Genomic DNA, 72,089 nt, shown 5'->3' on the forward strand with positions numbered 1-72,089 from the left:
GTTCCTTTTGGTGTTGTGCAGATTTCCCAAATCTAACTTAGGGGACGAACCCCTGATTTTTTGGGATTCGGTGTCAAAACGGTGCCACGTAGGACAACACATGGACAACTCTTTAACTGCCTGATGAAGATTACCCCATGAGGGCATCCGGATATGTTTTGTTAAGTCTTGCCCTCTTTGGGCGAGTTGCCCTTCCGGGACCAAAAAGGTTCAATATTAAGTTAAATTCGGAGCCGTGGTTGGACTTCGCCATGGACTGACCCATTGGCTTAATTGGGCCTATGAATGTACCCGTCTTTGTTGATTTTGGGACCTTAAAAGTACACATGTCACCTATCAGAAAACAAAGATAATATTCACCCTCAAGCCTTTGAGGCTTAAGAGTCGCGGAGGCTTGCACCTGTCCTCCAAATCTGTCTTCTTACGTGGGACCATAAATAGTTCATGCCTTTTGAAATTCCAAGGCAATAGGTCATGGATGCTTCCGAACCTCTCAATTTTCGTGAGTGGAGTACACATGTTGCTAATCTATTAGATCCATGAACATCATGTGACTTGTGGAAGCACTAGAAATCTCAGATTGCAAAATGAGGGCTGATCATGTCAGCGAGAATTCTGAGGCGAATGTCATCATTAGTAAGCCTCGATCCTGTAAACAACATTTAATGGCAACCTTTGTGTTATACCCATTTTTTGGACTATTTAATAAACAAGTCGAATTGTGTGCCACATGGCATACATAAATCTTGTAACAAATACATTGTGGGACCACTCGAATAAACTCAAGACTCAACATGTGAGACGATCTCATCTATATAAGAATCACAAGGTTTATGAGGGGGTATTTCAGGATTGTTGGGATGTTATTTCAGTAAATAATGTAACATCTCGCCACAAGGATCTTGTAGTTGGTCGTAGTATAAGGACCTTGTAGTTGGTTGAATACAGGACCTTGTAGCTGGTCATAATCTAAGGACCTTGCAGTTGGTCATAACACAGGGATTTTGCATCTCCTCATATTACACAGTCAACAATGCATCTCCTTGTATTACACACTCAGTAATGTATCTCCTTGTAATACATGCTCAGTAATGTATCTCGTAATAAATGCTCAACAATGTATCACCTCGTAAAACACAGTCAACATTGTGTCTCCTTGTAATACATGCTCAGTAATGTATAACCTCGTAATACACAGTCAGTAATGTATCTCCTCGTAATACATGTTCAACAATGTATATTCTCGTAATACATGCCCAGCTATGCATCTCCTTGTAATACATGCTCAACTATGCACCTCCTCATATTATACACTCGTCTATGCATCTGCTCATAAACAACATGGTATGACCAAGTCAAATACCACTTCTTTGTATTTTAAATATAAATAGTTATTTATACTTCTCCAAATATTTAATATGTAAAACATGAGCATTAACCCCCCATCACTTGTAACTTTTTACTAAGATAAGATTGAATAACTGTTAGGATTTATGCTCTAAAAATAAGTATTTAATGGATAATATATTATAGATTATATGAAATACAATTATAAAATAAATGAATACATTAATTATAGAAGTATAATTAATAAATATTTAAAAAAATTCTTCTTTATATGGAGATGGTATAATGTTGTAAGGTCGTACAAGAGAATTAAGACTACACAATATGAATAAAGCAAGTCTGTAATATATTAAAGTAAGAGATTTTTAAAATAGAACTACTAAGTACAGTATACTATACACTATACTCTAGTGTGTGTGATTTTGATTCAGATAACATATGTGGATAGAGATGTAGTAAAGGTGTTGTGTATAATTTTATACATGGCTGGACCGATATGTAATAACATCTTTCATTAACATGTCGTTTACCATGAAAGAGTTATTCATATCACAATGATGATCATTAGTAGATTAGTATGAATCTTGAGTAAACATGAACTCCTACTTAAGTTCATTGCGTTCTTTGATTCACTCGTAAGAATTTCTTAGAGAAGATGATTTTTACAACTTTTTTTGTTTTGGTAGCTTAATAACATGAGTGGCTGGAAACATGTTATACAATAATAGAATCCAAGCATTTTCAAATGATCGAATATTAGTTCCATTATAGTGTTAATTCTGGGAGTGGTAACAGTTAGGTCCAAATATATAATTAGATTATAGATAATCTGTTTACATTGAATTAATTGTACATAAGGAATCAAGATATAATTATTAGAAGGTTTTAACTTAGATTTTCATTAACAATAAATGAAGCTTTGTAAATGAAAATTAACTTTTTATAATTACTAAATATATGTGTTGACTCAGAAATCTGGACTAGACTTCTAAGCCACATCCGCTCGCTAGATTAGCAAAAATATAAAAAGTTGTAAAGTAATTAATGAGAGACATAGCAATTTATAGTAGTCCACCCCCTATGTTGCAATACTAATGACACTACATCTACTTTGAGTTTTTATTCTTATGAGATGGTGATTACAACAACTGTTTCAAAATTGGAAACTTCAAATGATCGCTTAACTTTAAAATAAGAATTAGCAAATAATAAGAGTTTAATTTAGAATTATACTTTTAATTATTATTTACGTATTTATGATGATATATTTGAATTCTAGGTATGCTAATTATGTTATATGTGAAATTTTATGTATTTCATATTTTATGCCAGGTAATAGTAGAAAATGCAATGTATGCCCTATAGCGTCACTTTATTGTAGTATGGTATTTTAGAAATAAAAGAGCGATTTAGATAGACATTGAGAATGTTGAGAATTTTTGAAATTATGGTTTAAGACCACTTTACCCTTAAGTAGGTTGATTACTTCATGTTTAAGTAAGGAGTAGTTATGTCATTTTACTCTAGTTTAGTATTATTAATTTTGAGTGGGAATTTATTTAAATTAAGATTATCTTTTAGTTAATAAGCTGAGTATCATAAGAATTAATTGATTATTTATTATTCTTAGACAATAGAATTATCAAGTTAGAAATTAGGTTTTCTTTTCTCTCTCTTTCCTTGCTCGGCCACATCCAAGAACAAAGAGAACCAAATTTTTTCCCACCTTTTTAGCAACAATTTAGAGGGGTTTAGGCTAGGGATTTCATTGAATTTGGAAGATTTAAGCTCAAGGTAAGCTAATTTTTCTTTTCCTCTTTCAAATTCAAGTTTTGAGATTAATTTTTTCATACAAAATTTTGGTTTTGGTTGTTGTAGAAGTTGGTTGAGTTTTATTTTGTTTTCTGGTGTTAATTTGAGGATATTTTAAGCTGGTTTAAGCCTGGTTGGATGTTCGTGGTTGTGTTTGAACAAAATTTGAGCTTTAGAGCTCAAACTTTGCTCTTCTATGGAGATTTCAATTTCAGAGGGTATTACTTAGTTTTATTGCATGAATTAAGTTTGTTATGGTCTATCTAGGTACTTTAGAAGGTTTGAAACAATTTGGGGTTGATTTGAGTTATTTATGGTGATTTGGGGGGTTCCTGCACTAAACTGGTTAATCGGTTCAGTTTTGCATTGTAGAACTAGTTAACCAGTTCCCCCCAGATAGAACCTTTAGAATTGGCTTTTTAGTTGGGATTCAGTTTACCGGTTGTGGCAGTTTTAGGTACCCTAAATTTTTATATTTTTGCAATATTTAGGGTATTGTCATGTTTCTATCGACAGGGAAACTTTTAGTTTTGATTTTAAGTCCCTGAAAAGTGATTTAGTGTATCACTCATCAGTTTTGCGTATGTTGTGACTTAGGGGCTTATAAATGTCGTGCAACAATTTCAGTTAGGTTGACCAGCACACCTGATTTTAGAATCGAGGTAAGATTAGTATAATGATATGCATATGTGATAAAATATTTAGTATACATGTTTATGATTGCCTGTTAGATTACATTGAAATAGCGGTATCATTATACATAGAATTATATTGGATACCGATGAGTGTATGTTTGGCTCTATCACATCGGTACGACTAGAGTACCGAGTATATGCTAATATTATGGTCAATAGTACTATCATACGAACGTTCTAGGCTCAGTACGCGTGGGATTATATTTGGGTGTATAGGCGCCTAATTGTAACCCGGTTTATGTTTATGATATGATTATGCATTTTTTACTGAGTTTGTCGACTCATAATTACTGTTTACATGTGTAGGTAAAAGGAAAGCTAAGGATGAACAACAGTGAGTGCGAGCATATGAAAATTGTACATGTCAGGGCAATTAGACCTGAAACATACGATCTTCGGGACAGCAGGCTGTATTTTGAATAGTCGCTAGGCGATAATTTTTTTGAGTTCTTTTTATAAGAATAAATGACATTTTTAAAAATCATCTAAAAAATGTGTATATTTATTGAAAAATTTCTGTTAATTTGGGCCCCATGATTGGGTCCGTCTTGGTATTATATTATTATGGGTACAATTAACTATCAGATCCCATATAATTTAATTTAGAGATAATTACATAAAATACCATTTTTTGTAAAATTTTTTACATTTTTACGTTCAATTTTTTTTTTTTTTTTACAATTTTATGGTATTTTATAAAAAACACAAGAAAATAATATACAAATAACAAAAAATTAAGAATAAATAACAAGAATACAATATAAAAATACACTAAAAAACTGTATTTTATGTAAATAAAATCTAAAAACTGTAAAAAAAAAAAATATATTAAAAATTCTATACAAACCGTATTTTTGTAATTTTTTTATTATTTTTTTGTATTTTTTAAAATTATCATTTTAATTTAATAATTCTTTAAATATATTCTAAGTGTGACCTATACAATAGACTACCAGAGCATACTACCCTTAATTTGGCATTTATGTACTCTTCTAGGTTGTAAGATTATTAATATATTATTATATAGTACCACCGCGCGCCACCTTTGATTATTCAAACTTTTTTCTTTATTATTTTAGTTTGATTATCTTGACCGCCATCACACAATATTCTAACAAAATTAAGCCTTACCAGTCACCAGTCAAAATTGAGTACATACAGAATTTCTATCGCTATATATAATGGTAACAAATTAACAATACCTACCAAGCCATATATCCAACTTCAAAAGAAAAACATCAACCTACAAAATCAAAACCAAAGAAAAACAAAATGGTGAGTGGGCAAGTTTTCCATGAGTTGGAAGTGAAAGCAGCTGCAAACAAAGTTTGGGAGATCTATGGAAATGCCCAAGAGCTGGGGAAACTTGTTGTGAACAACCTCAAAGGTTCAATCCAGAAGATTGAAGTTGTCGAAGGCGATGGTGGTGTTGGCACTCTTATCGAGTTCCATTTTGCCCCGGATGGTAATTAATTAATAATATATATCATAAACTTACAACTTTCTATTATAATATCTTAATCAATTTTCACGTGCGAAATCACACGTCGGAATATTTTTTTTTTTTTCATAACGGTCTTCGTTATAGTTACAGTAGTATCCTTTAAATTTTCGAAAAATTTCAAATAATTTACAATGCCGAAAACAGAATTCCTAATATCTCAAATATTTAATTAACAAATAACACACAATTTTTTTTTCTTTTTTTTATAAAACAAATCGTTCAAATAATTATATTGCTAAAATAAAACAAAAAATTAAACTTTAAATAAAACTAACATTTTAACATTTTAAGTGGCTTAATACGTAACATTAATGTAATTATATATATACTTAAAGAATAATTAGGCTACACTAAGTTAATATGAATAATATGATTAATTATATATTGATGTATTATATATGTTGATTTGAGGTGCAGGTGAGTTTAAGTTCAAGAGTCACAAAGAAAAGTACACAAAGGTAGATAATGAGAAGAGGGTGAAGGAAGTAGAGGTTATTGAAGGAGGATACTTGGAGTTGGGGTTCACACTTTACAGAGTTAGATTTGAGATAATTGAGAAAGATGAAGGTTGCTCCATTATCAAGTCCACCATTGAATATGACCTTAAGGATGACTCTGTTCACAATCTCCCTGCAGTCACTCTTGACCCTCTTGCTGCTATAGCTCTTGCTGTTCAAAACCAAGTCACCAAAAATTAATAATATATACTTAAATATCATATCATATTAATAAATAAATTATATGAATAACCATTATATAGTTATATGGTGTTCTGATCAATTGTACTCTCATACAACTAAATTTCCTTTTTCATTTTATTGAGGGATGCAAAGTTTATCATAATTTTTTTATGGTTTTGTAATGTGTGGAAGGAGTTGTTTTCTCTCTATGTTTTTATGAATAAATAGAATTTGTTCCCCCAAATTATAACTATTATAGAGTTTTGTTCCTCTAAAAATTTTTGTTATAAAAATTTCTTTAAAAATATAATGCTAATAAATTGAATTTTAAATAATTTAAAGTTGTTAACTAAATTATTTTAATACAATTATATATACATGTTACGACTACATAATCAAATTGTTTGTTTTGAACAGTAAGTAAAATGTGACTGAAGAGAGATAATTACAATAATTTTTATAATTCTGAAAAATAATTTGCATAAGAAAAAAAGTCTAAAGGATCGTTTTGAAGGATATTTTGAAAGGATCTTTTGTCATATTTGTTATGGGTATTATTGGTACGGTTGGAGGCTTATGTTTTGAACTCCCCCAAAGTCTACTAAGCTCCAAAATATAATAAAATACAACTAATACATATCTTATCTATATTAAAATGAACGTGTAGTGTCTAGAGATGGAAATTGATTGGTTAATGTATGGGGAATGCAATCCCCGCCCCCATCTCCGCTACCTATTTATACCCCCATCCCTGCCCCATCCCCGTCTAATAACCAACGGATTCGGGGTAGGGGAATACCCATCGGTTATGGGGAACTCATCGGGTATCCATTAAGGTAAAATGAAAAAACAAATTAATTTAAAATAATTGAAAAAAATAAGTTAAACCAATATTCTCACAAATATTTATTATGCATTCATAATTCATAGAAGATAAAAAATAAACCTACTTAAAAAAAGCATAACCTAATAGAAAATAAAAACTAAATATGTGTCAAAGTTTGAAAAAAAAAAACAAAAAAATTTATATATATATCTATATCGAGGTCGGATATGGTGCGAGTAGTATTATCCCCGCCCCCGCCCCATTCCCGCTTCGGGTATTGAAATTGTCCCCCACCACCGCCCCATTAACCACTAAGATGGGGAATCCCCACCCCATTAGGGGCGGGTCCCCGCGGTTACCCATCCCCACGGTACAAATTTCCATCTCTAGTAGTGTCAACCTACCTCTTCGAAGGGTTGGCCTTGATTTATCTGACTAGTACTGATGGTTAAATAAAGTAAGAGAGTAATGGGAAAGGGTTGGGCTTGATTTAGTTAATTATTGTGGAAATTTACACAAATACTGTAAAATGAGCCAAATTTTACAAAAAATATATATATCTATTCTATATAAAGTGTGCCTATATAATTAAATTCTTGGTTTATGAGAAATTCGTGGGTGTGATTTTTTATTTATATTTAATAAAATAATAAAATATTATTTATATATAATAAAATAATAAAATAAAAATAAAACAAATCCCATTTAAACTGATATTATTTATATATATACAATATTATATATTGTTCTCATGTGATATTATTTAAACCATAAATTTACTATCCTATTTTGAATTTAATTAAAACCAACAAAATATATATACCTAATCTTGTACGTATATCTCTCATTTTTTCTAATTTTTTTTTATTAAAATTAATTATTTTAAATAAATAAAAATTCATAATAAAAATCTAATCTCTAAATTTTCTCTATTACTATACTATTTTGAATTTAATTAACAACAATAAAATATATGTACGTATATTTTTCATTTTTTTAATATAAATTTTCTATATACATATATATTTATACAAAAAAAATAGAGATAAAAAATAGTAGTGAAGAGATCCAAAAAATTTCACATAAGCTTCAAACACACTCTAAAAAAAGTATCATTTATAATTCTATGTGTAACTAATTTATTTGTTTATTTGGATGATTTTAGTCCATATATCTCAAATTATACTTTTTAATTTTTATAATTCGGTTATAGCACGTAAAAATATTTGGGTTGATGTAATCATAACAGTATATGTATAGCTTTAGTTGAGCATGAATTGTCCATTTGATTTTGTTTTAAGTTTAGATTTTACAATTGTATTTGAATACTTAGCTATATGTATATGTGGATCTTGAGTTTATCGGGTTAATTTGTTGAAAATATACTTAGCTATATATATATGTATATTTTACAAATATACATAAACACATATATTTTGTTGAATCTATCATGGAGTGCTATGAGATTGATGAGAGGCTTCAAGAGAAGAATGATATTAAGATAAATTTGGAGAGCATTGCTTTGTTATAATATTATTTGGAAGCTATCATATTTCTTGTTTTTTATATTCTTTCTTTCATATGTCGAGTTAAGTGTCCATAGTAAGTGTGTAGCATTATTATTTTTTAAATATATTTCAAGCTAATCTCCATTCTCCTCTTTTCTTTCTGCAAATTTTAAATTTGATTTTTCACTATTGATTTTCAAATAACCCCACACACTAATTAAAATTAGCTTTTAAACCATTTTAAATTATATGATTATTTATTGAATTTTTTTCAATTAAATTATAGAGCACCTAACATAAAACTAAGTATACGTGCATTGCACGTAATTTTCTTCTAGTATATATATATATATATATATATATTGGGACACGAAAATTTTAGGAATAAATGCATAAGGTACCATTTTTTTGTAAAATATTTACATTTTTACGTTCAAAGAATATTTTTTTTTTTACATTTTTACGGTTTTCCAAAAAATAACACGAAAACAACATAAAATCAACAAGAAAACAACATAAAAGTAACATCAAAATAACAACAAAAAAATAACATACATGCATATAATAAAAAATTAACAACAAATGAACAAAATTTCAGCATAAAAAGACCGTATTTTATGTAAATAAAATCAAAAAATTGTAAAAATGTTTAAAATTCCGTGAAACTGTATTTTTGTTATTTTTTTGTTATTTTTGTGCATTTGTGAAATTAACCCACTATTAACATTTATACTGATCAAGTTTGCTTTTTATCTCAAACTCAACAACCACAATCGGCAACTACCAATCAACTATAGAGCAGCTGGAAAACAATCATAATTTAGGACTCCAATTTTGAAAAAATAATGTAAAAATCAAATAAAACAAATGTAAAATAACAGTAAAACTATAAAAACAAAACTCTCTCATTGTCTAAACTTACTCAGAGTCAAACAAATCTAGTGTGTCCTCATGGACACAACCTTTTATTGGAATTAGAAAGCAATTCTTCATTGGCTTGTCAGACAAAAAAGTTCAAGTGATCAAACCAGGTAGAATTATTGAGGTTTGACCTCTTGAACACTTGGACCAAACTTTTAGTTAAAAAGAATTATGAATCACCTTAACCAACTTAGGGTGCATTTGTTTTTATTAAGATCCAGACCACTAAATCTGAATGCACATCTGAATAATCAGATATCATATCTGAATCTGAATACTAAAATATATAGACTGTTTGTTTTTTCCACATCTGAATGTATTTTTTTGGAGTTTTTAATTATATAATGTTAATAAATTTATTATATTATATCTAATTTTAAAAAAAGTATTCAAATATTCAAATACAAAACATAATTAATTTTAAGAAATTTAAAGTATCAATTGTTTCCTCTTCTTTGCATTAGCTTTAATGCAAGTTCATTTCTCAAATTGTTCATGAACTATGCATCTTCTGCTCTTCAACTGGGTTCATTTGTTTCCTCCATTATTTGTTCTTCTAGTCCTTCCTCAAAGATTACTTGAAGTTGATCAAATTGATTGAATAATTCATCATTGATACGCTCCTTCCTGATAAAATTGTTAATTGTAAAACATGCAATAACAACATCTCTTTGGACATGAAACTCATATGGAGCTATCTTATCTAGTATTGGAAATCTTGCTTTCAAAATTCCAAATGAACGTTCAATAACATTTCTAAGTTGAGCGTGAGCATGATTAAACTTCTCCTCTTTTGTTACAGCACACCTACGGCGATAATCTCCTAACCAATATCGAACATTGTGATAAGGAGGTAAAAATCTCCGAGAGCATGGATATGCTGCATCGCATAAGTAATACTTATCTGAAATGTATACACATAAAAATGTTGAATTAGTTACAATATATAATTAGGTTATCATATCAATAAATTACATTTCCCTAATCACTTACTTGGAAGAGGAAATGGAAAACAATTATTTGGATTGGCTACTATCTCTTTTAGAACTCGCGAATCATGTGCTACTCCTTTCCATCCTGCATAAACATACGTAAAGACAATGTTGAAGTCACATATTGCTAGAACATTTTGGTAGCAGTTACCCTTTCCTCTACCTCTATAAGTAGTTTGTTTATCAAGTGAGATTACAGCATGCACTAGTGTTCCATCAAGTACACCAATTGCCCCTGCAATAAATTTATAAGTTAAAATATTTTATGACACATATTTTACTTATACAATCATGATTTAAAAATACAATACCTTGAAAATTTTTCTAATATTTTTTTTAGCAGCTGGAATATTGGAATCAAGATCAACTGTGGGTACTATCATCTCTTTTGCAAAATACATCATTGCTTCAAGAACCTCATGAAAATATTTGTGAACAGTTTGTGAAGAGTGTTGAAATCTTCGCTTCATGACAACAAATCGCTCATTATGTGCTATGATAGTTAAAAACATTGCTATCTTTTCTTCAACTGATACATGCTTACTATCTTTAATCTATTCTCTCTGTCTTAAATGATTGCACAAATGAACAAATGCATCACGAGACATCCACATCAACTCTATGCATTGTCGATTTGAGCCATATAACAACTCCAAAGTGTATCTTGCACCAGATAGAGTTGATGTATTATCTTTAACTCTAGGTAAATAGTTGCGTTTACGTGTACATACCAATAGAAAGTCATTAAGAGTAAAAGTTGATCCTCAAATTTCATATTAAATCTGTTAAAAAAAAAATTATAGCCACTTTAGAAGGACAATACTAGGGTTTAAAATGAAACATTCATAGATAACTATAATAGATCAATAAAGTTCGATACACAAAAAGAAAAATATGTTGATGTAACAAATAAAAGTTATCTAGGCATATATAATTATATCTTAATTAACTAAATAAAAAATATCTCAATTTTTTTCCATGGCCTTAACCCAATTCTCCATTATGTTGACGTCTTTCATGTTCATCCATGCTTTTCTATAGCTATCACCTTCACAAAGTATGCCAATAGTTTCACTATACAAAGGCTCCTCCCATCCAAGTCCATCCAATTTTTCCATGTAATTCTCAACTTCAGGACCACTATTCTTTTCAATTAACAACTCCAATGCAACAGACATCTTATCATCAATATCATGTTGAGATGAAAGCTTTCTTTTCTTCTTTTGTCCTCCTAAAGGAATTGAATATTGAGATGGAGAAGTATTATCAGCTTCATCATTTTGGTTAATAGGTGTATTTTCTTCAGCATAAGCATCGGTCTCAATATTAAGAGATGTAGATGAGTTAATAGGTCGAGAAATTGTACAACTAAGACTCCAACCATAAAATCCAGTTGCAGTAGTACCATCAAACCGCTTAGTTTAATTTAAAAATTAATAGTTAATCATGTTTAATTATGAAAATTATTTATAGCTATTTAAATAATTATTATGCTGTTATTGTTGAATTCTGAAATGCATTTTATGTCATTTAGTGATTTTCATAAGTTTGCATTTCCGGTGCCCGGTAACATGGAACTCGGTGTTTGGCTCAGTAAAATCACAACTTAGTATGTTAGTAGATTGGGACGGTTTATTAGACATTGGGAATGTCGGGATTGGCCGGGAATTTAGAATTTCCCAAAATACCCCTTTAGTGTTATTTATGTTATTTTAGCATGGAGGGGCAAATTGGTCATTTTGCCCCATTGTTGTTTTGTCCTTTAGTGGATTTTTAAATGGTGGAATTATGTGGTTTATTAAGTATTGTTGGCTGAAATAAAACAAAAGGTTTATGTGCTTTTATTTTCTTTTTCCAAGTTAGAAAAATTAGAAAGTTAGAAAATTCAAGGCTCTCTTTCCTTCTCTCTATTTCGGTTTTGAGCAGCTGGGTTTGGGGGGGAATTCTCTTGGATTTCAAGCTGGTTTTAGCATTAATTTTGACCTCAAGTTGTTGGTAAGATCCTTGTAGCTCTCCCTCTTAGTTTCTTGAAGATTTTTGATGAAATGATGATGTTTGCATGCTTAGTTTAAGTTGATGTTGTTGCTGTGATTTTGTAGTTGTTTGCAGAGGTTTAAGCATGATAAATTGAGGTTAATTAAGCTGCTTGTGATGCTTGATAATTAGGTTGCTTAAAGTTATGATTTTTTCTATTCAAAAGCTTAAGGTTTTCAAAGAGAAAATTGGAGTTTTGGTGGCTGTAGTTGTTGCATGAGTTAGGGTTTGATTTCTGCAGATTTTATAGGCTTGAATATGTGATTTTAATCAAGGTTTAATGCATGATATGATGCTTAGTCAAGTTTTGAGTTTTAGAACTCAATCTTGAACCTTTAATGGTGAAATGAGTTTCTGTGGTTGAAGCTCGGTTTTGTTGCTTTAGAAATGCTCTTTGGGATGTTTAGAACAGGTCTGGAAGGTTTGGAATGAATTGGTTTTGATTTGATGAAGTTATGAATTTTTTATTTTAGTCTGCGAGGGACCGGAATTCCGGTTGTGCATTCGGAATTCCGGATGGGGTTTTGAAAATTTCCAGAACTGGAATTCCGGTTGGACAACCGGTCTGCCGGTTGGGCAATTTTCAGAAACCCTAAATTTCCTTGTTTTTATATTATTTGGGGTATTGCCATGCTTTTTATCGATAGGGAAACTTTTAGTTCCTAGTTTATGTCCCCGGGAAGTGATTTAGCGTATCACTTATAGTGTTGTGATTGTTATGGTTTAGGAGCCTGTAAACCGCCGCGCAGTTCGTTCCAATCAGGTTGACTGGCAGACCTGAATTTGGAATCCAGGTAAGATTAGTATAACAGTATGCATATATAGATTACATGTTTAGCGTGCATGTAGGAAGCCTGTTAGATTACATTAGATATGTATGTTGGCTTCGAACCATCCGACTGTGTCACATCGGTACAGGCTAGAGTATGACTAGCAGCTGGAGTATGATCAGTGTACCGAGTATAGGCTGACGCTGTATCACATCGGCACAGGCTAGAGTATGACTAGCAGCTGGAGTATGACCAGTGGGCCGAGTATAGGCTGATACTTGGGTTGGTGGTTCCGTACTATTTGACGTATCACATCGGTACAGGCTAGAGTATGACTAGCAGCTAGAGTATGACCAGTTCGACCGAGTATAGGCTGATACTGTAACACATCAGTACAGGCTAGAGTATGACTAGATACTGGAGTATGACCAGTTCGACCGAGTATAGGCTGTTAATTGTCAATAGTACCGTCCTTATGAACGTTTAGGACTCAGTATCGTGTTGGACACGGCAGTTAGGGTTATGGTCAGGGGTATGGGCGTCTGATCATGACTCGAGATTTATGTATGATTATTATTATGCTTTTCCTACTGAGTCTGTCGACTCACAGTGCTATGTTTATGTGTAGGTAAGGGCAAGACCAAAGCTGTGGAACCGTGAGGATGAGCCTATGAAGATTGTACATGTCAGGGCGGTTAGGCCTGGAGCGTACGATCCTCGGGACAGCAAGGCTATTTGTGTAATTAGTCGCTAGGCGACAAGTATTTTGTATAGACAGTAAACTTTTGTAAAAGGTTTTGTAATCGGGATCCCGAGTATTTTGTATAAGTATTTTACAAGTTTAATTAAAAATCAAAAATTTTAATTAATCACGATGTCCATAAACCTCTTTGATTAGCAACGAGCTGCACAGTACGTTTAAAAAATCACGTAATACGCCTATGCTAGTTAGGGTGTTACAATTTGGTATCAGAGCCGCCAGGTTGTCTTCCGAAGATCGTCACGACATGTACAATCATCATCAGCAGTTAGCTCGTTCTACGGTTCAGTAAGCTTTTATTGCTTTAATAGTTTATTTAATTTTTATGAAATAAGAAAAGCCTGATAGGAAGCATGTTAGTAGCTTGATAGTAGCATAGGCGCATGTTTTGTTTTTAATTTCTAAATTAAGTGGCATTAGTAAGCTCTCGTTGATCGTGACCTGAAATGCCAACTCGGGGTTTCGAGGCTGTTCAGACTAGATGAACACCAGATGAAATATTAGGAGTCAGGGCATCTCAGTCGGGTCAGATCAAGGTCAAGGAGCTCAGTTTCCCCCAAGTGTTATGGGTCGAGGTAGAGGTCCCAGGGACAGGGCTCGTGGTCGGGGTGATGTTAACTCGCCACAGGCTGCCCAAGTCAATCAGGAAGCCCAGAACTAGGAAGTTAGGTTTGCTGAAATGCAAGCCAGATCAGAGGAGCAAGATAATGAGATTCAGAGATTGAGACAGCAGGGGGCTCCTGCAGTGCCTGTGCCAGAAGTTCCAGTGGCACCCGCCCCTGCTGCTCAGGCCGAAATAGTAGTAGCGGCAAACTGAGTGGAACCCTTGTATGAAAGGTTCCGGAAGCAAGCCGAGCAGTGGCTAACAGTGATTACGAAGATATTTAATTTTATGAGTGTGATGGAATACCCTACGCAGTTTGATCGGTTGGCGAGGTTGGCCTCGGGATTTGTGCCAACCGATTTCAGTAAGAAAGAAAAATATCTTGATGGACTTAATGTGAAGATCAAGTATGACCTTATGATCACTACCGACGACAAGATCACCTGTGCTGCGACGGTGGAGAAAGCACTGCGAGCTGAGGGCACAGTTGGATGTAGGTTGGAGTCAGTTAGGACTCCAGTAAGTGGCGGGGCTCCTATCCCTCCTGCATCAGGTTTCAGCAGGGGAGGTAGTGGTTCGGCCATGGACTAGAGGAGGAAATCATCCACTGCATCCGGTGGCTCGGGGCAGAACAAGAGGTTCCGAGGGAACCAGAATCAAGGCGGTCGTCAGGGTAGTGTTGAGACCCGTTATTCCTACCCGGAGTGTCTCATTAGTAAGAGGCATCCTCCGGGTGAGTGCTAAGGTCAAGGATGTTTTTGTGTGGCTGCCAGAATCTTTAGTAAATTGGATAGACCGTATGATAGTTATGAATCAGGGTTTGGAACCCTATTACCTGGCGGAGAGTTAGTTATCTCCAAAAGGTGGATTAGGTCTATGCCGATCAGAATAGATGGTAGAGAGTTAAGTGCTGACTTGATAGAGATGAGCCTAGTAGAGTTCGATATTATTTTAGGAATGGATTTCCTATCTAAATATTCGGCTAGTGTTGATTGCAAAAGGAAGATGGTGATCTTCCAACCGGAAAGTGAAGAACCTTTTGTGTTTGTTGGTTCAGTTCGGGAATCTTGGATCCCAGTGATTTCGGCCATGTCAGCTAAGGAGTTGTTACATGGAGGTTGTTTAGGGTTCCTGGCCGTGGTGATGGACACCACTCGGCCAGATGTCATTTGGCCAAAGGATATCAGAGTGGTTCGGGAATTTCTAGATGTTTTTCCCGAAGAACTTCCAGGGTTACCACCTCAGCGGGAGATTGACTTCGTTATAGGTTTGGCACCAGGGGTGGAACCGGTTTCCAAATCCCCGTATAGAATGGCTCCAGCTGAACTTAAAGAGTTAAAGATTCAGCTCCAGGGGTTGCTGGACATAGGGTTTATTCGGCCTAGTGTGTCACCCTGGGGAGCTCCGGTTTTGTTCGTTAAGAAGAAAGATGGGACTATGAGGATGTGTATCGATTACAGAGAATTGAACAAGCTAACAGTGAAGAATAAATATCCATTATCTAGGATCAATGATCTATTTGATCAGCTTCAGGGGAAGACGGTCTTTTCCAAGATTGATCTCCGCTCGGGTTATCATCAGTTGAAAATCCGAGAGGAGGACATTCCGAAGACGGCTTTCCGTACTAGGTATGGACATTATGAATTTTTGGTTATGTCGTTTGGACTAACCAATGCTCCTGCAACACTCATGGATTTGATGAATAGAGTATTCAAGGATTTCCTCGATATCTGTGTGATTGTGTTTATCGACGACATCCTTGTGTGCTCTCAGTCAGAAAAGGAGCATGAGTTACATCTTCAGATGGTTTTGCAAAGGCTTCGGGAACACAAGCTTTATGCCAAATTCAAGAAATGTGAATTCTGGCTATCTCAAGTGTCCTTCTTAGGGCACATTGTTAGCAAAGATGGGATCAAGGTGGATCCCGGGAAGATAGAATTTGTCAGGGATTGGCCGAGACCGAAGATAGTGACAAAAATTAGAAGCTTCTTGGGTTTAGCTGGGTATTATCGTAGGTTCGTGGAAGGGTTTTCTAAAATTTCAACACCCTTAACCGAACTTACAAAGAAGAATCAGCGGTTTGTCTGGTCAGATAAGTGCGAAGCTAGTTTTCAGGAGCTGAAACAGAGATTGATTACCGTTCCAGTGCTAGCTTTGCCTTCAGACAACGAGAAATTTGTAGTTTATTGCGATGCATCCAGACAGGGTCTGGGGTGTGTGCTGATGCAAGCCGATCGGGTTATCGCTTATGCCTCCCGTTAGTTAAAGGATTACGAACAGCGATACCCGACTCATGATCTAGAGTTGGCCGCGGTGGTTTTTGCATTGAAGATCTGGCGGCATTACCTTTACGGAGAAAGGTCTGAAATCTATACCGATCATAAAAGTCTCAAGTATTTCTTTACTCAGAAAGATTTGAACATGAGACAGAGGCGTTGGTTGGAATTAGTGAAAGATTACGACTGTGAGATTCTCTATCACCCCGGGAAGGCCAATGTAGTGGCCGATGCCCTGTGCAGGAAGGGTCCCGGACAGGTGGCTAGCATGATTCAAATCTCACTTCAGTTAGCTGAAGACATGGTTAGATCCAGCATTGAGTTTGTGGTAGGTCAGCTTCACAACTTAACGCTGCAATCTGATCTGTTAGAAAGAATTAAAGTCGCTCAGATGACTGATCCAGAGTTAGTGAAAATCAGAGATGAGGTTATGGCTGGTCAAGCCAGGGATTTCTCAATGTCAGACAACGGGATAATTCTGTATAAAGCTAGGGTTTGTGTTCTGAGTAGTGTGGAACTCAGGAATGAGATCTTTGAGGAAGCTCATTCTACCCCTTATTCTCTGCATCCCGGCACCACTAAGATGTACCAAGATCTTAAACCATACTTCTGGTGGAGCGGTATGAAGAAGAATTTGGTAGAATTCGTATCGAGATGCCTCACTTGTCAGCAGATTAAGGCTGTGTTAGAAAAATTAATACAAACCCCAAGATCAATTTGTATATAACATAGAACACAATAATAAGATATAATAATTAGGTATGTGTACCTGATTGATCCATAGCAATTATCTCTGTTTGATCCACAGCAGTTACTCCACTTTGATAGTGCAATACTATCAACTAAGTCTTCCTCCCTAGATCTCTAAATCAGAAGCAGTTTATTTATCTGATTCTCAAAAGGTATACAATTGTGATGAGACAATATGTATTTATAGAGTTAGGGAGGGGACTTAGCTACAAAACCCTAGTTGGGTTGGGCCTGCTCATCAAAGGCTTCAGTCAACTAGAAAAGCCCACACTTCTGCTTCACCTAGACTTTACACACAGATGCTAAGCCCATTAACAATTGATCACCAGCAACATGGGCTAACACAGCAAAGAACTATCCAATCAACCCAAGTTTTAATAAAACCAATAAAACTTAATGTAAGCCCAAATAAAAAGTCTAACATTCTCCCACTTGGGCTACATTAATTTTAATACATATATATTATATATCAAAATAATTTTGTTTGAAAACGACTCATGGGTTGAACAACAGGAAAACATTTGTGGCCACTTTAAAAATGATAGTTCTCTGATAGCATCTCAACATACCGGTCCAATTTAACCTTTGCTAATGAACTATGACAGTCATATTGTTTTTAACTCAACAAAAGACATTCATAATCACAAATACCAAAGTATTAAATCGACATGGTCAATAAGTCTAGTAGTGTGGTAAGGAATTATGTTCAACATGTGATCAATTTAAAATAACATAATATCCTTATCAGTCCTCAATTTCACTGATACCGTGATGCTTAATATATAGGCAGTGAAATTAAACATACACTACTTAATAAATAAGTAAGTGTCACTAAACTTGCTTAAAACATTAAGCCAACAAAATATCATTGTCATTTAGTAAATACAATGATCACAACAAGATATGAACTACATGCTTTCAATTCAATTATTCTCGAGAATATAACAAAGCCTAACTGAAAGCATAAACATCCAATAATCAAAAAAGTATATTGGCCCACAAAGTAGTTCATAACATCAACAAGTAAATTACATATAAATGTAATCTCAAAAGATAAAACAAGAAACTCCCACTAACCCAAAGGAACAAAAGATTATAAAAATGCTCATATTAAAAACATGTTTATCAAACAATATGACACTTAATCCTTTGGTTAGAGGATCTGCAAACATCAACTTGGTCTTTCAATATTCTATCACAATGTCTCCTTTCTTAACCAAGTCTTTAATAGTGAGATACTTTATTTCCTTAATTTTGGAAGCACTACTAATCTCATTATTCTTTGAAAAGAAAACAACAATACTATTATCACAATAGATTAGTATAGGAGAGGAAATAGGATCAACTAGTCGTATCTCTAAAATCAAATTCTTTAACCATAAAGCTTGCAAAGATGCCCCATAACATGCAACAAATTTAACATACATAGTAGATGATGTGATTAAAGTCTTATTTCTAAGAAATAGCAGCACCAACAAAAGTGAAAATATAGCCAGAAGTTGACTTTAAATCATCTACACAACCACCAAAGTCTGAATTTGAATAACCAACAACTCGAAGATTGTCAACATGCTTATACACAAGCATAAAACTCTTCGTTCTTTGCAAATATCTCAAAACTTTCTTGGCTACAACCCAATGATCATGGCCAGGATCAGATAAATATCTCCTAAGAACATCGACCATGAAAGCAATATCAGGTCTAGTGCAAACCTAAGCATACATCAAACTCCCTACTGCACTTGCATATGGGATATTATTCATTGATTCTCTTTTTAAGTCGTTCTTAGGACAATGTTGCTTAGTAAATTTGTCCCTTTCAGAATAGGAACAGAACCAGCTTTACACAAATCCATGTTGAACCTTTTGAGCACACGATTAATGTAAGCTTCTTGAGATAAGCCAAGAACTTTTCGATTCCTGTCACGATGGATCTCAATCCCCAAAACATAGGATGCCTCTCCAAGATCTTTCATATCAAAATTGGAAGACAGAAAATTTTTGGTCTCATTTAGTAATGACAAATCACTGCTGGCAAGTAAAATATCGTCTACATAAAGAACAAGAAAAATATGATGACTCCCACTGATCTTCATATAAATACACTAGTCAAACTTGTTCTCGATGAAACCCAACAGTGTCACAACCTTATCAAACTTCAAGTACCACTGGTGAGATGCTTGCTTGAGACAATAAATAGATCATTTCAATTTGCAAACTAAATTGTCATTTCTATTTTCCTCGAAGCCTTCAGATTGAGACATAAAAAATTTGCTCACTCAATTCTCCATTCAGAACAATAGTTTTAACATCTATTTGATGCAACTCTAAATCAAAATGCGCAACTAAGGCCATAATAATTCTGAATGAATCTTTAGTAGAAACAGGGGAGAAAGTTTCAGTGTAATCAATACCTTCTCTTTGAGTAAAGCCTTTAGCCACTAAACGCGCTTTAAACCTTTCAATCTGTCCCTTTTTATCCCTTTTAGCCTTTAAAATCCACTTACAACCTATTGGTTTAAAACCATCAGGTAATAGAACTAACTTCCTCATATACATTATTTTTGCCCATGAACTTAATCTCATCATTCGTAGCTTCTATCCATTTTGAAGAATGTGGACAATTAGGTGCTTCACTATAAGTGAGAGGTTCCACAAAATGACCAAGATTACATTCACCTTCTCCAAGGTAAATAAAATTATCATCACACCTTATTGACATCTTTTTGTCTTTGAGATCTCCATATAGAAGGTACTTCTGGAATAACCTCTATTTATTGACCATCATTTTGAATGTCATATTCCACAATTAGCTTTCTTTGATAACATGACCCTCATCAACAACAAAACCTTCTTCAATAATAGGTTCCTCATCAATAATAGGACCCTCGTCATCTTAGATATTATGAGCAATATATTCATCAGTAATGGGAGTGTTATCAACTAGAGTAAGAATAAGACTGCTATTATTATCATCTCTTGAAAAAGAGATAGGAATAAAAATTCCTTTAGATGACTCCCTCATTTCAAGAGATGTTGAAGGAATATTTTCAGCAACATCAAATTCTAAAAATTTAGTAGTCTGCGATTCAACAATTCACGTACCACGAGTAGGACAGTAAAAGCGATAGCCTTTTAATCGCATTGGATAACCAATGAAATAACAACAAACTGTAGTCGGATCTAATGTTTCAAATTAGGAACATAAATCCTTACTTTAGCTGGACAATTCGATACACGAAGATGATTCAGATTAGTCTTTCGCCTAGTCCACAACTCAAAAAAAAAGGTTTTGGGAACAGATTTATTGGGAACACGATTTAATATATAAGTTGCAATCATGAGTGCTTCACCCCATAAAAAACTCTTGAAGATTTGATCTACTCATCAAACATCTAACATATCCATGGGAGTGCGATCTCTCCTTTCAGCAACGCCATTGTACTCAGGTGAACCCGACATAGTGTATTGAACAACTATACCATTTTCTTATAAGTACTCTGCAAAAGGCCTCATGTGTTGTCCAGATTTTGTATAACGACCATAATATTCTCCTCCACGATCAGAATGAACAACTTTGATGACTCTTTGTAATTGTTTCTCAACCTTATTTCAAAAAATTTTGAATTTATCAAGGGCGTCAGATTTTTCTTTAATTAAATAGGTGAATCTATAACAAGAAAAATCATTGATAAAAGTGATAAATACTTGTTTCTGCACAACGTGGTGGAATAAGGTCCACTAATGTCAGTGTGGATAATCTCTTATAAAGAGTGACTATAGATAACACTCTGCTTTCTTATTTTAGTCAATTTTTCACAAGTACAATCAGCACAAGTATTCCAACCAGAAACATCAACAAGAGGAAGAATTTTAGCTAGAAGGAATCGATCAATTCTTTCTTTAGAAATATGACCCGATCTATCGTGCCATAATAATAAGGATGTTATCTTAATATAAGATTTCTTATCCACAATATTCACAGCATTGAAAAAGGAAGCTAAGGAAGTCAATGATAATTTGAAAAGACTATCAGAGTAAAAACAGTTTCCAATTATTCGGAGTCAAACATAATGTTAACACTATAATTAGTAAAACGAAAAGAAAATCATTGTTTAACTAAACGCGGAAGCGAAACTGAATTACTTTAAAAGTAAGAATCAAGAAAGTACTGTTCAAAACAATCTGAACACTAAATTGTAATTCAAGAATAAATATGTGCCAACATAAATAACGTGAACTCCAATATAAGTGCCCACTGTAAGCATTGACTCCCTCTCACTTGGCTTTCTGAGATCCCTTAGCCCCTGGCTGTGGTTGCTTATTTTCATATTTTCTTTATCCTTTGTCGGGCTTGAGTTGAGAAACAAAGTGAGAAGAATCATTCGTCTCATTTTGTTAGCTTGCTTGTTTCAGCTACACACTGAGAAATTAGGTTACTAACACTCCATATTTTACTATAAGTGTTTAGGTTGTCTTGGTAAAGCTAAAAGAAGTAAGAAGTTAATGAAGAACTTGAAGAATGGTGTAAAAGTCAGGAAGAGGAATATTATGATCTTTCAACTTGGACTAAACATTAAAAAATGCAGAATAAAATCTCGCACTCCTTTTAATTTCTCATACTTAATGGTTGTCATTTTATCCATAAGATGTCCAGCTTCAGCGTTTTCACCAGTGTCATATAGTTTTTCTACAACATTGAAAAACTCATTAGCATTTGTGGTGTTTGGCAAACCACCAAAAGATGTTCAGGAATTAAACGTTTCATAGCAATGAGACTAAGATGATTTGAATTTTTCCATTGTGCATGAAGAATTTTTGGGCAACAATTCTGATATTAGTATAAGATCAGCAGATTTTTCTTCTCGAAGGCATAAGTCCAAATCTATTATGCCTAAAGCAATTTTCACATCTCGTTTCCATGTCTTAAAGTTTAAGCATTCAGAATTCAGATGAAAACGTTATTGTTGTTCGCAAAAAGGAGACCGAAAAATCCAAAAAATTAAAACTTGAATAAGCAATATGAGCAATGCATTAGAAAATATTGTAGAATCAACTGGTCATTATAAACTCCCCTTTGGGGTGAGAATATAACACACACATGATCTACCTTCATGAAGTTAACAACAAAGAAAAAATACATATCATTTAAGAATTTTATTACCTTTGGGCAAATAAATTTCTTAAAAATATGTATTAATTCAAGCAAAAAATAATAATAAATTTATATATTTAAATTATTACCTTTGGGCAAATAATTAAAATATATATATATTTAATATTAACTCACTTCATGGAATGTGAACTAATATATGTAAATACTACCTTTGGCAAGTAATTACACATATAGTCAACCAAAATATATAATATTTTCTTCAACATGTGAAATTTGGTGATAAAACAATCATTGAAAATTAATAATTTTTCAACCAAATTTCCAAAAGAGAGATATTAATTGCTTTTATTATATTGATAATAAAAAAAAATAAAGTGTCCACCATAACACATTATTTTTGTATCAAACAATCAAGTTTTATAACTTTAGAACAACAAATAATGGAAAGATGTGAAAGAAAGAATATTGGTGGAGATTACATAGTCAAGATAAATCAAATAAGAGAGACTATATCTTATGGAACGTGAAGAAACCCAAAAAATTTTCTATGATTTACGGATTTTGAAAAATCATCAAAAATTATTTTTAATAATTTTTTAACTGCATAATTATCATTAAAATAATAATTATTATTAAACGGCGTCAAAAAATTAATTAAAAATCACCAAAAAAACAGAAATTAAATTCTAATAATATTGAAAAAAAGAATCGTCAAAAATGGAGTCACAAAACTACCTCACTCTCTCTCACTCTCCGACAGCCGCGAGTGGGCTTCGTCCTTACAGGTTGTCTTCAACCTCCAGTAGCTTCCATGGCTGCAACATGGATCTTGTGCGACCCGGTTCAAACCCGGTCGGGTCGGGATGAAATTCCGGCCATAAAAGTGACGAAACGGACGGGAAAAAGAGGGATTTTGATTGGTTTACAATTTCTAATAGATCTATGGTATTAATTTTGGGTATGAAAGATTAAATCTCTAGATTTCATGGCAAAACCAATCCGAAAATAAAGAACTAAAAAAAAATTGATTGTGATATCAATTCTCGATTGAAACACGAAATAAATTGTGTAAGAACATTGATAAACAATTGATAATGAGATATCTATAATCAATTTTAGATCAAAAACAATAATATCAAAACACACAAATTATAATTTCATATTATAATTATATAAACCCTAAAACTTTAAACTTAAAATTCTCATAATATACATAATGATTTCATGCATATAATATATCAATTGAAAGAGAATTTAACGATCAATAAAACCCCTATAGTTTTAAGATTTATAAACAGAAAATTGAACATAAAATAATAACGAAATTGATATGTAATTTTAAATAATTAACATATAAAAATTAATTATACTAATAATAGGTTCTAAATCATATACAATAGGCAATCTGATACCACATGTTAGAAAAATTAATACAAACCCCAAGATCAATTTGTATATAACATAGAACACAATAATAAGATATAATAATTAGGTATGTGTACCTGATTGATCCATAGCAATTATCTCTGTTTGATCCACAGCAGTTACTCCACTTTGATAGTGCAATACTATCAACTAAGTCTTCCTCCCTAGATCTCTAAATCAGAAGCAGTTTATTTATCTGATTATCAAAAGGTATACAATTGTGATGAGACAATATGTATTTATAGAGTTAGGGAGGGGACTTAGCTACAAAACCCTAGTTGGGCTGGGCCTGCTCATCAAAGGCTTCAGTCAACTAGAAAAGCCCACACTTCTGCTTCACCTAGACTTTACACACAGATGCTAAGTCCATTAACAATTGATCACCAGCAACATGGGCTAACACAGCAAAGAACTATCCAATCAACCCAAGTTTTAATAAAACCAATAAAACTTAATGTAAGCCCAAATAAAAAGTCTAACAGGCTGAACATCAGAGACCCGGAGGATTGTTGCAGCCTTTAACCCTACCTGAATGGAAGTGGGAAGATATCACGATGGATTTCGTGGTTGGGTTACCTAGAACCACGAGCTTATTTGATTCCATCTGGGTAGTGGTTGATCGATTCACGAAATCTGCTCATTTTCTGCATGTTAGAACAACATTTACAGTGGATTTGTTGGAAGAATTGTATGTTAGAGAGATTGTAAGACTTCACGGGGTACCGAAGTCTATAGTTTCGGATAGGGATCCGAAGTTCACCTCCAAGTTTTGGCAGAGTTTGCAACGAGAAATGGGTACAAAACTGAAATTTAGTACAGCATTCCATCCTCAGACAGATGGTCAGTCCGAAAGGACAATTCAGATATTGGAGGACATGTTACGAGCCTGTGTTATGGATTTTGAAGGCTCTTGAAATAAATACCTACCGTTGATAGAATTTGCGTACAACAACAGTTATCAGAGTACAATAAGGATGGCTCCCTATGAACTGTTATACGGTAGGAAGTGTAGATCTCCCATCCACTGGGATGAGACAGGGGAGAGGAAATACTTAGGTCCGGAGTTAGTGCAGCGGACCAATGAGGCAATAGAGAAAATAAAAGCTAGAAAGCTTGCCTCACAGAGTAGACAGAAAAGTTACGCAGATCCGAAACGCAGAGATGTTGAGTTCCAAGTAGGGGACCATGTGTTTTTACGAGTGTCTCCAATGAAGGGGATCAAACGTTTCGGGAAAAGAGGCAAGTTATGCCCTAGATTTACAGGACCTTTCGAGATTCTCGAGAAGATAGGTCAAGTGGCATACCGGTTAGCATTGCCTCAAGCTTATCAGCAGTTCACAACGTATTCCATGTCTCTATGTTGAGAAAATACGTTTCAGATCTCTCTCATATACTCAGTTATGAGAGCCTTGAACTGCAGCCAGATATGTCTTACGAAGAACAGCCAGTGCAGATCCTGGATAGAAACGATAAAGTCCTTCGGAATAAGACCATAGCATTGGTCAAAGTTCTCTGGAGAAACAGCGAGGTGGAGGAAGCCACCTGGGAGCTAGAGTCAGATATGAGAGCTCAATATCCAAAGTTATTCAGGTTAGATTTCGGGGACGAAATCCTTTTAAGGGGGGAATAGTGTCGGAATTTATTTTACCAGGATCTTAGATCTACTCACAAGTATGTTGTTTAAACACCCTAAATATGAACTTTCTAAAACGATAAAATAAACACATATAAAGTTAAAAAAAAAACCTTACATTGATGCAGCGGAATTAATGTCTCCTTCCACTCAGATCTCTAACCCTTAATTCCTTTCTGTAGCAGAGTATAATCAAGATCTGAGCCCGAATGTCCTTCTTCTTCAAGTTTGATCCTTCACAGTCTTCCAATCTATGATTGAGTTACTGCTTGCTGTGTGTGGGCACTTACTCTTTCACTAGGGTCACGAAAAGGATGAAGGGAAAAGAGAGAGGTATTTCGGCCAGGTATAGAAAGTGGGGAAGGCTCAGTTTTTCTGAAGAGAGAAAAATCTGTCAGAAAGGCTATTCAAAGATGTGTATTTGACTGAGCCATCACTTTCTATTCATAGGCAACTACTAGGTTTAGGTTAGGAATTATTTGGCATTAAAATAATAAAAATATTAATTTGAAAAACAACATCTAAGTGGCCGGCCATGGTGTTTAAATGGGTCTCACTTGATTTTGCAATTTTATCAAATTTTATCTCTATTTTCTCAAAAACGCCAATTTTCCAATTCTAACCTTTTAAATGCCAAAACTAATTATTTAATAACTAAAATAGATTATTAAATAATATTGTCATTTAATTTAATTATTAATTAGACATATAAAGTCCATTAATAAATAAATAAACCTAGAATCTCTTTTCTTTACAATTTCACCCCTGCTTAGTGAAAATTCATAAAATTAGACATAGTCTAACTTTAGAATTATAATTGATCAATCACGAATCAATTAATGAGTCTTACAAGCAGAATGTTCTCAACTAGAATGGGGACCATGGATCTATATGCTGAGCTTCCAACAAGTGAACCAAATTTACCAAGTAAATTTCTACTTATTAATTCTTCGTTGAATCCACTCTTAGAACTTAGAATTGCACTCTCAGACTTATATAGAGCATATTGTATGTTTCACGATATCAATATACTATCTCATTTAACCATTGTTATAATCTTATTGTGATTTAAAGATCCTCTATATAGATGATCTACATCGAGATGAGATTTCTTTACCGTTCTCACCCTTCAATGTATTTTGCCCCTTAAAACACTTAGCTACCTGTAAATGGTGTTTAATGATCTAATGATTAGTCAGTTAAACAAGAGCTCATCCATTTACTTCTATTTGCTAAGCTCGAAAGGAATCATCACTTGACTTCTATACACCAGTAGAAGCTATAGATTCGATATTTATGTTCAGCACTCCCACTCAATCATACTATCAATTTCCCAAAATATACGTTTCACCCTGACCCGAAAGTAGGCTTAACTAATAAGTCAAAGAACATGAATAGCACTCCTGAGTTGAGCCCAAGCATATCAGGATTTAGATTCTTTTAATCTTAAGATCAACTAGTGATATTGACTTGGAAAGATATGTATAACGGTAAGTTTGTAATATCTTAACTTAGTTGCAATATCGGTCCAGTCCAATGTATACTCCATACATTCGAAACTAGTATACTTTACTAATGTCCTGGAAAGAACATAACACTTACTCCAAGTGTAAGTATACATCATCGCTGATTATCACATTAGTGTAAATCCAATAACACTGATGAAACAGGGACCAAAACTTTTGATTCATATGATCACAATCACATTCCACTGTGTTGACGATACTGTAATTGTGAATAAACATATGATCTGGATTTAACTGATTTTGTGTGTATGAATGTAATAAACATATTTAACATATTAAACCATTAGCATGTAAAATTCATGCAAACATCAATCACTTCAAATTTCTTATATTGATAACTAATCGGATTGTAAAGAGTTTTATTTAGGGCATAAAACCCAACAAACTCCCACTTGCACTAATATAAAACAAACTGTGCAAATAGGTCAATCTGATGTCTTGATCTTCAGATCACGTGTAGTATATTTGAATCCACCCAAACTTCTGGAAACTAGTTCATAAATACACTTATGAAACATCCTTTACTATATGCTTTACTTATCAAGGGATACTGAAATCTTTACTGTTTTAAAAGTACATCTGAATTAACAGAAGACATATCTCTCATATTTTAAAATATGTAATTGAGATAATACAGTGTAGACTTTTCTTCAGTGATATAACTTTCTGGGATTTCGAATACACCAAGTTATAATTCTTCTCTAGTAGAGCTTGAATTATTATTTAATAATTCCTCCACGCCCAAAGTAAGTACCATCTTATAGAAATCGAAATTAGATGGTGAGATACAAGGACAACTGATACACAGTTCCTTAATATCTAACATATAGATCACTTTCATAAATCCTTCTTGAATATCTTCTAATGTTCCCTATTTGATTACATCTCAGATAGCTCCCACTCAATAGCAGATGTCTGGTTAAATAATACTTTTAACCTCTGATTGTTTGGAGAGTTACCTAGTTGTGACTTTTGTATTAGTCTGAAACTTTAAGTCAAGACTAAGTCATCAACATAGCAGACTAGTATTTGAAGTGAAAAATACATGCCAGAGATTAAAGTAATCAAAATTAAGATACCATCAAATTTTATGAGGATTAAGAATTCTTGGTTCAAGTCATTCGAATGGACTGAACTAGAGTTCTTTATCTTATTCTCATAATTCTGATAAGCTATACCTATCCATGTGAATGGTTAGATTTGCTTTTCAGTAGTGTTCTTAAGTACCTATCACAATTATCAACCTAATAAGATGGGTATAGAACTTTAAAATTCTCCCACTCAATTAAGGTAGTGTGAAATTTTAACAAAGAACTTTCAAATGTATCAAACTTTTACTTACAACAGTAAAATTGAAATGGAACATACAATCAAGATCAAGAATTTATATTGACAATAGCTGACTCATTATATTACTTCCATGTTTAAACAAGATATGTGTTTCATAGGGAATTGTGGAATGGACTCCACCCCTAAGAATATACATATAGGGTACTATGGATAACCTCCACCCCTAAGTATATAGAGATTATGATCCACCCCTAAAGGTAGTAAAGATCATGATTCTCTTAGTGTGATAGAGTTAATGTGGAGTTGAATACTATCCAGAGTTCATTAGATATAAAAGATCGTTGAACTGCATAGTTTTCTTAACTTTTCTCCACCCTTATCAAATCATAAGATCCTTTTATTAAACAAATTCTTAATAATTGTATTAGAATGAACAATTATTCATAAACATAGAAATCATTTCTAGTGTTTATTTAATATAACTCTATGAAGAGTTGTAAATATTATAGAATTTGCATCAATAATAAAAATACTTACACATACAAACATACAAATATAATGTGGTAATAATTGATGAAGATAAATTAAATGAAGCTCTATCTCATAAATTGCAATATTGATTTCGAAAAAAAAAGAAACTTTATTAATAAAAAAAAATGTATTGCAACAATATGAGAAAAACAGGGATAAATATCCCTAACTAAAATTTGAAATCCAAATTGTCTTTAAACTAAAACAATTAATTCAAAAATTGAAGAGCTTCATCTTCATCTGGACGATTTCACCCTTGATCCAGCTTTCTGATCCAACTCAATTGAGTTCAAGTAGCTTGCCCTATAAGAAGAAGAAAACAAATAAACAAAGTTAGTCCAGAATCATAAATCCAATTGGATAATAATTCACTAAAACTTTTAAAGTTTATAAATGGAAATACCTTGTTTCTTTGCAAGAAGTTTAGGACACTGGGGTTTCCAATGACCTTTCTCATTGCAGTAGAAACACTTTCCTTTAAGTGTAGCATCACCAGAAGGAACAGCCTTTTTCATGGCTTTTGTTCGCTTCTTGGTGTTCTTCCACTTCTTCTTCGATTTGGGTTTTGAAGCAGAGGCAATATTTGCTTCAGGTTTCATCGTCCCATTACCATTCCCAGGATTGTAAGGTTTACTCCCTTTCTTCTTGGGTCCTCCAATCAAATTTTCATAAGTTTGAAGGTCATTGACTAATTCATGAAAGTCAATTTCCTTCTTATTCATGACATAATTTGATGTATATGGTAGAAATGTTGGAGTCAGGCTATTCAAGATAAGACTAACTTGAGTAGCACTGTCCATTTCAACACCATGATCCTGGGCTTCTTGGAAATAACTGGACATGAGGAGAACATGGTCACGCACGTTTTGATGAGGTTACATCCGTGCGTTAATGTACTTCTTAGTCGCGTCAAAGCGTGACTGAAGTGATGTCTTACCGAATAGCTCATTTAACTTCGTCATTACTTCAGCAGCCTTCTCAGTTTTAGAAAACCGAGTTTTGAGGGTGTCAACCATGCTAGAAAGCATAAAGTATAGAGCTTTGTTATTTGCTTTCTGCCAACGCTCATACTTTTCTTTCACAGCTTTGGATGCATTGTCCCCAGGCACTTCAGGTGACGGTTCAGTTAAAACAAACAAGGCACTTTCTCCTATGAGAGCAATATTAATGTTCTCATTCCATTTATTAAAGTTAGATCCATTCAGCTTATTTTTAGTCAATAGTGATAACATGGGATTCATTTTGATAATACAGAATACTACAAAATAATAGAAATCAACAAATAGAAATTAATAATGGTTTAACACACAAAATCTATTCAGAAATTATAAGCACATAGCAAGTAGGAATGATATGAGAAAATACTTAAAAAATTCAATCCTAAATAATTTCCAAGGTTTTCAACAAACTGATATCAGTGTCCCGTTTAGGCGAGAGTCAAAGCTACCATCCATTGAATAGAGTTGTCAGCTCATCTAAAATGTTAAACATTCTAGCAACCTTTTATTCGATCAAGATCTAATCCGAACAAGTGTCCCGTTTAAAGCGAGAGTCAAGGCTATTCTATCTTATGAGCTTCTACCATTGTTTCGCAATTTGCAAGTCAAATATGGTCGCCACCATTAGGGTGATCTATACCATATAAAACACTTACAAACCACTTATCATGCGAGATTAAACGGTGCGAAATTGCTAATGAACGTTCCTCCATTAGGGAGGATTACTCACTAAAACAAACGCGGTGTAAAACCCACAATGGAGATCGAATATCTTAATAATAATAAAGCTCATTATTTAAAATGTATTTTCTTTATTATTCTAATAAATAAATCTCATTAAATTCTAAATTAAGAATTAAAATTCAAAAATAAGAATTTAATATAATATTTATAAAATTATACTTAGATGGTGATTGAAATAAAATTAATTATTTCCATCTTAGTAGTAATCTTAAATATAAATATTAAGGAAATTAATTTAAGTTGAATTAAATAAATAATTAGCAACTTAAAAATTTCCTTTGAGAATATATTTATTGGGTTCGAAAATTTAAAGTATATAAAAATACAATTTTCAAAAATAATAAAAATAGAAAAGAAATACTTCAAGCAAAAATATCACCTATCTAGATATTCTTTTGACTAGTTAATTCAATTTTTAATAATATATATATATATTTTAAATTAATCAATTAAATGAAAAAATCATTGATTGTAGTTGGTCCAAGAATTAATTAAAATAAATAATTAATTTACAACTCAATCTATTTTTCAAAAAAAAAATTCGTAAATATTGCATAAATAAAATGCAATTTTCGAAATTGATTAAGAAAATAAAGAAAAAATATAAATTGAAAATTATTTAAACTTAAGTTGAAAAATTAAATTTCAACTTAAAATAATTTTCTATTTAATTAAGTGTCATGAAAAATCAATAAATATTTAAGTATCATGATGAAAATCAACTTAGATATTTAGATTTTTCAAGTTAATTAAATGTATTAAATACAAGAAATAATAATTAAGTGTAGAGAAGGCTTAATTATTAATTTCTATTTAATACTAGGAAAAATATACTTAATAAAATTGTACCAAAATTAATTATTTAAATAATTAATTTCACAAAGTATAATTTTCCTATTTAAATATTAGAAATAATAAGTAGTCTAGAAATTACTATCTAGAAAATATCTTATTTGACTAAGTATCTTTTCAAAAAAATTTGAAAAATATCTAATTTAAGTTATATAGAAAAAATCTAAAACTTAAATAATTTCAAATTTAGATTTAATTAAATATCAAAAATTAAGTTGTAACCACTTAATTTGAAGATATCTTTTTAAAGTTAATATTTGAAAAGATATTAACCAAAAAATATCTAAAATATTCCATTTTAAGTTAATATTTGAAAAGATATTAACTTAAAAAATATCTTAAGAATCTTTAATAACTAATGCCTAGGATTCCTCAACTTGATTTAAAATTTAAATCAAATATTCAAATTTAAGTTAGATAAGAAAAATCAGTTGATACAACTAATTTATAACTTAAATAGGAATATTTAATTAAATAAGCTCCAGAAAGAATCTTAGTTAGTTAAAATTCTATATTTAATTAAATACAAGAAAAAATACAAATAGTTTGTCTAGAAATAATATCTAAACTAAAAGTGTTTTTCTTAAAATTAACTTTAAAATATTAAAATGAAAATAAATTTCATATATTTTAAAAGTTAATTATGTTGCTAATTCAATTTTATTAGGTCAAACTAATATAATTAACCTAGTACAGTTATTCAAATCAGGCAAATGGGCCTTCACAATTGGGGTAGTTCATGTGAGGGGGTGCTGGGTTCAGTATGTCGTACCCACTTCTATGGCTCCCAACTCTCACACAAGGCCCAAAAGAGAGGAATTTAACCTTAAAATAAATAACTGTTATTAATTGAATAGGTCCAATAACTAAATGGACCTAAATAAAATCTATCATGGTGTGACATTTTATTTAGCAACAACCTATATGCATCTATATAATAAAATAAACATATAGGCTCACACAGGCACACTTTGGATGGATCCTATCATGTTGCTAGGTCATACACATATGAAAGAAGATTGTAAAATTTACATGTTACAAATTATTAACTTGACCAAGGGAGCCATCAGATCATTAGATCTGGCAAAAAGTAACCATGGCTATTTGCAATCAAGTAATAATAGGTTTTGAAAAACTTACACACAAGTTTAAACCATATACTCCTGCAACAAGGTTAGCTGGATAGTTGGAAGTAGGATTTATTTAATTTTAAATAAATAATTTCGAAAAATAAATAATTAAATAATTAAAAAAAATAATTTAATTTTCGAAAAATAAATAAAAAATAAATATTTATTTCGAAAATAAAAAATTTAAATTTCGAGATTATTTAAAAAAATATTTAAAATTAAACCTATTATTTTGAAAAATTAGGTTTCAACCAACCTAAATATCATTTCAAAATTTGCTAACTACTTTTAAAAATAAAAATTAAATAAAAATTAGAAAAGATAAATGAAATATCTTATCAGATTTTAAATTTAATTTAAATAAATAAAATAACAAAATTTAAAAGTTAGCAAAATATCTTACATCTATTTAAAATTACATGATTATAAATATCTTATTTTAAATTTAAATAAGGTCAAAATATCTAAAAAGATTTAATTTAAAAAATATATAAAAAATCTGACCTTAAATTAAAAAATAAGATAAGATATAATCAAATTTAAAAATAAGATAGATTTTTAAGCAAGAAGATATATACTAATTCTATTCAAATTCAAATTGCACTAATATCTTGAATTAAATTTAAAAAATATTAAATTAATTCAAAATGATAATTAGAATTGAATTAGGAATAGAAATAGTATATATACAAAACTATACAAAAAAAATAGGAAGTTAATTTCATGAAAAAGCATGAAAAATCGAAGAAAAACGAAAAAAATTGTGAACTGTACGGACAGTTTTGCGATCGCTGGAAAATTTCAGCACAGCCCGGATTTTTTCAAATCTTCAAAAATTCATAACTAATTCAAATAAAATCAAAATTGAGTTATGTAAAAGGCTAACTTGCTTAATTTTTTCCATACTATCCAATAAAAATAATTCCAGAAACAAAATCACAATTATTTTTCACGAAAATTTACAAACATCAATCAATCATCAAATAACACTCAATACAACATGATACCATCCAAAAACAAACAAACAATCGTTTTAAAGTCCAAATTTCATGCAAGTAAATCAATTACCATGGCTCTGAGGCCAGTTGTTGGAATTTATTTTACCAGGATCTTAGATCTACTCACAAGTATGTTGTTTAAACACCCTAAATATGAACTTTCTAAAACGATAAAATAAACACATATAAAGTTAAAAAAAACCTTACATTGATGCAGCGGAATTAATGTCTCCTTCCACTCAGATCTCTAACCCTTGATTCCTTTCTATAGTAGAGTATAATCAAGATCTGAGCCCGAATGTCCTTCTTCTTCAAGTTTGATCCTTCACAGTCTTCCAATCTATGATTGAGTTACTGCTTGCTGTGTGTGGGCACTTACTCTTTCACTAGGGTCACGAAAAGGATGAAGGGAAAAGAGAGAGGTATTTCGGCCAGGTATAGAAAGTGGGGAAGGCTCAGTTTTTCTGAAGAGAGAAAAATCTGTCAGAAAGGCTATTCAAAGATGTGTATTTGACTGAGCCATCACTTTCTATTTATAGGCAACTACTAGGTTTAGGTTAGGAATTATTTGGCATTAAAATAATAAAAATATTAATTTGAAAAACAACATCTAAGTGGCCGGCCATGGTGTTTAAATGGGCCTCACTTGATTTTGCAATTTTATCAGATTTTATCTCTATTTTCTCAAAAATGTCAATTTTCCAATTCTAACCTTTTAAATGCCAAAACTAATTATTTAATAACTAAAATAGATTATTAAATAATATTGTCATTTAATTTAATTATTAATTAGACATATAAAGTCCATTAATAAATAAATAAACCTAGAATCTCTTTTCTTTACAATTTCACCCCTGCTTAGTGAAAATTCATAAAATTAGACATAGTCTAACTTTAGAATTATAATTGATCAATCACGAATCAATTAATGAGTCTTACAAGCAGAATATTCTCAACTAGAATGGGGACCATGGATCTATATGCTGAGCTTCCAATAAGTGAACCAAATTTACCAAGTAAATTTCTACTTATTAATTCTTCGTTGAATCCACTCTTAGATCTTAGAATTGCACTCTCAGACTTATATAGAGCATATTGTATGTTTCACGATATCAATATACTATCTCATTTAACCATTGTTATAATCTTATTGTGATTTAAAGATCCTCTATATAGATGATCTACATCGAGATGAGATTTCTTTACCGTTCTCACCCCTCAATGTATTTTGCCCCTTAAAACACTTAGCTACCTGTAAATGGTGTTTAGTGATCTAATGATTAGTCAGTTAAACAAGAGCTCATCCATTTACTTCTATTTGCTAAGCTCGAAAGGAATCATCACTTGACTTCTATACACCAGTAGAAGCTATAGATTCGATATTTATGTTCAACACTCCCACTCAATCATACTATCATGTTCCCAAAATATACGTTTCACCCTGACCCGAAAGTAGGCTTAACTAATAAGTCAAAGAACATGAATAGCACTCCTGAGTTGAGCCCAAGCATATCAGGATTTAGATTCTTTTAATCTTAAGATCAACTACTGATATTGACTTGGAAAGATATGTATAACGGTAAGTTTGTAATATCTTAACTTAGTTGCAATATCGGTCCAGTCCAATGTATACTCCATACATTCGAAACTAGTATACTTTACTAATGTCCTGGAAAGAACATAACAATTACTCCAAGTGTAAGTATACATCATCGCTGATTATCACATTAGTGTAAATCCAATAACACTGATGAAACAGGGACCAAAACTTTTGATTCATATGATCACAATCACATTCCACTGTGTTGACGATACTGTAATTGTGAATAAACATATGATCTGGATTTAACTGATTTTGTGTGTATGAATGTAATAAACATATTTAACATATTAAACCATTAGCATGTAAAATTAATGCAAACATCAATCACTTCAAATTTCTTATATTGATAACTAATCAGATTGTAAAGAGTTTTATTTAGGGCATAAAACCCAACAAATAGTTGTAAAGACCGCTTAGTTTAATTTGGAAATTAGCAGTGAATCATGTTTAATTATGAAAATTATTTATAGCTATTTAAATAATTATTATGCTGTTATTGTTGAATTTTGAAATGCATTTTATGTCATTTAGTGATTTTCATAAGTTTGTATTTTCGGTGCCCGGTAACATGGAACTCAGTGTTTGGCTCAGTAAAATCACAACTTAGTATAATAGTAGATTGGGACGGTTTATTAGACATTGGGAATGTCGGGATTGGCCGGGAATTTAGAATTTCCCAAAATACCCCTTTAGTGTTATTTATGTTATTTTAGCATGGAGGGGCAAATTGGTCATTTTGACCCATTGTTGTTTTGTCCTTTAGTGGATTTTTAAATGGTGGAATTATGTGGTTTATTAACTATTGTTGGCTGAAATAAAACAAAAGGTTTATGTGCTTTTATTTTCTTTTTCCAAGTTAGAAAAATTAGAAAGTTAGAAAATTCAAGGCTCTCTTTCCTTCTCTCTATTTCGGTTTTGAGCAGCTGGGTTTGGGGGGGAATTCTCTTGGATTTCAAGCTGGTTTTAGCATTGATTTTGACTTCAAGTTGTTGGTAAGATCCTTGTAGCTCTCCCTCTTAGTTTCTTGAAGATTTTTGATGAAATGATGATGTTTGCATGCTTAGTTTAAGTTGATGTTGTTGCTGTGATTTTGTAGTTGTTTGCAGAGGTTTAAGCATGATAAATTGAGGTTAATTAAGCTGCTTGTGATGCTTGATAATTAGGTTGCTTAAAGTTATGGTTTTTTCTATTCAAAAGCTTAAGGTTTTCAAAGAGAAAATTGGAATTTTGGTGGCTGTAGTTGTTGCATGAGTTAGGGTTTGATTTCTGCAGTTTTTATAGGCTTGAATATGTGATTTTAATCAAGGTTTAATGCATGATATGATGCTTAGTCAAGTTTTGAGTTTTAGAACTCAATCTTGAACCTTTAATGGTGAAATGAGTTTCTGTGGTTGAAGCTCGGTTTTGTTGCTTTAGAAATGCTCTTTGGGATGTTTAGAACAGGTCTGGAAGGTTTGGAGTGAATTGGTTTTGATTTGATGAAGTTATGAATTTTTGATTTTAGTCTGCGAGGAACCGGAATTCCGGTTGTGCATCCGGAATTCCGGATGGGGTTTTGAAAATTTCCAGAACCGGAATTCCGGTTGGACAACCGGTCTGCCGGTTGGGCAATTTTCAGAAACCCTAGATTTCCTCGTTTTTATATTATTTGGGGTATTGCCATGCTTTTTATCGATAGGGAAACTTTTAGTTCCTAGTTTATGTCCCCGGGAAGTGATTTAGCGTATCACTTATAGTGTTGTGATTGTTATGGTTTAGGAGCCTGTAAACCGCCGCGCAGTTCGTTCCAATCAGGTTGACCGACACACCTGAATTCGGAATCCAGGTAAGATTAGTATAACAGTATGCATATATAGATTACATGTTTAGCGTGCATGTAGGAAGCCTGTTAGATTACATTAGATATGTATGTTGGCTTCGAACCATCCGACTGTGTCACATCGGTACAGGCTAGAGTATGACTAGCAGCTGGAGTATGACCAGTGTACCGAGTATAGGCTGACACTGTATCACATCGGCACAGGCTAGAGTATGACTAGCAGCTGGAGTATGACCAGTGTGCCGAGTATAGGCTGATACTTGGGTTGGTGGTTCCGTACTATTTGACGTATCACATCGGTACAGGCTAGAGTATGACTAGCAGCTGGAGTATGACCAGTTCGACCGAGTATAGGCTGATACTGTCAATAGTACCGTTCCTATGAACGTTCAGGACTCAGTATCGTGTTGGACACGACAGTTAGGGTTATGATCAAGGGTATGGGCGTCTGATCATGACTCGGGATTTATGTATGTTTATTATTATGCTTTTCTTACTGAGTCTGTCGACTCACAGTGCTATGTTTATGTGTAGGTAAGGGCAAGACCAAAGCTGTGGAACCGTGAGGACGAGCCTGTGAAGATTGTACATGTCTGGGCGGTTAGGCCTGGAGCGTACGATCCTCGGGGCAGCAAGGCTATTTTTGTAATTAGTCGCTAGGCGACAAGTATTTTGTATAGACAGTAAACTTTTGTAAAAGGTTTTGTAATCGAGATCCCGAGTATTTTGTATAAGTATTTTACAAGTTTAATTAAAAAGCAAAAATTTTAATTAATCACGATTTCCATAAACCTCGTTGATTAGCAACGAGTTGCACAGTACGTTTAAAAAATCACGTAATACGCCTATGCTAGTTAGGGTGTTACAGCTTTATAGAGATCTGGAAAGGGTAAAGGAGCACTTTTCAATGATTTTGCCTTTGGGTGAGCCTATATCCAGTACCAAAACACAATGCATTTTAATATGTGCTACTTAAATATCTAAATTATAAAATAGTGATATAGAGAAATGACCTTAATGTACTCATCCCACTCGGCATTAGACATAAGAATGGTATTAGTTGTAGGATCATAAACATTTCCTATTTTCATAGTTATTGGAAACCATGTTTGATATTTATACTTTAGATAATCAAAATGGTTCTTCAATTGCTTTTGTGTTGCAAAGAAAGAATGAGTAGTCTCCAAAACTAGTCTAACTTTATTCCATGAATCTGGCTTTAAACTACTTCCAAGTCTTCCATGTAGATATACTTCTTGAATACAAGTCTCCAAAAATGTTTTTACCACATCCATATTCCTCCAACTTACTCTTTGCTTTACACTAGATTGTTCCATCTTATAGCATACAAATGATATATATTGGAAAGTATTTATATACGAAAAAAAAAAATTGCAAAAAATATATAGAATATGTGAATGGCATATAGTTACATCAATATTTTTTTTTCTGTACATTTAACTAAAAAGAAACCACAATACTCTAAAATAAAATGAAATTAAACAATAGATATATATGTAGTATAATGTAGACAATACTACACACTATGATTTGTCATCTTCCATCTATGTATATATTTCTTTTTTACAAAAAAAAAAGAAGAAATAAAATATTAATCATATACAATATATATACTCTAAACAAAATTTGATTTGACTTTCTTTCAACTTTTTATTTATCCGTTCATTTAAAAAATAAATAAATAAATAAATAAAACAATATATTAAATATGATGTGATAGTGATAGTGATCATGATTATGATCAAATATATATATAAACAATGGTATAAACGTTACATATATATAATATAAAAGAGAAAAGATGATTGTGATGTTGATGGTGATGTTGCTGGCAGAGAAAAAAATGAAAAAAATGAGAAAGATAAAAAAAAAACTGACCTGGATAGTAATATTGCGGCAGAGATGGCAGAGGAAAAAGAGAGTGTAATACCTAATGTATAAAGTAAAAAAGAAAAAGAAGGAGAGAGATATATATTAAAAATTTTAAGAGCTCATTACACATCTATTTCGAAAAGAGGTATTAAGTGGCAAAAAGTGATTTAAAAAATAAAAAAAAAATATACCCACTTATTAGTACCAGATCTGACCGAATCAGATCAAGGGGTCTATTAAGACCAAACAAATGGGCCCTTAACTAACTTGTCAGTTAGTTAACTAAGTTTCCTCTCTCTTGCTTGCCCGAGTGGCTTTATATAGTTTATACTTGTGTGTGTTGAGATGAGATTGAATGAGAGACTTTTGAGAGAAAATCAGAGTGATTATGAGGGCTGTAAAATGATCTCTCATGTTTTTAATTGAGAGTATCACAAGTGAGGTTCTTTGCAAGGAGCAAGTCTCCATTGAGTTAAGGGTTTAACCTTAGTTTTTTGTAACTTTGTTCTGGCCATAATAAAGACGATCTCTACATCTATTAAAGGTTGCTTTCTCCCGTGGATTAAGCTCATGATCATATTGATTGTGTAGCCCAACCACGTAAGTTCTTTATGTTCATTTTATGCTTTTAATTGTTGATTCCATTTTTGGTTTTAAGTTCAGTTCATTCTGTTAAGGTATCAACCCAAGTCCCACATTGGTTAGGAATGGGAAGAATTATGGGTATATAAGGATGGACACTACTCCATTAGTATGAGGCCTTTTGGGAAGGTGCCCAAAAACAAAACCGTGAGGGCTTAGGCCCAAAGCGGACAATATCATACTAATATGGGAGTGAGGTGAGGTAGCGGCCGGAAAAGTTGAAAGAACGGGACCCAACAAGTGGTATCAGAGCCAAAAGTTCAAGCGCTGGGATAGTGGGCTGCATTTGCAATGTGTGGAAGAAACTCTCAATGTGATGACCTCGCGATTAAAGATCGATATGGTGCCTTGTATCAAAAGTCTATGTGATATTGAGGTAGTCAGGTGGCGTGTCCCGTTGATGATTACGGAGGTACAAGATGGAGATCAGTGTTAGGACCTGTGTCAAAAGTCTTCCTGACAAAAGTGATGGTCAGGCGGCGAGTTCCCTTAGTGATAGCGGCGACATAAGGTAGTTTCACTGGAGGGGAGGCGACAAGTATGTGGTCCTTGGTTTGAGGGGAGAATTGTTGAAGTATCAACCCAAGTCCCACATTGGCTAGGAATGGAAAGAATTATGGGTATATAAGGATGGACACTACTCCATTAGTATGAGGCCTTTTGGGAAGGTGCCCAAAAACAAAACCGTGAGGGCTTAGGCCCAAAGCGAATAATATCATACTAATGTAGGAGTCAAGGTAAGGTAGCGGCCCGACAAGTTGAAAGAACGAGGCACAACCCATTCCTTGATCATTTGTTCTGTTTTGGTGTTGTGTTGGTTCTTGTTTGGAGTTTGAGACTCCACATGCCCCTTAGGAGTATACCATTATGTTAGTCATAAAGACATCTTTATTCAAATCTTCATGGAGAAATGCATTGTTAACGGCTATAGTTGGTGTAGAAACCAACCTTGAATGGCTACTAGAGCAAGTATAAGCTTGAGAGAAACAAGCTTAGTAACAGAGGCAAAAGTGTCATTATAATCAACACCTTGTTGGTTGTCTCCTCTAGCAACAAGCTTTGCTTTGAACCTTTCAACAGAACCATCAATATTGTACTTAATTTTGTATATCCAGTTGCAACCAATAGCATGTTGGTTATGAGGTAAAGTAACAACAATACATGTGTCATTATCTTCAAGAGCTTGGATCTCAGTATTAATGACATTGTTCCAAATAGATATGCCTTTGGCTTGATTATAAAATTCTGGCTCAAAGTAACTGAAAATAGCTAACACAAATGCACGAAATTTGGGAGACAACCTGCTGTAATCAATGATTTTAGAAAGAGAATGAGAAGTAGAGCAATTAGATACCTGAGATGTAACACTGTTAGTAGATACACGTTAGCATTTGGTCTCTACTTTTAATTTGAAGTTTGAGACCCTTGATTTCAAATCCCCAAACCTCCATGGTTGCTACCATTCATAAATTGGGTGTTTATGGGTTTAATGGGGAGATTTAGATCATACAATCTGGTTGGCAACATCCAAAAGAAACTCTCAGTCAAAGGCCAGGCTATATATTGCCCCTAGCTTTCTGGTGGGAAAATACAGGCTTTTGGTTTTAAGTTACCAGATTACTCTAAATTCATCTCACAAATTTCAGTAACAAAATATATATGCACACCCAAAATGTTGTTTCATTTAATCAACATTATATACATATATATATATATATTATATGAAATAACATAACATTCTTCTAATTGATGAATTGTTTTCACAAGTAAGAAGCTTACCCCAAACTATATTTCTTTAATGAAAGACAATGCAGGACCACGTATATTAATAGTAGAGTTTTTTTTTTTTTTTTACCAATATGGGCATTATTTTGTTTTGTCCTTTTTTATTTTTAAATGCTAATAATAACCATTTCCTTCACTACCACACAATAGTCTATCCAACAGAAAATGAAGAAATAAATACTCAACTTACCACCATACATTTCCAACAAAAACAAAAGGAAGGAAGATATGGTGAGTGGACAAGTTTCCCATGAGTTGGAAGTGGCAGCACCGGCCGCCAAAGTTTGGGAAATCTACGGCACTCTTCAGCTGCCGAAACTGGTCGAGGAAAACCTCACAACTATTCTGGAAAAGATTGAAGTAGTTGAAGGCGAAGGCGGTGTTGGCACTGTTTTAAACCTACATTTTGTCCCTGGTAAATAATCATAATAATTACTATTAGGAAAGTTAAGAGGATTACCATCACTTTATTAAGTTTATTAGGTACTGTTGATGAGAATTATTGGATTCAATCTTAAATTTAATTAGTAATAAGTAGAGTAGTCTATATTTTTATATATAACTCGATATTTTACTATTTGTTCTATATCTACAATATTTTCCTTCAATGTTTTACTAAATAATAATTTTAAGATAGAACTAATTCATTATTTTCAACAGGCGGATCAAGTATATATAATTAGTAGCCAATATAGAACTTTAATAGTGTACCTTCTATAAATGGGTGTTTCAGTAGATTTTTTATTTGTCTTGACATATTCGAGAACTTTTTAGTCTATTTCTTTTTATAAACGCTTATGTTGTAGCTTTTTAGGACCACCTGTAAATTTTTAAAAAATTTCGAATAATTTACAATGTCTAAAATAAAATTTACATATTTTATTTGAACACGCGACTATACACATGATAAGCAAGTATTGTATAAACTTTATTTTCAACACTGTAAATTACTCAGAATTTTTAAAAATTTACAAGTGGTCTTGAAATTAATAGCTACAACATATGCAAACATAAAAAAGAAAATATATTATAAAGTTATCCTGAATGCCGAAACAGATAGGAAGAGTTCTACCAGCAGAACGATCTTGGGTCTAATACAGAAATTTCCATAACTATTTATTCATTGAAATTCATTATTGTAGCTATTAAGGCCAATTAATTAACCAAGTGAAAACTGAAAATGATGGATTCTTATTGTATATATGATGATCAGGTGTGTTCAAGTTCAAGAGTTACAAGGAGAAGTATACTAATGTAGATGATGAGAAGCTAGTGAAGGAAGCCGAGGTTGTTGAAGGAGGATACTTGGACTTTGGTTTCACACTTTACAGAACTCGATTTGAGATCATTGAGAAAAAAGATGATGAAAGTGCAGCTGCAGCTTCCTCCATTATCAAATCCACTATTGAATATGAGGTGAAGGATGATGAGTATTCTGCTCAAAATCTCTCTCTCGTCTCTATTGATCCCTTAGCTGCCATAGCCCTTCTTGCTCAAAACCAACTCACTAATAATAGCACCAATTAATAGTAATGCTTAAATTAAAATATTAAATGCTGTATATTTATATATCATTCCTCTCTTTTATATGATATCTCTTGTTATTTTAAAAAATTAATCAGTGTGGTCTTTTTTTTCCTTCTGAAATGGCATAATTCTTATTCCAATACTACTGCACTTTTATTTATTAAATGATATAATATTTTGTAGTGGTGTCTTTATAAATAAAAGGTTAGGATTTTTTCAATTTTACATTTAAAGTAGTTTTTTTTTTTTAATTAAAATTTACATCCACTAACAAAACAACTTAATCGCAACCAAAATTCACATAACAATCTATATAAAAATTACCAAATAAGAAGGTCAAGGAGCGGCTTAGTGTACATGAATATTATATCAATTAATAAATAAAAAGACATGCCTAGTAACTAATTTATTATATTTTGACTAGTTTTAAGTTATCCTATTTTGCCTATAACAAAAAAATAGAAAAAAACTTTATCCTATTTTGAAATTAAAAATTGATGCGCGCATAGATTCTTTTCTGAATTAGTCTACAAGCACAAAAAGCTAAAACACATTAATTAATTAAAATATTTATTGGACAACCAAGCTAACGGCAGGAGAATCTCGAGGCTTGCCTATTCCAAAATGCCTAATCTGTCTTCTTATATGAATTTGATTCTACTTATAATGCTCATTCTCAACAATCATCTATTCTATGCCAACAAAAACACCATTTAAATTTTAATCAAACGAAAAGAACAAATATGGTGAGTGGTGAACTTTCCTCTGAGCTAGAAATCAAGGCACCAGCCAGCCAAGTTTGGGAGCTCTATGGGACTCTTCGTATAGCAAAGCTCGTCGAAGAACAACTCAAAACTGTTATCGAAAAAATCGATATAGTTGAAGGCAATGGCGGTGTTGGAACAATTGTCCACCTCAATTTTGTCCCTGGTATGTATTCATCATCACATCTTTAATCATTTCATTTTTTATCAAACCAATGTTTTACCATAAAATATTGCTCAGGCGCGACGAGGTTCAAGAGTTACAAGGAGAAGTTCACCAAGGTAGACAACGAGCTGCGAGTGAAGGAAGCCGATGTGATGGAAGGAGGATACCTTGAGTTGGGCTTCACACTTTATCGAGTTCGATTCGAGATCATCGAGAAAGATGAAGGTTGTTCCATCATTAAGTCCACCATTGAATATGAACTCAAGGATGAGTATGCTGAAAATGTTTCCCTTGTGTCTCTTGATGCCCTTGCAGCAATTGCTCTTATTGCACAAAATCATCTTACTAAGACTTAAAAAAAAAAAACATTAGACAATGTTTCCCTTGTCTCCAACTTCTCCTTTTCGTGTTATTTGAGGAACAATAATGTTATATGTTTTTTATGGACTCCACACATTAGATATATAACTTTGCTATACATATAATGTTATATGTTTATAACGCTATATTGATATTTTTATATGCAGTAGTTTGATGTTATTATGCTAAGTGTTTGTCATTACTAAACATTACTACAGGCTGACTAAACTTGAATCTCAACATAGTAATAATTGTGTAAATTGAACTGAAGGAATATGGAATTGATAATTATATGTAATATACAATCATATGAGAGAATACAAGTTGTACATATATAATTATTATCCCATTCAATTAATTTTATATTAATTTATTTTGTTGAAAATAACTAATATAACAATATCTGTATTTTGATGTTTGTTTTTTTTGGTAAATCATTGTTGTATTTTGGGTGTACAATTAAAATCCCACATTGTTATATTATGTATATAAGGATGATCACTATCTCAACTAGCAGGCCCGGCTCTGGGCATAGGTGGGCTAGGCCTGTGCTTAGGGCCCACCTAGCCCAGGGGTCCAAAATTTTTTTTCTCTTTTAAAATTATACATTTTTTTACTGATTTTGAAAAATACCACATTTTTTCTAACATAAGGGCCCAAAATTTTTTTTTTCCCTATGGCCCACTTTGTTTCAGGGCCGGCCCTGTCAACTAGAATGAGACTTTTTAAGAAAAAGTTCTAAGGGAGAAATTGAGGAATACCTCTTTTCTTTTACAATTAACCAAAAATAGCAGCATATTAAAATAATTTGAAATATACCTGCTTTTATTAGTAATGTACCTAAAATACCCCACATAAGTAAATCACCATTTAATCTCCTAAAGCTATTCAACAACCACCTCGACAAATGTGATTCAGCATACACCGAGAGTTCACCAATGCCATTGTTTCCCACAACGAGAGTTTACCAATACCATCGTTTTCCTGACTCCTCCGCCACTGCCAGCGGTCGTCCGCCTCCGCCTCCTCCGCCACTGTTAGCGTTCGTCTGCCTCCGCCTCCTCCGCCACTGCTAGTGTTCGTCCGCCTCTGTCTCCTCCATCACCACCATCAACACTAGACCTCAACAGTTGCAATCTCAACAGTGAGAACTTTCAATATTTTTGGATTAGTTTCAATCTTTCATCAGGTTTCTCCCTCCCATTCTTTTTTCTTATTCTTTGAACTGGCTACGTACATATATATATATGAGTTTAAGTGTGTTTGAGAGTATTGTTTTTAGTATTTTTTAATAGTTGCTCATGTAATTGATGGCTCTTTTAGATTCATTGTGTTTGTGAGAATTGTTTTTAGTATTTTTTAATAGTTGGTTTAAAATTTATATATAAAAGTATGTCGAAAATGAAATGCATTATAAGTGTTTGTTGAAATGCCTTCTTTCTAATTTCTTCAATAGATTTAGGCTCCTCTTTTATTTTGTTTTGGTGATTATTGTTCCTCTTTTATATGCAGGAATCCTCAGAATTAGAAGGGTGCGGCAGACATTAATAAATATAAGGGTGTGTGACCTTTTGTATTAAGGGGTATTGATTGGGAATAAAATAGTGTATACTATATATAAGAGTCTAAGAAGAATTAGAGGGGTATGTATGGATTGAGTATTTTTGTCTCTTCATCATGGATTTGTGCTACTGTTAGTAATTTTTCCTTTCAATAATTAATTCAGGGGATCCAAGGGACATTAGCATCTCCCCAGAGATGTACATGCTCTACAAGCTACTGCTTCAGTTGAGAAACCTTTAGAGCTTTATTGGTGAATTCATATCCTTTTCTGGAATGTATAGTTTGATGAGAGTTTGGTTGGATCTCCTTTGAGAGCAATCACTGTTATAAATTGATGGTCTAGTGTCCATTCATTTCCTCTTTTTTTTGTGTCCATTCTCTCTATTTTCAAACACTTGTATTTGGTGTTGTTCAATGTTGAGAGCAATCACTATTATAGTGTTTTTCATTTTTGAAGTCAATTCTTTTTTGTTGGAAAGAAATTTGAATACAACTTTTTAGTTTTTACAAATAATTTATCCTTAAAGAATAAAAGTGCATAATTTTTTGGTTGAAGATGTTTATATTGTTGTTGAATGTAGTTTATAGTGATAAATATAAATAAAAATTATATTGTGAATTATTTGTTCAAGTGGTAGTTTAGAGGTGGCCACTCTTAAATATTTGTATTATAATTCTGATATCTCTGCAATTTTTGACGTAGCTGCTATATTATAGACACATAGTGATACTTGCTTCCATAATTCTCTCAGCTCTACCTGGACTCATCAACCTCAACGCAACCTACCATATTTGGAAGCTTGATAAGGTTGACTTTCTAGCTTGTATTGGTGCCTTTTTTGCAATTTCTAAGGTGTGCAAAAGACACAAACATTTTATACATATGATTTTTATTAAAGGTAACCATATATATAGCTAATATGATAAAGTTAGTACTCTCTCCCTGTGTTATAGGTATACACACCTATATATATAGCATTTTCTTTTTCTTTTTCTTGTTGTAATTAATCAGATACAGTTATTCTAGAAGCTAGCTTTTGGAGTAAATTTTTGAAAAGTAATCATGTCAATAACTTTTAATCTAATATGTGAGCAATAGTGCAAAAGAATGGAAATCGTCAAGCCTAATTGATTTTATATTTGTAATATTGCAGAAGAAGAATCAAGATGTTGGACATAGTTTTTAATGAAAGATAGAATGCAAACAACAAAGATACTTATCTTGAAATCAAACTCGTAATGGTGCATAAAGATATGAAATTCTTAGATTTGGTAGATAAGATACACGACTTTCTCAATTTGAATCAAAATTTGATTTCGATCAACATTATATTTGATGTGAATATGGGTACTGTAGCGGTGAAAAAGTTGTTTAATATTTACAACATGTTTGAGAAGTCCAATATGCAAGTCACACGGGCCTATCAGTAATGAACCCAATATTATTAGGCCCAATAAGGTAGCCAGACAAACTCACTAGGCCTTGAAATAGACAAACGGGTGAGCTTATGGGCCATGAGCCATTTCACCCCGCAATTGGGTCTGAGTCCGGCCAATTAGCCAAACGGGTGGAACCAAGTAGATATTGAACCAGTCAGAAAGATGGTTACCACTCCCATAAAATGAGAGAAGCGACCAACTTGAACGAGTCCAATGGGTGACGTGGATGGAGAGCAACAGTACTGAGGGAACACGATAAAAGAAACCATACAGTAGATGCAGGGCATCGAAGATTTGACACTCACACTACTCGCTCAAGCAGACAATCGTCATTTCTAAACTTTTCTCTTAAGCCTCGCCACCATAGTTGTTCCTTTGGTCCGTCTATCTGCTTGTCCACTCATCTGTCTGACTACCATTTACATTTTATTTATTTTTTGTTATTGTTATTTTTTATTAAAATCGTACTGACTTCAGCATCGGAGTCCCTTTGGCTGACATCTCACCTGTGCCTTAAAAGGGAAATTTGATTTTCTATACTTAAAAACCTTAAAAAAAAAAAAAAATTAAACCAATACATTTTACACTACAAAAAATATGACTCTTTTTTTAAAACTCCAAAAATACCCCTCTCATAACTCAAACCCTTTCTCTCTCCTCCCTCAAACTCTCTGCATCTCTCTCTCGCACACTCTCGGACCACCACGGCTGACCGCACCACCAGCCCCCACGATCAACCCACGGCAGCCACCACCCTCACCCACGAAAACCCCAACCCCAACGACCCTCACCCACGCTCAACCCACGGCACCCACGAAAATCCCAACCCCCGCTCAACCCACGGCACCCACGAATCCCAGCCCCAACCCCAACGACGGTCGAAGCCCCAGCCCCCTTCTCCACCGCGTACGACTGAAGCCCCAGCCCCCCTCTCCACCGCGTACGACCCAGCCCCACTCTCTCTCTTCCTCTCTCTGTAATCGAATGGAAAAAAAAAGGCAGTGGTCCGATGGTCGGACCATGGGGTCCGATTGGTCAGACCCCATCGGACCTGGGCCTTTTTTTTTTTTGTCATTCGTTTTCAGAGAGAGGAAGAGAGAGAGTATTTGAGTTATGAGGGGGTATTTTTGGGATTTTGAAAAAAGTGTCATATTTTTTATAGTGTAAAATGTGTTGGTTTAAAAAAAAATAAGTTTTTTAAGTATAGAAAATCAAATTTTCCCCTTAAAATAAGACAGTCATTTACCTTATTTAAGGCAGAAAATTTACTTAATAAGGTGTGTCATTTATCTTATTTTAAGGCAAGGTATTTACTTTAATAAGATATGTTGTTTACCTTAATGAGATATGTTGTTTACCTTATTTTAAGGTAGTGGTTTACTTTTTACTGATAAACTTGTTTTGGTGTATCTTATTCGAGGTACCGTGTTTACCTAAATAAGGCGTTTTGTTTATCTTATTTAAGGCAAAAAGCTTATTTGAGACACTGTATTTATACAATAATGTGGGTCATTTACTTTATTTAAGGCATAAAGTTTACCTAAATAAGGCATGTTATTTATCTTATTTTAAGGTAATTGTTTACCTTTTTAATGATAAATTATATTTTATTTTACCTTACTTGAGACATAGTACTTAGCAAAATAAGTCGAGTCATTTACCTCATTTAAGGTAGAAAATTTGCTTAATAAGGTGTGTCATTTATCTTATTTTAAGGCAAGGTATTTACTTTAATAAGATATGTTGTTTACCTTAATGAGATATGCTATTTACCTTATTTTAAAGTAGTGGTTTACCTTTTACTGATAAACTTGTTATGGTGTATCTTATTCGAGGTACCGTGTTTACCTAAATAAGGCGTGTTGTTTACCTTATTTAAAGCAAAAAACTTATTTGAGGCACGGTATTTATACAATAATTTGGGTCGTTTACCTTATTTAAGGCATAAAGTTTACCTAAATAAGGCATGTTATTTATCTTATTTTAAGGTAGCGGTTTACCTTTTTAATGATAAATTATATTTTATTTTACCTTATTTGAGACATAGTACTTAGCAAAATAAGACGAGTCATTTACCTTATTTAAGGCATAAAATTTGCTTAATAAGGTGTATCATTTATCTTATTTTAAGACAAGGTATTTACTTTAATAAAATATGTTGTTTACCTTATTTTAAAGTAGGGTGTTTACCTTAATGAGATATGTTGTTTACCTTATTTTAAGGTAGTGGTTTACCGTTCACTGATAAACTTGTTTTGTTGTATCTTATTCGAGGTACCGTGTTTACCTAAATAAGGTGTGTTGTTTACCTTATTTAAAGCAAAAAGCTTGCTTAATAAAACGAGTCATTTACCTTATTTTATGGTAGTGATTTTTATATTTAATGATTATTTTAGTTTACCTTATTTAAGTCGCGTAGTTTACGTAAATAAGACATGTCGTTTACTTTATTTTACGGTAATAATTTACTTTTTTAATGATAAATTATGTTTTAGTTTATCTTATTTGAGGCACGGTGTTTGTTCAATATGGTGGGTCGTTTACCTTATTTAAGCAGGGAGTTTTCCTAAATAAGACATGTTATTTATCTTATTTTAAGGTAGCAGCTTACCTTTTTAAAGATAAATTATGTGTTATTTTACCTTATTTGAGACATGGTTCTTACAAAATAAGGCGAGTCATTTACTTTATTTAAAGCAGGAAGTTTACCTAAATATGGTGTCTCATTTACCTTATTTAAAGAATGAAGATTGCATAATAATGCATGTTATTTATCTTATTTTAAGGTTGGATGTTTACATAAATAAAGTGGGTCGTTTACCTTATTTTAAGGCTGGGTGTTTACATAAATAAGGCGTGTCATTTATCTTATTTTAAGGTTGTAGTTTAAGTTTTTAATGATAAATTATATTTTTATTTATCTTATTTGAGGCACAGTGTTTATCTAAATAAGGTATGTCCTTTAACTTATTTAAAACATGTCGTTTACCTTACTTTAACGTAGGGTACTTACCTAAAAAAAATATATTTTCTACATTATTTTAAGGTAGTAATTTATCTAATAAAGCCTTAATAATGATGAATTATATTATGATTTATCTTATTTGAGGCACAATGTTTATCTAAATAAGACGTGTTGTTTACCTTGGTAGGAAATTTACCTAATAAGACATGTCGTTTACCTTAATTTAAGATAATGTGTTTACCTAAATAAAACATGTTGTTTATCTTATTTTAAGGTAGTGGGTTTACCTTTTTAATGATAAATTATGTTCTAATTTATATTATTTAAGGCATGGCATTTACCTAAATAAGTTGTGTAATTTACCTTATTTAAGGTAGGAAACTTGCCTAATAAGGTGTCGTTTACCATATTTTATAGTAGTAATTTACATTTTTAATGATAAATTATATTTTAATTTATCTTATTTATGGCACAAATTTGCCTAATTATAAATTGGTTTACAATATTTGAGGCACGATATTTACACAATAAGATGTTGTTTACTTTATTCAAGGCATAAAATTTACTTAATAAGATGTAACGTTTACCTATCCAATAATAAATTATGTTTAAACTTTAATTAAGACACGAAATTTATCTAATAAAGCCTTAATAATGATAAATTATGTTTTGATTTACTTTATTTGAAGCATAATGTTTACCTAAATAAGACGTGTTGTTTACCTTGTTAGAAAATTTGCTTAATAAGACATGTCATTTACCTTAATTTAAGATAATGTGTTTACCTAAATAAAATCAAATACATACAAATTTGTAATACTAAAATATGGTCAGCGAATAAAAGAGATGACTATAATTGTAAAGCTACAGAATTATTGCTTGTATAATAAATCTAATGATAATTGGTAATAAAATATTCTAGAGACAACAAATGTAAAGGGACAAGTTTAGTAGTATATTATGATCCTTGATTTATTTAGTGAAATATGTTGATTCTCTTTGGTTTGGTTTACTATTTTCCAATTATACACATTAATTATATATGTTTTTAGCACTCATCGGACCATAACTTCGTATTTGTTTCTATTGAAGTTTCAACTAATTGTGTACAATTTTATGGACAAGCACAATTGCTGTGCACAAATTTTGTGTACAAAGCTCTTGGAGTTTTCTAAGAAAGTATTACAAGGATAATTAATTAAAGCTTACAGACATGTAGATAATTACCAGCGTATGGTTTAATTATCTGAGCGTATGGTTTAATTATCTGTGTAGAGCTAAAAAAATGTCAAATATTTTTACTAATTGACTTTCAATACACATTTTATGTTTTTATTAGTCAAGATGATCAAGTTAATTCAACATGCCAATATGGATCTCAAAATTTTCGGTAGAGCTAAAAAGAGTGATTATGCCAATCTTAAGATATTACAAAAAAGAAAACCAGACTCAGTGGACTTGGTTTTTCGTTAGTTAACTCCAAATCGCTTTCAAGCGTACAATAAATAGATAAATTAGCTAGAATCTACACATTAATCCTTGTTTTATCGAACCCCACACCATATAATGATCAATCTTTAAGGTCATATAATCATGATATTTGTTCTATGCTAAAAAAAGTTTTCTCTCATTATCATAGTTAATGGCCATAAAAATGGAGCACAACAAAACTTGGATAGAACAAACACTGTAGTGCCGTCCCAGCCCCAGCCGCAGATATAGTCACCATCACTTGAGTATCCACAATCAATGTCATCACCACAATGCAAGATAGAATTGAGACAAGTAAAGGAGCATAAAGCATGGCCTTCCCCTAAAAACCCCTGATTATGATCAGCAATAACAATACAGAGAATAAGTCCACTTCACAAAATTAGTCTGAATTCTTCTTTGGTAGTAGGCTCGGCTGAATCTTGGCCCCCAACAACCACAATTGTTATTCTCTCCATGCTGCAAACAAAAGGAATGATACCGAATCAACTAATAATAATAATCTAATTATTTTAATAATAAGAAACCTTAACTGACATATGACAAAAAACAATGAGCACAAATATATTTTGTTATTTAACCTCTTTACTTAATTAGTTTCACTAGCAATACCTAAAACAAATAAGAAAATTAGCCCCAGGTATCAAAAATATTGTAAGAAATTATCATTACCAAGACATAATAAGATAAATCAATAATAGAGTAATTATAACTACAATCATTTTAGACAATCCAAAAAGTGAATGCTTAGAACACTCACTATGGATCTTTAGCTTGTTAATCATTATAAAAAGTAATCAAAGTGATAGGGAATTTTTTTTTTTTTTTTGAAAGAAAAGTGATAGGAAATTACTAAGAGCTCATGTGACAGACTTATAAGCCAACTAAAATTTTCAATTAACACCCAAAATAGACCAATCACTAATTATCCTAGACAAGACAACTATTGTTAATACATATTACATCATTCACTAATTAGTAGGTCCCTAATACTAGCAACAATTTCCAATTAAATAATACAAGAACAGAACAACATATGAGATAACAATGAAAAAAATAAAATCTCAAAAAGAAAAAAAAAATAACATAAATCAACAATCTAACAATCAAATATTATACTAGCTTGTTTAGAAATAAACCATGAACCATCACAACTATGTGAGATCCAAATCAAGCTAATTAAACAGGCCAAAAATAAAAAGAAAATGGAAATTCATTCAAAACATAAACTAACAATAAATTAATGTAAGATAATAAAGAACTCAGATGTCTATGGGGTCTTCAAACCTCAATCCTACACCCTACAGATAGCATAAATAAACTAGGTCGAGGCTCAATGGAGAGGATACCAGAAAAATTGACATGGCAGACTGAGTTGAGCCACCGTTCCTCTACGAGATGAGTGTGGTGATTGAATATTGGTGTACACCTGAGATGTACACCACAGACTGGCCAAAGTCGTTGATCGCACACAAGAGGAGCAGAGGAGTAGTGATCGTGTTTCTGGAGAAGAAGTAATTGAATATATTTTTTTCATTTAACCTAAATAAAGGGTATAAAGGGAACAATACCTATAAATGTGGGTGTAAATGAATGATTAAAAAAAAGAAGGTAAAAATTAAAATAGTTTAGTTAAAAGGGGTATACAAATGTAATTTTCCCAAGTTCTAAATAGGTGAGGGCTTAGTAAAACTTCCACACACACCAATAACTCTAAATCAATAAAATGTGCTTGTAGTAGGAAGTCTTTGTTTCAGAGTTAACTAATTGATAACTCTGTTTTTGGGATAGAAAATCTATCTCATATCACAACAAAACTCCAAATTTCTAAATTCTTAAATTATTTTCAGAGAGCAGCAATAGAAAAATTAAAATCTTGGAACTCAATTTGAGAGAAACATAAGTTTTGACTTCTCTTTTGTTTGAATAACTTTCTTCCAATAGTAGCTAATCTCACTAATCCTGATTCTTAAGATGATTAAGATAGACTTCATTGACCAATTTTAGCTAAAGATTGTCTTGGCGTAAACATGTTTCCCAATTGTACAATGATTCCACAAGACAATATCCTTGAAACCCAAGCCTCCTTTCTATGGTTTGATGTATTTTTTTTCTTTTGTTTTTTGTTGTGCTTTGCTCACTATTTCTATAGCTGTATATCTCAACTTCTTTTTTATGCAATCTTTCACTCTTAATCAAATTGAATAGTAGTGTTTGTTGTTGTCAAAAGTATATGTATTGTTTCGCAAGTATAAACTCACTTGAGTGAGATTGTCCTACAAGGACTGTAACTAAATACCAAAACATTAAATTTATGTTTCTATTTGGTAATCAAAAAGTTGTTGTAAAGCTAAATTGAATTAAACAAGTAAACCATGAAAATATATAATTAATTTAATTTTATGTCCATAATTAAAGACAAAATGTACAACTTTGTGCCTTAATCACAACTCCCAATTAGCTTATTGCTAGTCTCTAACAATTCAAGCGAATAAAAATAATATCAACATGATATTTTTAGGTCAAAAATTTTAAAAATAACACAAATATTCAAGTAAAATGTTAGTAACAAGCCAATAAGAACTATACAAAATTACCTTAAATAAAGCATGAGTTGCGAGTGTGTATACGAAACTTGAACTTTTTAACTGCAAATTATAACACATAGACGCTTTCGAAAAATGTACCAAGTAGAAATCCCAACTCGATTAGCCTCATAGGTTTTTGAAAATAATTTTTTTTATGATTACGTATTTTCTCATGGAGTTAGAAATTGAAAAGCAATATCCAATCAAACCCTAGTATCATGTCCAAAATAATTTTAACCATTTTTAAGAATCAATAAAAATTTAAAAGTTATTTTCTCAAATCTCGCGACTCATAAAAAAGATGAACACTTAAACTTGGCAAGTTTTTTAAGCAAATATGTGCTAACAACCATCTTATCACAAATTTTGGCATGTGCGTTTTATACTCTAGAAAAATTTTAAGTAACAAAGATAGCGAAAATTGGCTTAAAAATAATATTCTACGAGAATAAATGAGTAAATTCTGAAAAATTTGGCCATTAAAATATTAATTTGACAAAAAATTAAGAAACATACTTGAATATGCTCACCACCCCCAACCAAAATCAGACAATGTCCTCATTGTTTAAAAATATATACATGAAATGCATGAAACGAGAACACTAGAGAGTGAGCCAATGTAAAATGACATGATATTGATTCTTAGAAAAATAATAATAAACGAATAAAACAAAAGTTAAAACATACCGAAAATAAAAGAAAGTAAGGAAAAATAGAACCTGATTAGTCTTGGCAAACTGGAGACAAGTCTCATCAGGTTAGCTTACCAACTCAATATTCTTGACTATCCAGTATCATAATGGAATTTTCTTATAAATTGTGTCTCAATAATAGAAGCATTAGAAAAATCATGAAAATTTATAGGCACGAAGCCAAGACCGTGGTGCATTACTTTTCTATTGAACACGTCGATAGAAAAGGTAGTTTTCAAGCACTAACAATTATTTTAATCAAAATAGTGAAAATCTCACATTTTTTATAGCGGTACCCCTTTGAGAAATGTGGCACGGACCCGTCTCGGAATATATTTCTCCACTTGTCACAATAAATTTGTACTACTAAGACGTGAATATGAATATTGGTTTAGCGTAAATTTGGTTAAAATGGCCCCTTAATTCAAAAATTAAAAATATTCTTCTTTTCACTGAAAATTTTAACAAGTTTTTGTTTTACTCTTACACTAGTTAGTGTATACTCAAAATCTCACCCTACACATCTTAAAAAATCGTAAAATTTCATAAAGACGATGCCAAGACCATTGTGCATCACTTTTCTATTGGACACGTTGAGAGAAAAAGTAGTTTTCAAGCATTAACAATCAGTTTAATTGAAATAGTGAAAATCTTACATTTCTGATAGTGGTACCCCTATGTGAAATATGGTGTGGACCAATCTCAGAATATTTCTTCCCATTAGTCACAATGAAATCGTACCACTAAGACGTGAATATGAAGATTAATTTTGTGTTAAATTTTGTTAAAATGGCTCCCTATTTAAAAATTTAAAAATATTCTTCTTTTCAGGGTAAATTTTAACATATTTTTTTTACTCTTACACTTGTTAGTGTTCTCTTAAAATCTCACCCTACACATCTCAAAAAACCATGAAATTTCATAAGGACAAAGCCAAGACCGTTGTGCATCACTTTTCTATTGGATACATTGAGAGAAAAAGTAGTTTTCAAGCACTAATAATCATTTTAATCGAAATAGTAAAAATCTCACATTTCTGATAGTGGTACTCTTTTTGTGAAATGTGGCCCGAACCCATCTGAGAATATTTTTCACCAGTAGTCATAATGAATTTGTACTACTAAGACGTGAATATAAAGATTGGTTTTGCGTTAAATTTTGTTAACATGGCCCCCTAATATAGAAATTGAAAATATTCTTATTTTCAGGGTACATTTTAACAAGTTTTTTCCTTACTCTTACACTCGTTAGTGTTCTTTTAAAATCTCACCCTACACAAAATCATGAAATTTCACAGGGATGAAGCCAAGACCGTTGTGCATCACTTATCTATTGGATACATTGAGATAAAAAGTATTTTTCAAGCACTAAACAATCATTTTAATAGAAATAGTGAAAATCTCACATTTATGATAGTGGTACCCCTTTGAGAAATTTGGCTTGGACCAATCTCAGAATATTTTTTTTCACTAGTCACATTAAATTTGTACTGCTAGTACGTGAATATGAAGATATGTTTTGCATTAAATTTGATTAAAATAGCCCCTTATTTTAAAATTTTAAAATATTTTTTAGGGTAAATTTTGAAAAGTTTTTTCCTTACTATTATACGCGTTAGTATTCTCTTAAAATCTCACCATACACACTTCAAAAGATAGTGAAATTTCATAATGACGAAGCCAAGATCATTGTGCATGAATTTTCTATTTGATACATTGAGAGAAAAGGTAGTTTTCAAGCACTAACAATCATTTTAATCGAAATAGTGAAAATCTCACATTTCAGATAGTGGTAACCCTTTGTGAAAGGTGGCCCGGACCCATCTCAGAATTTTTTTTTACCAGTAGTCACAATGAATCGTACTACTGAGACGTGAATATAAAGATTGGTTTTGCATTAAATTTTGTTAAAATGGCCTCTAATTCAGAAATTGAAAATATTCTTCCTTTCAGGGTACATATTAACAACTTTTTTCCTTACTATTACACTCATTAGTGTTCTGTTAAAATCTCACCCTACACATCTCAAAAAATTGGAAAATTTCACAGGGATGAAGCCAAGACCGTTATGCATCACTTTTCTATTGGATAAATTAAGAGAAAAAGTATTTTTCAAGCACTAACATTCATTTTAATAGAAATAGTGAAAATCTCACATTTCTGATAGTAGTACCCCTTTGTGAAATTTGGCTCGGATCCATCTCAGAATATTTTACACCACTAGTCACAATGAGTTCGTACTACTAAGATGTGAATATGAAGATTAGTTTTGCATTAAATTTGGTTAAAATGGACCCCTAATTCAAAAAATTTAAATATCTTTTCAAGGTACATTTTAACAAGTTTTTTCTTTACTCTTACTCTCGTTAGTGTTCTCTTAAAATCTCACCCAACACATCTCGAAAAGTTATGAAATTTCACAAGGACAAAGCCAAGATCATTGTGCATCACTTTTCTATTGGATACATTGAAAGATAAAGTAGTTTTCAAGCACTTATAATCATTTTAATCGAAATAGTAAAAATTTCACATTTCTGATAGTGATACCCCTTTGAGAAATGTGGCCCGAACCCATCTCGAAATATTTTTCCTAGTAGTTACAATGAATTCGTACTACTAAGACTAGAATATGAAGATTATTTTTGCGTTAAATTTTGTTGAAAAGACCCCGAAATTCAGAAATTGAAAATATTCTTTTTTCAGGATAAATTTAAACAAGTTTTTTCCTTACTCTTACACTCGTTAGATTTCTCTTAAAATCTCACCCTACACTTCTCGAAAAATCGTAAAATTTCACTAGGACAAAGCCAAGACGGTTGTGCATCACTTTTTTATTTGATACATTTAGAGAAAAAATAGTTTTATAACACTAATAATCATTTTAATCGAAATAGTGAAAAAATCTCACATTTCTTATAGTGGCACCCCTTTATAAAATGTGGCACCCAGTAGTTACAATGAATTCGTACTACTAAGACTTGAATATAAAAATTAGTTTCACGTTAAATTTGGGTGAAATGACTCCTTAATCAAAAAATTAAAAATATTCTTCTTTTCAGGATAAATTTTAACAAGTTTTTATCTTACTCTTACACTCGTTAGTGTTCTCTAAAAATCTCACTCTGCACATCTCAAAAAATTATGGAATTTCACAAGGACAAAGCCAAGACCGTTGTGCATCACTTTTCTATTGGATACATTGAGAGATTGTTGTGATATTTCACACACGCAAGTGCACGTATCGTTACAAGTAATAAACTCACCAAGAGTGAGGTCGATCCCACAAGGATTGTAATTAAGTACGTTAAAATTAAACTTTTACTTCTATTTGGTTAGATAAAAATTAAGAAAGAAATTTAAAATAAGAAAACTAGCAAGAAGCAAATAATTAAAGAAAATTAACAGTTAATAAAAACTAGGGCTTTGATTTCAATTGTTTCTATTGATTATGGCCTAATATGATAATTTTCCTATTATTAATTTCTATGCAATAGCAGGTTTACTAAGGTAATTTATAGTCTTCTCAGATATATAAACCTCAATTACATGCAAATTTTTTACTCTCGTGATAAATTTAACATGCAACAGGCTTTAAACACGAAAACCTAATAAGCTATCTAAACCATACAGGTACTCTTGTCCTATATCGAAATTCAGTTCTATTTCACTATAGCATCATCGACACTCACTTCTTAGATCTCGCATCAAAATCATAAAACAATTAATTGATGGCCAGACAATTAAAAGTAATTAAGCACGAATGAAATATAATACATAGAAATTAGGGGGGGAAATAAATCATATTAAAACCATAAAACAATGTCAAACAACATCCATCTAACCCTAATTAAGTGTTTAGCTACACATATTAACTTTAAGAAGAGAAGAAGATAGAGAATAAAATAATGTTGAAAACCCTCTGCAGAATGCCTCCAGTATTGACTTTTGTCTCTGAAATTCGTACTCCTTTTTTCCTCTAAAATTGCTTCCCCAAAACTATTGAAGTCCACTTCTTTTATAGCCAAAAAATGATAAAATAAGATAAAAATCGCTGAAGAGAAAAAATCTATTCTCCTTAGGATTAGAAAACCTATTTTGCTTAGGATTAGAAGAGGAGGTGATTTTTCTGCTGCATTGACTGATAGTATTTTGGTCATAACTCTCTCGATATTGCTCCGAATTTGACGATTCAAGATGTTCTGGAGAGATAAAAGAGAGATCTAGAACTTTCATGTTTTGACTTTTTCCAAAATATAATTAGAACATAGTCGTATTAAGGCTTAAAGTTTCAACTTTATTTTCTTGCATAATTTTCTCTATTTTAAATATCATCTTTTTGTGAGATATTTTTATCTTTTTTTCCATCTTTTTCTTCTGATATTTTTCTAATCTTATTTTATTTTAAATCTGCAAAAATAAAAGATAACAAGCGTAAAAATGCTCCAAACACGATTAAAACTAAATTAAAATTATACTAAAATTAATCTAAAATTAATACTAAAAATAACCTAAAAGAGATAAAGTAGTATTCAAGCATTAATAATTATTTTAATCAAAACAATGAAAATCTCACATTTCTGATAGTTTTGTGAAATGTGGCCTGGACCCATCTCGGAATATTTTTTCCCACTAGACACAATGAAATCGTACTAATAAGATGTAAATATGAAGATTGGTTTTGTGTTAAATTTAGTTAAAATGGCTCCCTATTTTAAAAATTGAAAATATTCTCTTTTTTAGGGTAAATTTTAATAATTTTTTTCTTACTCTTACACTCGTTAATGTTCTCTAAAAATCTCATCATACACATCTTTAAAATTTATGAAATTTCACAGAGACAAAACCAAGACCACTGTGCATCGCTCTTCTATTGAATACATTTAGATAAAAAATAGTTTTATAACACTAATAATCATTTTAATCGAAATAGTGAAAATTTCACAACTCTGATAGAGGTACCCCTTTGTGAAATATGGCCTAGACCCATCTCGAAATATTTTTTCCACTATTTACAATGAATTCGTACTACTAAGACGTGAATATGAAGAATGATTTTGTATTAAATTTGGTTATAATTGCTCCCTATTTCAAAAAATTGAAAATATTCTTCTTTTCAGGGTAAATTTTAACAAGATTTTTCCTTACTCTTACACTTGTTACTGTTCTATTATATTCTCACTCTACACATCACGAAAAATTATAAAATTTCATAGGGACAAAGCTAAGACCATTGTGAATCACTTTTCTATATGACACATTTATAGAAAAAGTAGTTTTCAAGCACTAATAATTATTTTAATCGAAATAGTGAAAATCTCACATTTCTGATAGTGGTACCCCTTTGTGAAATGTGGCCCAATCCCATCTTGAAATATTTTTTTCCCACTAGTTAAAATGAATTCGTATTACTAAGACGTGAATATGAAGATTGGTTTCACGTTAAATTTGGTTGAAATGACTTTCTAATTAAAAAATTAAAAATATTCTTCTTTTCAGGGTAAATTTTAAAAAGTTTATTCCTCACTCTTATACTCGTTAGTGTTCTCTTAAAATCTCACCCTACACATCTCGAAAAAATATGAAATTTTACAAGGACAATGCTAAGACCATTGTGCATCACTCTTCTATTGAATACATTGAGAGAAAAAGTAGTTGTCAAGCACTAATAATCATTTTAATCGAAATAGTGAAAATCTCATATTTCTGATAGTTGTACTCCTTTGTGAAATGTAGCCTGGACCCATCTTAGAATATTTTTTTCCACTAGACACAATGAAATCATACTAATAAGACATGAATATGAAGATTGGTTTTGTGTTAAATTTTGTTAAAATAGCTCCCCATTTTAAAGATTGAAAACATTCTTCTTTTCAGGGTAAATTTTAACAAGTTTTTTTCTTACTCTTACACTCGTTAGTGTTCTCTTAAAATCTCATCCTCCACATCCCAAAATATCATGAAATGTCACAGGGACATAGCCAAGACCGTCGTGCATCACTTTTCTATTGGATACATTGAGAGAACAAGTTAGTTTCAAGCACTAACAATCATTTTAATCGAAATAGTGAAAATCTCACATTTCTTTATAGTGATACTCCTTTGTGAAATGTTGCTCAGACCCGTCTTGGAATATTTTTTTCTCACTAGACATAATGAAATAGTACTAATAAGCTGTGAATATGAAGATTAGTTTTGGTTAAAATGGCTCCCCATTTCAAAAATTGAAAAAGTATTCTTTTTTTAAGATAAATTTTAACAATTTTTTTCTTTACTCTTACACGCATATTCTTACATTTTCATTCTTCCTAATTTTAGATTCTTTTTGGATTAGTTATAAGAACAAAAAGTCAAAACACAATAAATTAAAATTCAATCGACAACAAAGTTAACGGCATGAGAATTTCTAGCAGGCTATTCCAAAATTCCTATGAATTCGATGCTACTTATAATACTAAATCTCACTATATATATCCAAACAACAATCATCTATTCTATCCAACAAAAACACAATTACAATATAATCAAACCAAAAGAGCACAAACATGGTGAGTGGTCAACTTTGCCATGAGCTAGAATTCAAGGCACCAGCCAGTCAAGTTTGGGAGCTCTGTGGGACTCTTCGTCTAGTAAAGCTCATCGAGGAACAACTCAAATCTGTTATCGAAAAAATTAATGTAGTTGAAGGCGATGGCGGTGTTGGAACAACTCTCCACCTAGATTTTGTCCCTGGTATATACTCTACTCACGATCATTAAATAAAATCTTTGGTTGCACAGTATAAATTTGTAGCAGTTTATGATCAAATGCAACTTATGATTGGTCCTGCGACCATACAAGATTATTTTACTAACAAATTTTTTTGTAAAATTATTTTGCTAATAAAAAAATTCATAGAAGCAATTTTTACATAATAATCAAATATTCCTAATCAGGTGTGGCGAAGTTTAAAAGTTTGAAGGAGAAGTTCACTAAGATAGACAACGAGCAGCGAGTGAAGGAAGTTGAAGTGGTGGAAGGAGGATTCCTTGAGTTGGGCTTCACACTTTATCGAATTCGCCTCGAGATCTGCGAGAAAGATGAAGATTGTTCCATAATTAAGTCCACCATTGAATATGAAATCAAGGATGACTATGCTGAAAATGTTTCCCTTGTGTCTCTTGATGCCCTAGCAGCCATTGCCCTTATTGTGCAAAATCATCTTACTAAGACTTAAAAGAAAAGGAAATCATTAGACATGATATTTCCAACAATAATTTTTACATGTTTATTCTGGTACTGTGCACATTATCATTGATAAATCTTTTGGATTTTATAAACCGAAGATATAGAACTTTGCAATATACATGCATGTTTTTTCAATTTTCAATTATGGTGCGGTTGGTAATATTTTTGTAATCTAATTTTTTAATCACAAAAATAAAAATAAAATTTTATTTTTGAAAAATAAAAATTCGTTCTATAGCCACTTTTTTTTTCAATTAAAAAAAACAGAAAATAAAAGTGTATTCTATAAAGTTTGTTTTCATATTTATTTTTTTATTTTATTTAAGTCGGGTCCAAATCCGAGATCGAGTCCGAGTGTAGGTTAGGGGCCAAGTTCGGTGTCAGGGCCGGGACCGAGTTTGAGTCCGGTCCGGGTCTAGTCAGAGTCCAAAATATTGATTAAAAAAACTATTTAAAAAATATTGAAAGTAATTTTTTTTAAAAAAAAAAAAAAATTGATTCTCAATTAAAAAATTAAAAAGTGAAAAGAGTTTTACTTTTCTAATTTTAAAAATAAAAAACTAATTAAAAAAAAGTTACCAAACATCACCTATAATAATATGAATTAGAGTGTAATGGAGTTCAGTATGTATTAGTATTATTATGTAGTATATATTAGTTTGATGTTATAGTATTGCTAAGTGTTTGTTATTACCAAGCTACTAAATATATAGGGGCGATCATAAAATATTATCATCCCAATTCAAAGTGTAAGTACTAATATTGTAGATTGGATGTTAATTGAGATGTAAAATAATAAATTTAATGAATTCAATTCAATCTACACATATTTATATGTATATATTAGAAAATATATATATACAATTAATATTTTAATATAAAAGATACGAATTGAAAAATCTCACATATGATACAAATATATTTTCAAATTTAGTAGATAAAATGTATATTTCATTTTCAATATAAGAAAATTATAATTTAAAATTAAATTAAATATTTTTTTTTATACACACAATTTTTTTTTCTTCCTTTAAGTTTGTTATTTTTATTTTATTTGATTTAATTTATTGTTGGAGAATAAATTTCAACAATAATTTGTTTTATTCTGTTGTTAGTTATATTTTTTTAATAAATATTAAATAATTTAATATTAAAAAGTACCAAATTTAAAATAATACTGGATTTGACTTATTATGCAAATTGGATTAGATCTAAAATTTAAAAACTACACTAATGGCACGTTTACTATACAGTATTCAAAATCGGAATAAATTAATGGAGAAATGTAACGGAATAAATGAAAAATAATCGGAATCAATATTTGTAATATGTTGTTTACTAAAATTTTTAGAATTGGAATAGTTGTGATTTATCTTGTTTACTTTATTAGGAAACGTAATCGGAATGTTTAAATTGACTAAATTGCCCATTTGAGTTAAACTATATTATATGGTAGTTATTTTGTGAGATATATTTTAAAGGACAAAATTATCATTATATATTTAATATTAAAAAATAAAATAAAAATAATTAAAATCCATTACCGATAATGGCATTCCTTACAAAATTGGTGGGGGAAGTTCTCCCTTTCTTTTCTCCCTTATTTAATCAAGTTCTCCATTTCCTAATTTTAATAATGCATGTAAGTAAATAAATGTAAGAGAATGATTATCTTACCATTGATTCCCATTACATATTAGTAAACATGCCATGTGTATCAAATATACACTATGAACAAAATAGTGCAAATTAAATTGGATAAACACGCTTATTACTAAACCCCTCAATATAGTTTTAGTTGTATAATTAATTAAACTGAAGGAATACATGCAATTTGTTTTTAATAAAATGTGAATTTGATAAATACATATAATGTTGTCCAAATGAATATATATATGTGGAACACTTTTTAATGGGTATTACCCATGAATGGTTACTAAAAAAAATTAACTATAAATATTAATTTTAAAAATATCAAACCATCGAATTTTGATTTAATAACGAATAATGAAATCATAAATTTGAATTTCTATGCTTAATTTAACAACTTAATTAAAAAAAATATCAAAAAATATCTCTTTTTACACTATATCAAAAATATGTTCGTACAAAAATATTTAACTCAAACTCAACTTTTCCTTTTCTTATTATTTTTTTAATTTTTTTTTTTACCGATGGAACAATCTCAGCCTATATGACATAAAATGAGAGATTTTTGTAATTAGATAGAAAAATTAAGCATAAAAATTCAAATTTTTCTAATTTTATCCATTCATGAGTAATACCCATTAAGAGTGCTTATATATATATATATATATATAAAAATTATCTCATTTAATTAATTTTATATATGTGTGGTATAGTTCCTCCAAATAAATAGATCTCCAAGAGTTGTCCTAATTATAGAAAGTTAGATGTCATCCAGAGGATGTTCCTGGATATCTATTGGTTCCACCGAAAAGGAGTCTCCAGAGAAAGCCGGTCTTCCTCTAGAAAGGGAGTTTCAAATGGCTAGTTGTTCTCTCATGGAAGGGAGTTTGGAATAGTCAACTCCATCTATAATCTTCCTATCCGAGAAGTCCCTTCAGCATGCGCTTCAGTCCTTGGTCCCAAAAACGTTTGTCTCATCTAGAAGCACTTTGACTTTGTGTTGACGTGGAGATATTGTTACGATAAGTTTGTTAAGTTTGTTAAGTCATAACTAACTTAAAAACTTAGTATTTGTACCCACCAACTTTAAGATCTATATCATGAGCCTATATATACCACCTCCACTTATCTATTCGAGAAAAAACAGAAAGGAGAGAACGAGTTTAGATGAGTTAGAAGAGGTGATTTCAAAGAGAGAGTTTGAGAGGTAGAGAGAGACTGAGTTTGGGTTTTGTATGAAGAATTTTTTGTAGTTGAAAAAGATTTTTGGTTAAGAGTGTGAGAGATATAAACACTTTGACAGAATACAACAAAGAATTCATGTTGATTGTATTGTATCTTCTTTTTCTTAATCAATAAAGAAGTTTTCGGTTGTGTTCTAAAACAGGATTAGAGTCATAGATCACATTGATCTATTACACTTGAATCAGTATATATCTTGGTGTTAATTTTATTGTTTTATTACTTTAATCGTCTTTGGTTTTAAATACTATGTTCATCTTTGTTTGAATCTCAGGTTATTGTTTGTGTGACTTATTAATCTTACTATTGTTAATTGTTTGCATGATTAAGTTTTAATTGATTTGGTTCTGCATATTAATTGTAATTTTTCTACAAATCAAAGCTTAATAATCGATCAAAAATGTGTAGAAGCAAGATTTTTTCGCTACAATTCTTAAAGAAATATGTTTTATTATTTTTTATACATTTTAAATTTTTTCAGTCAATTTTTATTTTTATTCTATTTTCATTTTCATATCACTTTTTTTTACTCCCAACTAAACACAACTTTATATTCTTTTTTGGATTAGTTATAAGAACAAAAAGTCAAAACACAATTAATTAAAATTTTGTATTCACAACAAAGTTAACGGCACAAGAATTTCTAGCAGGCTATTCCAAAATGCCTATGAATTCGATGATACTTATATATATTATAGTACTAAATCTCACAATATATATGTATACATATATATATATATATATATATATATATATTCAAACAATACAACCATCTATTCTAACTAATAAAAACACCATTTACAACATAATCAAACCAAAAGAACACAAAGATGGTGAGTGGTCAACTTTGCCATGAGCTAGAAATCAAGGCACCAGCCAGCCAAGTTTGGGAGCTCTATGGGACTCTTCGTGTAGCAAAGCTCATCGAGGAACAACTCAAATCTGTTATCGAAAAAATTGATGTAGTTGAAGGCGATGGCGGTATTGGAACAACTCTCCACATAGATTTTGTCCCTGGTATGTATTCATCATCACATCTTTTAATTGTTTAATTTTTATCAAACTAATGTTTACCATAAAACATTCCTCAGGCGCGGCCAGGTTCAAGAGTTACAAGGAGAAGTTTACCAAGATAGACAACGAGCAGCGAGTGAAGGAAGTCGAAGTGGTTGAAGGAGGATACCTTGAGTTGGGCTTCACACTTTATCGAATTTGCCTCGAGATCATCGAGAAATATGAAGATTGTTCCATCATTAAGTCCACCATTAAATATGAAATCAAGGATGACTATGCTGAAAATGTTTCCATTGTGTCTCTTGATGCCCTAGCAGCCATTGCCCTTATTGTGCAAAATCATCTTACTAAGACTTAAAAGAAAAGGAAATCATTAGACATGATATTTCCAACAATAATTTTTACATGTTTATTCTGGTACTGTGCACATTATCATTGATAAATGGATTTTATAAATCGAAGATATAGAACCTTGCAATACATGCATGTTTTTCCAATTTTCAATGTGTATTAGTATTGTTATGCAGTATTAGTTTGATGTTAGTACGCTATACATAAGTGTTTGTTATTACTAAACTACTAAATTGAGGTCTTCATAAAAATATACTCAATCCAACTTAATTTGCATGATCTAATCCAATTTAATTTGCAAAATATATTAAAAAATCACACTTATACAAATTGGATATTGATTAACATACAAAAATAACCGAACTAATCTTATCGACACATATTTATATATATATATATATATATTTAAAAAAAATTATATATGTAATTAATATTTTAATGTAAAAAAAACGAATTAAAAAAATCTAACACATGATACAAATATATCTCAAAATTACAAAACACCGACCACGGCAGCAACACAAAATGGCAGCAGCCACACACACTACCACTTAACAATTACATTACATAGATAATTCCCATGTCTATTCTTACTATATAATTAATATTTTATTTGCTAATGTAAGAAGTTATTTTACAATGTAATTCAAAAACACAAGTGTTCTATATTCAACCCGCCTAGGATTTTTGGATTTTTGGTCAAAGCCCACTAATAGGGTAAATTACATGCAAAATGAGAGCTGAATATTGGGTCCTTTAGAAACAATTTGTGCATGTGCGTGTTGCAGCTGGAAAATTGGTGACCATTTGTATGAAGTGGACATGTGGTGCTCAAAAGTTTAGCCTTTAAAAGTAAAAGTCACATGTCAGTCAAAGCTTTCACCTTTAAAAGTAGACGTCTATAATATCGTCTAGCAAAAAAAGTGCTGGAGGTGTGTGCACTACTATGCTTGGACGCAGGGAATAAGATCTAATCCTACGTCAAAAAAAGCATAACCTTCACTTGGTGACCTGGCTTGTACCAAAGGTAGATGTCTGAAACACTCCAAGATGGTCGAGAATTCGTATTCAGCCCTTCGAGTACCCGTCCGTGCATCACCTAGGAAGGCTTCCATGTTTGGACCCCTTCAGGTCTGGAGAGGCAACACGCCTTCCACGTTTGGGAAGCTAAGGCATGGCCAAGTGAACTTCTCTATATTCTTTAGTCTTGACTTATTCCCGGTTACATGAAGCTTTTTCGTGACAGGATCATAGTGGGAGATTTTCATTAGCGAAATTATGAGGCTAATGTTGGGTTTTATGCCCTAAATAAAACTCATTTCAATATAATCAGATTTACTTATTAATATAGATCAGAAATAACATTTAATGTTGGATGGTTCACATGATTTATTTCATGATTATATGTACATAATGTATAAATTCATCTGAAACCCTTTTCACATACTTGATCCTGTTTATTGTGCCGTCAACACATTGGAAAGTAAACATGACTATGTGAATAAAGTTTCCTAGATTTATCAGACATAGAGTTTTACTGATATGATAATCTACAACAGAGTTTACTTGCATTTGGAGAAGTGCTATGTTCTTTCCAGAGCATTGGTTAAAGTAAAGCTCAGGTTGGATGCATGGAGTATGCATCGGAAGGGACCGATATTGAACTTTGACTTAGATTTATTAAACTTACCGTAATATCTATTCAAGTCAATATCGCCTAGTTGATCCTAGATCAAATGTTCTTAATCCTGTTATGATTAGGCTCAATCTCAGGAGGCTATTCGTGTTCTTTGATTTGTTAGTTAAGCCTACTTTTAGGTCAGGGTGATACGTACATTTTGGGAACACGGTAGTGCAATTGAGTGGGAGCGCTATCATAAACATGGAATCTATAGCTTCTATCTGGCGAATAGTAAGCAAAGGATGATCTCCTTCGAGCTTGACCAAAGGAACATAAATGGTGGAGTACTTATTTCACATAAGCTGAAATATCATTTATACGGGGTCAAGTGTTTTAAGGAATAAATACATTGTAGGGTGTAACGGTAATTTAATCCCTTTACAGTGTAGATCATTCATATAGAGGATCATTGATCACATTAGGATTATAACAATGGATAACTAATGATGTGTCTATATGGTGGAACATATAGAGCATTCTATATACTGAGAGTGCAATTCTAAGTTCTATGCGTGGATTCAACGAAGAATTAATAAGTTAGTGAATTTTAGTGCTAAATTCTTGATCTACTTATTGGAAGCTCGGTTATATAGACCCATGGTCCCCCCACTAGTTGAGATAATATTGCTTGTAAGACTCATGTAATTGGTTTTGATTAATCAATTATAATTCTCAAATTAGACTATGTCTTTTTGTGAATTTTTCACTAAGTAAGGGCGAAATTGTAAATAAAGAGTTTATAGGGGCATATTTGTTAGTTATGATACTTTGTATGGTTCAATTAATAAATATGATAAATGACAATATTATTTAATAATTATTTATAGTTATTAAATAGTTAGAATTGGCATTTAAATGGTTGAATTAGAAAATTGGCGTTTTTGAGAAAATCAGATGCAGAAAAGATAAAACTGCAAAATTGCAAAAAGTGAGGCCCAATTCCACCTTGCATGGCCGGCCACTTTTGTAGGATTTTCCCTCTGATATTTTCATTATTTTAATGCCAAATAATTCAAACCTAACCCTAGTGGAATGCTATAAATAGATAGTGAAGGCTTCAGGAAAATTACACTTAAATTTTCTATTTTTCCTTCAGAGAAAAACCTGAGCCTTCTCTCTCCCTATCTTTGGCCGAACCCACTCTCTCTCTCTCTTCCTCTTGAATTTCGAAATCCTTAGTGTATGAGTAGTGCCCACACACAGCAAGTGATACCTCAATCATAGTGAGGAAGATCGTGAAGAAAGACATTCAGCAAAAGGAGGTTTCAGCATCAAAGATTCAGATAAAGAGATCCAGGTTCAGATATTGATAATGCTCTGCTACAGAAAGGAATCAAGGGCTAGATATCTGAACGGAAGGAGTCATTATATTCCGCTGCACCCAATGTAAGGTTTCTTAAACTTTATATGTGTTTAATTTATCGTTTTAGAAAGTTCTTATTTAGGATGTTAATAAACATACTTGTGAGTAGATCTAAGATCCTGGTAAAATAAATTCTACCAACAGCTAATTCCTTCCTTTAAATGCCACATCACATGCTTAGAAATACGAATAACATTTACCCTCAAACTTTTAGGACTCTCTAAGATCCGGGAGCTTGCAGTACTCCTCTGTTTCTTGGAGGTATGTTCTTGACATGTGGTAGCAGCTGGAGTTGTGAATGCATCCCGTGAGTTGTCATCAAGTAAAGGGTCATAATTTGAAGGTACCACGCATGCGGCACCTTTAATATAATTGTTGACAACGCGTGCATTGAGGGCGCATCTCTTGGGAGAAGTTACAGTGATGGCATGACAATTGAGATGACCTCTCCTTTAATGCGTACGGTACTCGAGGCATACAATGATGAATAATAAATGCCAAGGCGACTCTTAAATGTCATATTTTCAACTTCCCATCTATCATATGAAAGTGTGCTTTTGGAAGAAGAAATTTGGGTCGTCCATTAAATCGCGAGGATCCTAATCGAGGTACAAATTGATTTGCCCACCTCATTTCTTCTTTTTCATCACCTCAAACTTTCAAAACTCTCCATTTTCAAATTGCGAGGATCCTAATCGAGGTGTTTTCAGTTTGTTGCTTGTAGTCCCTAATAATTTTTTCCTACATCACAATGTCTTCGTCACCGAAAGAATTATACTATCCCCGTCATCTTTAATTCCAATAATATTCACAAAGGACTCAATTGTGATAAGATAAGTTTTTCCATCAAATTTGAGCTCCAATTTATCAATGCCCATGTCCCTAAGTCTCTGATCGTTTGCTTTTGTTACTCGCTCATCAGTTTTACAACTAATGCCAATTTTCTCTAGAATGCAACGACAGTTTATTTTACTGTATACCCTTTCCTCATGGGCTTGTTCCAATTCATGCACCATTTTTTCGTGTCAAGCCTCTCCTTCATTTAAATTCCAAGACGCCATCTAGAACATCCATTTAATTACAGCGTCTATTTTTTTATCATCAAATAATTATTCTTTCCATATAAAAAAAATATCAACATGTTTACCAATAATGAATAGACTAACAAAAAATGGAAATTCCACATAATTAATAAGTAGATAATTGATCAATTTATCAAACTAGTTTGCCAGCATTGTTTTTCAGTATAAGGTGATTCAGTAACAAAATCAAATCTCTGACAATGCTCTAGCAATTAAAAGGCATGAAATCAGAAGTTATGCTAGTATTCCTTCATCATTAAAAACTACACCATACAACTATATATAGTATTACCCTCATGTTTATTTGTTCTGTAATCTGAACAAAGAATTCTTACCATGGGATTTTATCCAACTCAAAAATTCCTTCATACCCGCTGTTAAAAATATCTGGTTTCACGACACCAAGTTTGCAAGCTTGGTAAGCTTCAATAAGATTACCATCACGATCCCTCACAACAAATTCAAAGCCAAAAAAGTTTTCCTGAGAAAATAGAGCCCCATATCTACAATAACATTGGTCATAGATATAACAGGCTTAGTCCACTTCTGATTTGTCTCACTTGAACATGCGGTGTTGTTTGATAATTCATACAACAAAAAAAAATGGATTATAACAGTTTTAACAAACAATTGTTAGTGAATTCGAATGCTACAATTTGTTCGATAAAATTTATCTGAAATGTTGTAGCATTCTGTTATGTTAGTTAGTGCATTATTAATGGTATGAAAGTGAAAGAAAATATATGTACATTATTCTGTTGGAGAGAGACATAGAAAGAGAGAAAAACAGAGTGAAGAGAGTTAGGAAACTAGACTAAGACATTAGAGTTGAAACTCGAGCTGAGTTTTAAGGTATTCATCTGTTATTGTTCTCTAGGGTGTACTCAACAACTCAAACTCGTAATTCATTATTTTAATGGAGAAGATAACTCAGGGGAATAATAGGAAGTAAGCCCTTTGGTTTGGCCGATCTTGTATAAAAATTTGGTGTTCTTTACATTAGTTTTCTGCAATTTTTTCTTTCTGCTTTAGTTTTTTGGTTTGATTTTTCATTGTCAATTCAGTTTTGATTTGTTTGATTGTTCTTGGTTCGAGTCTGTGTTGTTAGAATTTACAACATGCGATGTTGCCAGAAAAGATCATTGCGGCTTCTCCATAAAGCCCAACAAAGCAATGTGACATGTTTTCTTATCATTCTACCACTTTTTTCATTTGCTTTCAAACCAGGTTACAAAATTACTCTCCACACTGATTCGACCAACACGAAAAAAATTCCACCAGCACTATAGAGCAAAGCAACAGTCAATGAACAAATGCAGAGTTGTTTTGGGTTTGCTGCTGCAAAAATGACAGGTTATGACAATATCAAGGTGCTTATTCTTCATTTGAACTCTAGTTGGTAAAAAATTTGAGCATGTCCACAAGATCATTCTCTCCTTTTAGAAGTATTTTAAGTAGCCAAA

At 32.0% G+C, this 72,089-nt stretch overlaps 6 protein-coding genes and 1 long non-coding RNA gene across 7 annotated transcripts; 5 read left to right on the forward strand and 2 right to left on the reverse strand.

Annotated features, from left to right (window-relative positions):
- Window positions 1-5,040: 5,040 nt before the first annotated feature.
- LOC115704859 (norbelladine synthase) lies at window positions 5,041-6,291 on the forward strand. The gene is made up of 2 exons (XM_030632069.2): window positions 5,041-5,319; window positions 5,776-6,291. The coding sequence occupies exons 1-2, from the start codon at window positions 5,127-5,129 to the stop codon at window positions 6,054-6,056; spliced, it is 474 nt and encodes a 157-aa protein (XP_030487929.1). The 5' UTR covers window positions 5,041-5,126; the 3' UTR covers window positions 6,057-6,291.
- Window positions 6,292-9,811: 3,520 nt separating this feature from the next.
- Window positions 9,812-38,481, reverse strand: LOC133035128 (uncharacterized). Its single transcript, XM_061110903.1, has 6 exons — window positions 38,158-38,481; window positions 38,011-38,073; window positions 11,334-11,700; window positions 10,437-10,520; window positions 10,287-10,370; window positions 9,812-10,197 (listed from the first exon to the last, which is right to left on the reverse strand). The coding sequence occupies exons 1-6, from the start codon at window positions 38,479-38,481 to the stop codon at window positions 9,812-9,814; spliced, it is 1,308 nt and encodes a 435-aa protein (XP_060966886.1).
- Window positions 38,482-41,602: 3,121 nt separating this feature from the next.
- Window positions 41,603-43,211, forward strand: LOC115706447 (norbelladine synthase). Its single transcript, XM_030634100.2, has 2 exons — window positions 41,603-41,879; window positions 42,678-43,211. The coding sequence occupies exons 1-2, from the start codon at window positions 41,693-41,695 to the stop codon at window positions 42,989-42,991; spliced, it is 501 nt and encodes a 166-aa protein (XP_030489960.2). The 5' UTR covers window positions 41,603-41,692; the 3' UTR covers window positions 42,992-43,211.
- Window positions 43,212-43,307: 96 nt separating this feature from the next.
- Window positions 43,308-44,427, forward strand: LOC115707475 (norbelladine synthase). The gene is made up of 2 exons (XM_030635454.2): window positions 43,308-43,921; window positions 43,997-44,427. Exons 1-2 carry the CDS (start codon window positions 43,735-43,737, stop codon window positions 44,275-44,277), a joined length of 468 nt encoding a protein of 155 aa, XP_030491314.2. The 5' UTR covers window positions 43,308-43,734; the 3' UTR covers window positions 44,278-44,427.
- A 7,250-nt stretch (window positions 44,428-51,677) lies between these two features.
- Window positions 51,678-53,418, reverse strand: LOC115703764 (uncharacterized). Its single transcript, XR_004009254.2, has 2 exons — window positions 53,090-53,418; window positions 51,678-52,199 (listed from the first exon to the last, which is right to left on the reverse strand). It is a non-coding gene; the product is annotated as an uncharacterized LOC115703764 (long non-coding RNA).
- A 7,967-nt stretch (window positions 53,419-61,385) lies between these two features.
- Window positions 61,386-62,320, forward strand: LOC115704032 (norbelladine synthase-like). The gene is made up of 2 exons (XM_030631254.2): window positions 61,386-61,748; window positions 61,952-62,320. The coding sequence occupies exons 1-2, from the start codon at window positions 61,562-61,564 to the stop codon at window positions 62,230-62,232; spliced, it is 468 nt and encodes a 155-aa protein (XP_030487114.1). The 5' UTR covers window positions 61,386-61,561; the 3' UTR covers window positions 62,233-62,320.
- A 3,645-nt stretch (window positions 62,321-65,965) lies between these two features.
- On the forward strand, window positions 65,966-66,507 carry LOC115704031 (norbelladine synthase-like). Its single transcript, XM_030631253.2, has 2 exons — window positions 65,966-66,152; window positions 66,227-66,507. The coding sequence occupies exons 1-2, from the start codon at window positions 65,966-65,968 to the stop codon at window positions 66,505-66,507; spliced, it is 468 nt and encodes a 155-aa protein (XP_030487113.1).
- Window positions 66,508-72,089: the final 5,582 nt, after the last annotated feature.

The sequence above is a fragment of the Cannabis sativa genome, chromosome 1 (assembly GCF_029168945.1).
Source record: "Cannabis sativa cultivar Pink pepper isolate KNU-18-1 chromosome 1, ASM2916894v1, whole genome shotgun sequence".
In the NCBI taxonomy this organism is placed as follows: Eukaryota; Viridiplantae; Streptophyta; class Magnoliopsida; order Rosales; family Cannabaceae; genus Cannabis; species Cannabis sativa.

Bases quoted from the DNA above. Each gene is read 5' to 3' on its own strand.
- LOC115704859 (XM_030632069.2), top strand. From the start codon at position 5,127: ATGGTGAGTGGGCAAGTTTTCCATGAGTTGGAAGTGAAAGCAGCTGCA. The intron at 5,320-5,775 runs GTAATTAATTAA...TTTGAGGTGCAG, and splicing joins GTTCCATTTTGCCCCGGATG to GTGAGTTTAAGTTCAAGAGT.
- LOC133035128 (XM_061110903.1), bottom strand. From the start codon at position 38,481: ATGGAACAATCTAGTGTAAAGCAAAGAGTAAGTTGGAGGAATATGGAT. The intron at 38,074-38,157 runs GTCATTTCTCTA...TACTGGATATAG, and splicing joins AGTGGGATGAGTACATTAAG to GCTCACCCAAAGGCAAAATC. The intron at 11,701-38,010 runs GTAACACCCTAA...AATTAAACTAAG, and splicing joins TTCCAGATCTCTATAAAGCT to CGGTTTGATGGTACTACTGC.
- LOC115706447 (XM_030634100.2), top strand. From the start codon at position 41,693: ATGGTGAGTGGACAAGTTTCCCATGAGTTGGAAGTGGCAGCACCGGCC. The intron at 41,880-42,677 runs GTAAATAATCAT...TATGATGATCAG, and splicing joins AAACCTACATTTTGTCCCTG to GTGTGTTCAAGTTCAAGAGT.
- LOC115707475 (XM_030635454.2), top strand. From the start codon at position 43,735: ATGGTGAGTGGTGAACTTTCCTCTGAGCTAGAAATCAAGGCACCAGCC. The intron at 43,922-43,996 runs GTATGTATTCAT...AATATTGCTCAG, and splicing joins CCACCTCAATTTTGTCCCTG to GCGCGACGAGGTTCAAGAGT.
- LOC115704032 (XM_030631254.2), top strand. From the start codon at position 61,562: ATGGTGAGTGGTCAACTTTGCCATGAGCTAGAATTCAAGGCACCAGCC. The intron at 61,749-61,951 runs GTATATACTCTA...ATTCCTAATCAG, and splicing joins CCACCTAGATTTTGTCCCTG to GTGTGGCGAAGTTTAAAAGT.
- LOC115704031 (XM_030631253.2), top strand. From the start codon at position 65,966: ATGGTGAGTGGTCAACTTTGCCATGAGCTAGAAATCAAGGCACCAGCC. The intron at 66,153-66,226 runs GTATGTATTCAT...AACATTCCTCAG, and splicing joins CCACATAGATTTTGTCCCTG to GCGCGGCCAGGTTCAAGAGT.